This window comes from Mauremys mutica, chromosome 19, assembly GCF_020497125.1.
Source record: "Mauremys mutica isolate MM-2020 ecotype Southern chromosome 19, ASM2049712v1, whole genome shotgun sequence".
NCBI lineage: Eukaryota > Metazoa > Chordata > Testudines > Geoemydidae > Mauremys > Mauremys mutica.
Genome location: NC_059090.1, coordinates 15,093,672 through 15,153,949, shown reverse-complemented (window position 1 = coordinate 15,153,949; position 60,278 = coordinate 15,093,672). Strand labels below are relative to the sequence as shown.

Genomic DNA, 60,278 nt, shown 5'->3' with positions numbered 1-60,278 from the left:
TGACTGTGAAGTAAAAATGCCTCTTTCCTTAGAAAGTAGGAATAAGGGCAGACTGTGTTTTTTAACCCCAATAGGTGATTGTTTATTATTCTACATTACTTTACGTACCACATTACAACGTCCTCTTTTGATTCTCTACTTACAGGAATGACTTAGTCTCTCTATAAAGGAATGTAGTCAGAATGTCTAGTGGGCTACTCATGGGGAAATTGTGCAAGCCCAACCTTTGCAAAGTCTTTTTACTCTAGCTAGAATGATCCCTTTACCAGACTCCCTCAACTGTCCTGCTTCTTAGAACACCTACCCCACCTGGAGATTTTAATTAAAAGTGGAAGAACCACCAGAGACTCAGTCCATTTATGACTTAGATGCAAGGGGTACAATATAAATCCCTTCTAGTCTTATTTCTAATTTCACTCTTAAGTAGATTTTACTTAGTTTCATTTAGGTACAGATTCAATATTAAAATAAGTAAATTGACTGTAAACTTCTGCTCTAAATATTACATGTGGGGAAATTCTGTGCCAAAAAAAGCTGCATAATATTTTAAAATTCTTCAAATTTTATGTAAAAATAATACTACATAATCATGCCAGTTTCAATTATTTTGGTAATTTATTTCAAAATACCTGTCAGCAAGTATGTCTGTAAAAACACACACACACACATCCCCATAGTAATAGGGAGTTAAACTCCTATAATAGCTCCCTGCCCAGCTTGGGGGAGGGGGACAACATCCATCCCCCTCCCCAGCCAATACACCCTATCCCCAAGAGCCTAGCCATGCCCCCCACCCCCACACACACCTGAGATGCTTGCACCCCTTCTCCTCCAGAGCCCAGCTGTTGGGCTGCCCAGCCCAGATACCCACACCCCTTCCCCACAAGCTAACTCATATCTCCCCCCTACCCAGCTGCCCACCCCTGAGAGCCCAGGGATCCACACAAAGAAACAGCCAGATGCATAGTCCCAGGCTTGGGTGGATTTTCCTCTGTGCCACTGCCTCCTTCCCTCAGGGCATCTGGGGAACTGCAGCTGCTGGGAACTCTCCCCTGGTAGTGTCTTCAGTAGGTGTGAGCTGGGCTCTGCCTGGTTCAGTGCCCGCTAGTGGCAGCCAGCAGCATTGCAGCCTAGTTCTGCTAGGGAAAAGCAAAGTCTTTGCAGAAATGTTTTTTGTGCCAATTGTGCACTGGTGTAGAATTCCCCCAGAAATAAAATGTGGTAGAGAATTAAAGGTGATACGCTTAACTCAGAGTACCAACTGCCATGATAATCTCTCTAATCTTCCTGTCTCACAGTTCACTGCTGTAATGTAGTCACCTCTCTGTATTGTGCTTTGCAGATGGGTGGCCTACTAACAACTGTTGACTCATCTTTTAAAAAGCTTGTCTTGCTCATTCATTCCTCACAAGCATGTGCACAGAGAGACTGATAAACAGACCGTGTATAGATTTTAAGCATTAACTTAAAGGCCAACAGTTTTTAGAGGGTAGGGTCACTCCAACAGCAGTGGATGTGAGGATGAAATTCAGATGTATGTTTTGATTTTTCATAAGTCAACCTACCACAGTTATTCTAGAAATCCTTAACAGAAGGAACATGCAATATTGCACACATACTACAGAAACAATTCCATCTTTCAGCCTACATACCTAATTCAAAAGCTGGCTGCCAATATTTGCTGTGCTGTTATAGGCGCTTGTTACATTCAAGGTATTTTTCCTCTTTCTAAAAACATAAGTTAGTCTGGCCAACTGCTTACAAGTTGGCTATTTTCCCCTGTAGAAGGTAGTCTAAGTTTAACCCTTTTAGAATACTGCTACATTAGCTCCACAGGGTATGAGCCCATTAAAACTTCAGGCAGGACAAAGCTTTGTTATTTTTTTATTAAATATCGTTTCAACAACAGCCACAGTCCTGCTGAAAAGTAACATCAGAGTCCATGAAAAATAAAAGCCACTTCATTTTCTACTTCTAGAGTCAGAACTTTACTCTTTATAATTGACATTCACCTCAATTAATGGCCAGGAAGAAAAAGTGTAATCCCTGCCTCTCTTTTACAGTGAAGTTATTACACAGTTGTAAGGTATCCCTATTTCTTTTTAATTAAGGCTTTAATTGGTGGCTGTAGGGGTTGTCACCTTCTTGTAAAGAAAAGTTATATTAAAGATAAATACTTCTCTACATATGACCTTTCACATACAAGCCTTAAAAACATTTACGACTACCTGAAATATACCAACTCCCTTTAAGCTTTCCTAGCAGCAACTGTTTTGCAAGAGCCTTACACAGCTCAAGCTTGCTGACACTAAAGAGGCAAGACAACTGAATGAGTACAACTGTCCCAGTCCTGTTTTGTGTCTGCACTGGTTATTTCCCACTGAAGGGCTGTTCAGTTAGTACTAATCTCCCCTCATCCTGCAACCTCTATTACTCTCACCACTTTGGTTTATGCCTCAAATTTTGGTAACTGCAAACCTGCATTAAGTTTACAGCAAGGCAGTAAACAATGAATCATTAACAGACTTAAACAGAAGTGCAGCATGAGCCATAGGACAGCTCTGCTTCAATATGGACATGTACACAATTAAGATTTTCTGTAACAGATCTCATTTCAATTGTGCATACCTTGCCCTTGTGACAGAAATAGCTCTCTGCATCATATGGGGGCTCCCAGCCCTGCTTTTAGAGTCCCCTTATACCATGCCACTGTCCTCCAAACATTGCAGTTCAGAGAATATGCCTTCAAACACAGACTTTTCAACTACAAATTCTTTCAGTAAGCTAACTCCATAGTTAGATACCAAGGTAATAGGGACCTTAGATAACCATATTTAGTTTTCAAAATAGATACAACATGGATGAAGGTCTATAGTAATCTTAAGACCGTACTCTTTCGTTGGAAAAAGACAAAACCATCACTGAAGGTTCAACAAAGTATACAACAGCTACATCCCATTAACGCAGATACTACTTGTTGATAGGAAAACAGTCACTTGATAAACCAAAAATGTTCTGTCTATATTAGCACATGAAGTTACGTATATCACTAATGCCAAAGCTACAAAATAAAGTCAAATTTTCCCTTGCAAATACATGTATTGACATGAAATAAGTGTTGCCACTGTGTCAAACATTCTCATTTTACAGAAGTATTGTTCTGTTGCTGCTGCTCTGCCAGTGCTTGCTGGAGACGCATTCTTTTCCGTGAATAATGCTGCCAGTGAAGGATCTGTTGCTCATCAATAAATTTAGCACACTGAGCATTTACCAGTTCTTTACGGAAGTGTTCATATTGGAGCAGCTCTAACATGTGCAAACACTGAGGATACCTAGATTAAAAACAAGCACAATATATTTTAATACAAACTTTTACAGGTTTACCCAGATTAGATTTAATATACTGCCACTTTCTGTATTAAAAATCCCATATTCTTAGTTTATTATTTTACAATATTTATATGCAAGATATTCATGTTTTGAGAAGCTCTGCTACTTATAATTCAAATAATTAATTATGGTAATGGATTCTTTAAGATAACTCGGACAACATTAGAGAAGGAAAACAGCCCTAAAATCTAACAGGTTCTCTAGATTATCCACTTATTTAAATGTTCTTATATACAGTAATGTACTCAGATGATCTCAATCATGTTGCTGATAATTTCAGTCTGAGAAACACACTCATACCCCCCTCACCCTTCTTTTGGAGTGACTTTTCTAAAGTTAGTCATAGATTTCCATTAAAGCGTCTGTGTATCAGCTGTAATAGTTATCAGTTTCAGAACCTCATGGGGAAAAAACAGAAGAAGAAACTCTTTACACAAAATTTGAAATAGGTCTGCAAAATTAAGAAGTGTGCACAACCATGCTGTACTTTATATCATTTTTTTTCTGTGTTGCAAAATAACTGCAAGTGTTCTTTCTGTGCCTGACTTAGGCTTTGTATACCAGAGTGTTCAAAAATATTTACTATCAGCAAACACTAAAGCTTCTGTGCAGGCTACCAAATCACGATTTGCTTGCATAATTGAGGGAAGGTAAGTGCCACCCTCTTATCTAGGTCATTAAATACAAGGTCTTCTCATGAAGCCTTGACTGTGTATGTATCAAATTTTGTAATACAAATCAGCAGACTGGAAACAAATACTGGTATACAGTTATAGAACGCACAATATAAGGTACCTGATCTAATTAACAAGGCAGTGTAGTTAAGGGAAATGTGCATATCTCCCTCCATTCCTGCTGCCTTGTGTAGAGAGTGAGTTAACCAGTTCATCATTTAGCAGTAAGGGAAATATCCCACCTTTTGACTCCTCCACCTTAACCAAGCTTCACAATCATCATCACTGTGTGCCAGTATTAAATTGTTTAAAACTTACACTGTGTATACATGTGTGTATATATAATATAGTCTTTTGTCTGGTGAAAAAAATTTCCCTGGAACCTAACCCCCTCATTTACATTAATTCTTATGGGGAAACTGGATTCACTTAACATCGTTTCGCTTAAAGTCACATTTTCCAGGAACATAACTACAACGTTAAGTGAGGAGTTACTGTATTACAATGCAGAACACAAAATAATTTAACACTTACTTTAGGTATTTGGCATATTCAGGTTCTTTCCAGTAAAGTAAATATTTAAGATAATTTACAAAAGATTTGTCTTTGAAGTACCCTCTCTGTGCAAGAACTGAAACAAACAAAACAAGAGTATCAACTGCACATAAAGGAAACCAAATGATATTTAAAACTTTAGAAATGCACATATAAAAGCTTCTTTGTGGCTTAGTATACATGATTAAAGAGCACTTCTGTTTTTAAAATGTTTTAAACCAACTACTGTTACAAATCACTCAAGATTCCGATAACAGAGATGAAAAATACTCCTTTTTTCAGTATGTTTATTTTGCATACGAGAGCACTCTGTTTATAGCAAGTTAGTCGCCTTTCCCCTTTTGTATAGGTCTGTCACACAGCAACAAGGCAGAGAACAGACTTTTAAAAATAGGACAATGTGTTAGTTATCATAAAAATTGGCAAGAAGGTTGAGGGGCAAGGATGGGGTAGCACCTTAAAATTATTACTTGAATTCTCTTTTGTTTTTAATTGCCTTATCTTCAAATTGGTGGTGTCCCTTTAAATAACTTTAAAATATTTTAATACGTCCTTCAGCTGCTTCTGCTATTTATTTAGGAATTTATATTGGCACCCAAGGAGTTTCATCAATAAAAACAATTACACAAAATAGAACACTTATTAAAACAAACCAAAAAAACCTATTCCTGCTATAAAGCTTGTCCGAACAAGCAGTGTTAAGACTAAGCAATTTTTTTATATATCAATAACTTAAATGATCAAACCCCCTTATTGTATTAGACCCTCTCTCAATATTAAGTAATCCAGAAACAATAAGCATTGTAACTAATATTCATTACTCAGGTCCCTGATGTTTCACTTCAAGTACTTACAGTTGAGGTAATTGGGGTTTGCCAGACACTGAACAAATTCCAACTCCAGTTGGAACCGAAGTCGATTTCCAGTATCATCTGATGTTGGGGGGAAAAGTAGGTCAATACAAAAAAAACCCATTCATTTTATGCAAATAAAAGCTATGAAAACATTAATAAGGGTCTGAGCTATACACAGAATACAAAAGGTTTGCTTCTCAATACGAGCCACATAGACAGAAGCACTCCATCTGGAGTTAGTGGGAGATAAAGCAATATATCCTCCCCTCCCCCCGCATCAAATCACAGAAATATAGAAACATAGAATATCAGGGTTGGAAGGGACCTCAGGAGGTCATCTAGTCCAACCCCCTGCTCAAAGCAGGACCAATCCCCATAATATTGATTCATTTTGCAAGATAGTTCTTACCAAACCTGAGATACTTTGTCAAATGAATCAATGTTTGGCACACCAGTAAATATTATAGCACCAAACCCATGCTACTTTTTAGAAAGATATCCAGTCTTGATTTGAAAACTTCAAGTGATGGGAAATCTACCACATGCCTATGTCAGTTCTATCAACAATCAGTTACCTTCACTGTTAAAAATGTGTACCTTATTTCTAGTTTGGATTTGCCTAGCTTCAATCACTGGATCTCATCCCTTTTCCTGTTACATCAAAATGCCAATTACTATCAGAAATCTCTTCCCAGTGTAGATACTGCAATCAAGTAACCTCTTAATCTTCTCTTGCATAAATTAAATAGATTGAGTTTCCCTAGTCTCTCACTATAAAGTGTGTCTTTCAGGTCTTGAATCATTCTTATTGCCCTTTTCTCAATCCTTCCAATTTTTAACATCCTTTTGGAGGCACCAACACCAAATTGAACACAACACACTAAACACAAATAATAAACTCTAAGAATATGGGATTTTAGCAATGGCATCACTAATACTGAATACAGAAGTAATATGACCTTCCTACTCTAAATTGCTCTACTTATACATCCAAAGATAATACTGCCCTCTTAGCTACAATTTATCATCTACCCATACCCCAGTCTTTCAATATCATTGCATTCCAGGTTACAGTTCCCCGCATCTTAAAAGTGTGACCTACATTCTTTGTTCTTAGATTGTTCAAATGAGCCCACCTAACCAAGCGAGATAGGTCAGTCTTCATTTACCACTCCACCAATCTGTCATCTGCAAATTTGATCTGCAATGATTTTATATTTTCTTTCAGATCACGAAGAAATTAAATAGTATTTGCAAGGAACAGATCCCAGCAGGACCCCACTAACCACTCACCCAACCACCCCCTATGACAATTCCCCATTTACACATATTTTTTGTGATTTATCCGTTAACAAGCTTTTAATCCATTTAATATGGGTGCATGCACTTGTATATTTGGGGGCATGGGGTGTTAAATATCAGATGGGATTAAATCAAATGCCTTATAGAAGTCTACATATATTAGTTCTCTCAACCAAATTTATGATCACATCAAAAAATGATATAAAGTTTGTCTGACAAGATCTATTTTCCATTAAGCCATGTTGACTGTCATTAGTTATGTGACTACCCTTTTTTACTGACCATATCCCATATCAGCCTTTTCCTGGTTTTGGGTATCCCATAAAATGGGGAACCAGGGTAAAGAAGTGTCAACGCTCTCCTGAGCCAGTGGCTCATGGGGCTGACATGGTTAAGGCACATTAATCAGTTTCACAGCCAATGGTATGCAAGCGAGTTCTGTGGTCCGCATCAGGTCTGACCACCTCTAAGTGCCCCAACCTAATGGATCAGACACCCTGTTTGCAGCTTGGTGAACTGGCGGTGGCCTTTCAGCGTGAAAGGCAGCACAGCTCGGACCTCCCTCTCCTCCCTTTCAGGACTGTAGTCAAGTGCCTTAACCACTCAGCCATGCTAATCCAATATCAGACAAGTAATAGCGGAAAACCCAGGTGAACAGAACCCCAGACTCGAATAAGAGATAGGAACAGATGCCAGCTCTAATCCCCAGATACCCATCCCTCCCCCATAGCGTCTGGACTCTGTTCCCAGCTCCCCTCGCTAGAGAGCACTGCTTCCCAAGGCCAGGCCCAGGAGTCCCTCCCCTGGGGGGCCGAGTGCAGCAAGCAACCCACTCCCTTCTCTCCATGTGTCTCTTCATAACGCCGGCAGCTGTCATTTTCACTCCAAGCACCTGAAGAAGTGGGGGTTTTACCCAGGAAAGCTTCTGCCCAAATAAACCTGCTAGTCTTTCAGGTGCCACCGGACTCGTTGTTTTCGTGGATACAGCCTAACACGGCTACCCCCAGACCCTCAAGCGTAGCGTGTCATCTCGGCGGGCAACACTGCAGCGCAGCGGGCCCAGAGGGGGCCTTATAACATCCAGGACCCGCTTCTTGTAACGAGCCCCGCAGGGAGGGCGAGGCGCGCTCCCCTCAGGGGAAAGAGCCGGGGGCGGGGTTTGAGACGCGGATGCGCCGGGGCAGGCGCTGGTGAGAAGGGGTCGTTCACTCCCCTCACCCCCACCCCACAGCAGGGCCGCACGGTCTCCGAGCCCTTCCCAGCGAAGCGGGAGACTAGCCGGGGGCCCCAGGCGGAGGTCGGCGGCTGGAAGCCGGGGGCCCCAGGCGGCCAGGAGCCGAGGGGAGCTCCGCAGAACGGACGCCGGGGTGGGGCGGCCAAGGCACGGGAGTGGAGGAAGCCGCCCCCGGCTCTCACCTGTCTCCATGGCTGGCGGCCCCGCTCACGCGCCAAGACACCCCGAACCCAAGATGGCGGCGGCCCCCGCCGGCCGGAAGCCTCACGGAAGGCAGCACTGGTGCATTCTGGGAAGCCCGGCGCAGCGTGGGGGCGTTGCTAGGGTAACGCTGAGGGGAAGGGGGCAGTGATTTGCTCCTCCGCCCTTTGTGTCCTGAGTGCGGGAGAACTCAGCTCCCGAGCAGGGCTGCGGGGTCACGACATCACAGTGCGCCAAGTGGATGACGTCACAACCCGGGGGTGCGGCGCTGCTCATGACATAAAAGCAGAGGAATGCTGCGTCGAGTATGACATCACAGTGCGCCAAGTGGATGACATCACAACATAAGGGGTCACTGCGCCCGCTGTTCATGACCTCGCACTGGGGAAATGCTGCTTTGAGCATGGCACTGCACTATGGCAGTGGTGTATTGTTCATGGCACCACAGTGCCGGGGTGCCATGCTGTGCAGGATACCACATTGTGTAGGTGCCGCATTGTGTGTGACATCACAGTCAAGGGCACTGCATTGTGACATCACAATGCGGGATGTGTTAGGAACAGCCCGGATGGAACTCATTGCAGAATCAGACACTAAGATGGGACATGATAACTGTGTACAACTTGCAAACAACAAGCAAGTGGAGGAATTTTCAGTGTGGTACAAGGGGAAATAACTGAAAGTGATTAGGTGAAATTAAGAGGGATAACTTAGGCTGAATATCAGGAAACACTTCCTGACAGTGAGATATACTGGGTTGTGGAATAGTCTCCTAAAGGAAGTAGTGAAACCTCATTGCTCTGGACTTTTAAAATTGGATCATAAAAATGTGTGCTACAGTGTCAGAGAAAGAGCGAGATCAGGTGCTCTAACAATTCTTTCTCTTCTCTAATATAATACTCTGATGATGATGATCATAACAATCAATCTCGTATACAGTGGTTTTCATCCATAGATCTCAAAGCAAATTGTGTATATGATTAACAAAACAACATTATTTTTAAAACCTCAAATTACAACCCCTTAGTAAAAAATGTTGATACTTTTTATTCACGAGTTTCCAATAAGTAGGCAAAACTACAGAACACAGAAGGAAAAATGGTCTCTCTTCAGAAACAACACAGAAAATAAAGGTAGAACATGATACAGAAAAAATAACACAGGTGAGAACCCACATTTTGGAGATCAAAAGCTTCATACTGCTCCCAATAAAATCAACAGCAGGGAGCAGGATTGGGTCCACAGTCCACCATGTTGGTTAAGGGGAAGAAGTAATATATTCATGTATTTTAATACCAAATGCAGCTGTATACATAAAAATAAATCCAAAATAAAAACAGCAGGGAAATGTCTCCTACCTTTTGTACCTACTCTCATATCCCTTGCTCACTCATAGCTGCCTATAATTTTAAAGTTTGCATTGGACTGCTAAAACTAAAGCACAAACTCTAGAATCAAAGGACTCAAAGTTCAGTTTTGTATCAGTAACCTCCCTTTGCAATCAATGGCCTTGATTTGCACTCTTTTTCAGACGGTGCTTGCCAAAAAATTGTGAGCTTTTGCTTTTTGAAAAACAGTGCTATATATAAGATTTGTTTTGTAGTGATTATAAGGACAAATAAGAATTTTTTATATCTACATTTTTGAAGTTTTTTCCCTAAGAAATTATTAGTTTTTCCTTTTTTGCCACTAATGTAATTGACTATAAGGGTTAAAATTCTGTTAGTATTATCCAAATGAATACTAGCCATGTGACCTACTACCTAGATAAGAAAGTAGGAAATCTTTAGAGACCATATTCTTCATAGTTCTTTGCAACCTCAAAGATAATGGCAACACAATTTCTGCAGGAGACGGACAATTTAAATATAAGTGACCCCAAAGAAATGATGAGTTTAGCTATAAAGTGGGTACAGAAGACATTTCCAAATGTGGAATCAGTTACCACAGGGACATTGCAATGCTGGATGGAAGAGAAGCCAGAGGAATTAATCATTCTTGTAAGTGTTTTATTACCTATGAATTAAAGCGAGTACTCTGTAATTAAAATCAGTCTTGGTCTCCTGACTACCCAATTTAAGAGGGTAACATTTTTCTATGTTCAACAAGTATTTAGTGTAACCTGGCTGTTCAGGTATAATTTTTTTTTAAACTTATGATCTTATGTCAGACCTCTCTTTTTTCTCTTTTCCCTTCATGTCTTATCCTTTCCACATTTCACAAGTAGAGCCTCATAAAGCAGGGTGCACTAGAGGACACTAATAATACTTTGCCCCTTTATAGCCTGGTGTACCCAAGGATTTCAAAGCATGCTGGGCTCAGTCCTCTATGTAGTTGCTTTTTATCATTCTTTCTTGACCTGATTGTGATGCATGCATGACTGTGACAAATTAAATAAAAATAAAGTTATAATCAAGCTCACTCATAGGGTTAGCTCTTCAGCTGCAGTAAAGTAAGGTAGCACTGTTGAAGTCCGTGGCACTAAGCTGATGTACACCAACTGAAGATCTGGAGGAAAGTTGAAAACCACAGGATCTCACGTGGGATTCTTCAAGAAAACAAATAAAATCTCCCATCCCATTATTTATTTACAGGCATTGTTATAGTGCTTCTGGTAGGATCTGAGAGCCATTTACTTATGTTAGGTTCAATTTATTAATTTAAACCCACTGTATGGGCACCTACACTAGGACTTTTCACGCTGCCTATCTAGCACTGGTGCTGGTCCTAGAGTACTTGGCATTAGGTTGTTTGTGGAACTGTGCTATCTAACCCTACGTTAGTGCTTCTACCCTTGCTAGCATTGGGGAATCATTAACACTGCTTTATTGCAACACCTGAATTTTCCACTGAAGTCTCCCAATCCAGAACCTAACCATCCCAGCTTTAGTGTTTGAGATTTACTGATGCCCAGCATAAGCACATGATGGTGCAGGAAAAAGGAATGTTTTAGTGGCAGCATGCTCTGCCCCTGGAAAGGAACTGCTGCCAGGTAAGAGAGCTCTGTTTGACGAGGCCTGTATTTTGTGGAGCTTTTGGACTGGGGTTTTAGTCCTGGTTCCCCAGTTGTGTAGGTCAGTTGATGGGGTGAGAAGTGTATGTGTGTGTGTATATATATATATAGTAATTGTATCTGCAATCCATTAATCATTACAACTCCATATTGCACTAGATGTTGCCAAGTTCTAGATTCCAACTGAGGGAACTGAGTGGAGAGAAAAGGTGGGGTGCCAACAAGCTTCTCTAAGAAAGGAAACTATAGTTGTGGCAGGTTATGCTGTTAACCCCTTGGACAGGCAGTTTTAATTTTAATTTTAAATCAGTTGCAAACCCCACTTCAAAAACAGCCAAGTTCTTCAGCCTTTTCCTAAGGGAACGCGAACTATAAAGGTCAATCAGGCTCTACTGGGAAAGTTTCATTCATCCAAGTTATGTGACAGTGAGAGCCAGGGCTGGATTTAGGCACAGGCGACCAAGGTGATGGCCTGGCTTGGGGTGCTGTAAGGTATTCAACAGTTTAACAAATGGAGGGCAGGCACTGAAAATGTCCCTTGCCTGGGGCACCATTTGGTCTAGGGTCAGTTCCGGCTAAAGCACTTAATAAATGGAACTCTCTGAAAGAGCAGAGCAGAGCTGCATTGTTGCATCAGCACCCTGGGCAGAAACTCCGCTTCTGAGGTTGCATGTTTGTTCCAAATGTTACATTTCTGCCTAGTTCAGCCTTTCAGATCTAGACTAAAACAAATCTCTGTGGTCTAATGCTGCCAAGCTAGCTAGGTTTTACTGCTCCTACTGTTGTTACATTGCAGTAACAATGGTATTTACAGATTTACCTAGAACCTGGAATTTGAGGTTTTTTGTAAGCCCTTTCCTATTTTTATAGGTTAAAATATTTTAAAATGTCTCAGTTAGGAATTTCCTATAAAAGCATCTGTTACAAACTAACATGCAGCATAGATTTTTTTTTTCTGTGAATTGGGTTATAAAAACATCTAAGGACGACTTGTTCTTAGCTTTGTTAATATAGTAGGGTTGCTTTTTTCAGACAGGATCTTAGTGGTTGTGGAATACTACCATTATCATGTTGAAAAGTACAAAGTCACTCCCCGGTAAACACAGACTTGAGGCTAAAAGGAGAGATCAGACAGATCCCACGTGTCTGCTTTTCTATTCTGGAATGCGATTTTGCTCCCAATAGTGACTTCAGAGGAGAGGATCCTATGGAAAGGTTGACTCACGGGAATCAAATTAGCATGTAGGTTTGCCAAAATCAAGTCAAGAATCTCAATTCTTGGCCATCAATATCAGGAACAAATTGAAAATTGAGGATAAGAAATAAAGGCCAGGAATATTCTCTGGGGAAATATTTAAAAAAAAAACTAGTTAGTTTATATGAGAGTCACCTGAACATGTGACTATGAGCCCAGAACTCTCAGCTCTGACACTAGCCTTGAGCAAATAACAACCAACCTGCTTCACGGTTTTCATCTATAGAACAGGAGTGATAGGACAGACTTACCTACTCTATCTCAGCGCTAGGCTGTTTATTAGTTGAGATCCAGTGATGCAGTATTTACACCTGTGAGTTCAATGGCACGACTCATGTAAGCCAAGATCACGAACTTGGATCCTGATTGTTTCTAAAGCACATTGAAGGGATGTGCTAAATACTGTTTGCTTTAAATTATTATTTATTTTTATAAAATTGCATTAGTGTGGGCTGTATTTAACAAACATAGGAAGATGAGTTCCCTGCCATAAAGAAATTAAACCCTGTGTAAGTGAAAGCTGTGTTGTAAAAATGACACTGTATGTAATTACCACTGCACCGAAGTGGCAATAAAGTTAAGCTCTTCCAATGTTATTATAACTATTCTGTTTAGTGACACATAAAGATAGCAGGTACTAAGAGCTCTTACCAGATCCTGGGTAAAAACCTAGCCCCCGTAAAGCCAGGCAATGGCTGTTTTGCGACTGACTTCGACAGCGCCCGAATTTCACCGCCTAATTTCATCCATCACAAATGGATTCAGACTCAGTTGATCCTGTCTATTTATGTAGCCTCTCTGTTGATTGGAAAAGGCTTCCCTTTAAAACCTGAGATATTACATAAGGTACTTGTTCCTCTGCAGGACTCAGTAGGTAAGTTTCATGTTAAAAACAAGATGCTTTCTGTGTGAACAGTGGAATATCACACTAAGAACTTTACACGGTGCTTGTGCTTTTCAAAGTCATTACCCGGGATTTCTGAGGAATTAGGGGTGGAAATAACAGCCTTACAGCTTTATAAAAGCAGACTGTGTGAGACAACTGTACCATTTTTCACACTGAAGAGTAGTTGTGACTAACAAAATAAGGATCATTTTGTAATAAGGATTCTATAAAAACCATTTTTTCCACTCAAACCTCACATTCATGGAGTTTATACAGAACATTATAAACCATGGGCCAGATTCTGTCAGCTTTGCTCATGCTGAGTTGTACTAGACTGTGAATAATCCCACTGAAGAAAATGGATCTACTCCTGGAGTAAGCTACTACATAATGTCAGTAAGGGTGACAGAATCTGGCCCTATATAGTTATAGCACCACTAAATGCAGCCCGTTCTGGGGTGTGAAGCCAGCACCCCATCATCCAGCATACACTAGCAAAAAGGGATACATTGGGCAAGGATCAAACCTTATTCTTATACAAAGTGCCATTAGATAGTCAAATTCTACCTAGAGGAAACAGTATGTTGCTTAAGATCTCATCTACAAGATATTAGCACATGTAAATCTATTTATTTACCTCAGAATGATAATGGGCTGAAGCGACACTGCCATGATTCAAACCAGAGGTCCCAAGAATTGTTAGTATTTCCTACCCAGTGCTTAGGCCCATGTAAGTCATCTTCTCCAGCCTATGCATCTTCAACATCTCTCCCCACCTAGAAGGCAGTCCTGTCACTATCTCTGTCAGTAGGTCTTGACAAATTGTATCCAGAGTAGGTCAGAAAGAACTTGTGCAGACTCTAGAAGATTCTGTTTCAAATATGGTTAAATAATAGAGAACAGGGTGCACATTATGTTATATTTATAACAAGCCTCTACAAAGTCTGCAATTTTTTACTCCAACTCTATAATTGTAGCTCAATAGCAGCGAGATCATAGTTATCGCTGACTGAAACGATTGTTAGAACATATTTAATTAAAGGCTTAACTGTTCGCTTGAGTTTTACTTTTGAGGTCAAGGGACTGGCAGGTAATGTGCATTTCCCAAAGCCCATCCTGTGATAGTCTTTGCAGAAACAATCTTCATCTGGAGTTTATTAGACACAGATGAAATTTTAATGAAGCCGTAAGTTTGGCTGCCCAAAGACTCAAGTTTTTGTGGCTTTTTGTGAACATAGTCACATTAGCATATGTCCCTATGGTTCATTCCAGTTTCAGACAACTAAGAGGTAGCATAAATAGATCTGAAATTAAACATCATGCTGCATATTTTAAACAGTCCTAAGATATTGTAGGTTTTATTTTAATGAGTTAAAACTGGTCAATATTCTGTTCTTAGGATACCCGGAGTACAGCTGAATTTGAAGTCAGCCATCTGCCAGGGGCAATACTCATTGACCCTCAGAGTGATACACTGCAAGAATTTCTGCAGAAACAGCTCCTTCCAGGTACAGAAAAGATCTCCGTAGAACTCGTTCTTTGTTGTTGCAAATAGCTTTCAAGCTGCTCTAAGGTGAGAACAGGTCCAGCTTTAGGTCTATTCCACCAATTCCCCCGAATCGAGCCCCACGCCTAAGAGGGCCCCGCGCCCAGTGAGAATCCCTTCCCTGGCAAGAGGCACCTTTTTAATTTTTACTCACCTGACGGCGCTTTGGGTCTTCAGCAGCACTTCGGCAGCAGGTCCTTCACTCTCTCCGGGTCTTCGACAGCACTTCGGCAGTGGGTCCTTCGCTTACTCTGGGTCTTCGGCGACACTTCGGGAGCGGGTCCTTCAGTGCCGCTGAAGACCTGGAGCGAGTGAAGGACTCGCCGCCAAAGTGCCACCAAAGATTCAGAGCACCGCCCGGTGAATACAAGCCCCCCGCATTTTTTTACATGTGTTGTTTTTTTTAAAGTCATCGCTGCCAGGGCCCCATCGAAACTGTTTGAATTGGGCCCCGCACTTCCTAAAGCCGGCCCTACCCTTAGGAACCCTAAACCTACGGTGGGAAGCCCTAACCATAGGAACCCAAACCTTAGGGTGGGGTGCCATACCATACCCATAGGAACCCTAACCCTAGCTCCAAGTGCCCTACCCTTAGGAACCCTGACCCTAGGGCGGGAAGCCCTACCCGTAGGAACCCTAACCCTAGCTCCAAGTGCCCTACCCTTAGGAACCCTGACCCTAGGGCGGGAAGCCCTACCCGTAGGAACCCTAACCCTAGCTCCAAGTGCCCTACCCTTAGGAACCCTAACACAAGGGCGAGAAACCCTACCCATAAGAACCCTAAGCTTAGCTCCAAGTGCCCTACCCTTACGAACCCTAACCCTAGGGCGGGAAGCCCTACCCATAGGAACCCTAACCCTACCTGCAAGACCCTACCCTTAGCAACCCTAGCCCTAGGGCAGGAAGCCCTACCCATAGGAACCCTAACCCTAGCTCCAAGTGCCCTACCCATAGGAACCCTAACCCTAGCTCCAAGTGCCCTACCCTTAGGCAGGGCCGGCTTTAGGCCTATTCCACCAATTCCCCTGAATCGGGCCCCGCACCTAAGAGGCCCCTGCACCCAGTGAGAATCCCTTCCCTGGCTAGAGGCGCCTTTTTAATTTTTACTCACCTGGCGGCGCTTTGGGTCTTCAGCGGCACTTCGGCAGCAGGTCCTTCACTCTCTCCAGGTCTTCGACGGCGGGTCCTTCGCTTACTCTGGGTCTTCGGCGACACTTCGGCAGCGGGTCCTTCAGTGCCGCTGAAGACCTGGAGCGAGTGAAGGACCCACCGCCGAAATGCCGCCAAAGACTCAGAGCACCGCCTGGTGAATACAAGCCCCACGTGTTTTTTTATGTTTTTTTTTTAAGTCATCCCTGCGAGGGCCCCATCAAAACTGTTTGAATTGGGCCCCGCACTTCCTAAAGCCGGCCCTGGGTGAGAATTTTCAAAAGCGCGCAGTGAGCACACTTGGGGCCAGAGTTTCAGAAGTGTTCAGTCCATGGGGTGCTGGAGACAACTGGAGAATGGCTTAGCGCATAGCCAGCTGAGAATTGGGGAAGTGCAAATACCACCTTTTCACCACCCTCCTGAGCTATTTCTCAACCATAGCCAAGAATCTGGGCCTTAATATTTAAAAAAACCCAAACCCTTACCTGGGTTATTTACAACACCCGGGATTATGGGAAACCTAATTTACTTTTCATCACATATTCTGGATTATTATTACTATTTTACTCTCTGTGTGGCACTCAGCCTAGATGGTATAACCGGACTGGGCAATTTCTACTCAGTTTTGCATTCAGGTTCTCATACGCTGGCACAGAGCTGAAGAGCCTGGGTAAAGAAGTTCTAAAGGGCATTTCAATCTGAAACAACCATTTTCAAGTATATTAAAAAGCAGGAACATGTATAATCATCATTAATATTAGATTTTGTTATATAAAAAGAGAAACTAAATTTTGTGTCTAAATGGCTTGACAAAGGTGCTGGGTTATGCCCTGTGCTGAGGTCATTATTCCTGAAATCATCATCATCATAACAGACTAGAAGTATTGCCAACTCTCATAAAAATGTAATGTTTTTTAAAGCCCCAACTTCTGGAGTTAAGTGAATATGCGAGAAGCTCAGCTTTAAAAAAAGTTCTCAGCACTTATGGATGCAAAGCTTGAAACTGTGACACCATCCTCCGTATATTCTAAAGGCTCAGAAACTAAACATTGAATAAAAAGGACCTAAATTCATTATTTATTTTTTTTAAATCTCATTATTTTTAAGCCAATCTCATGATTTTTGAGGGCCTGAGTTACCACTGGAGTTGGCAATACTGGATTAGTGAGAAAAACCTTGTAGTTCTACATGGCTTTTAATTCCATCCTTGTTTTTTCCATTCTGTTTCAGAGAGTAAAAATAAAAACGTCATTTGCTATTGCACTGTGGGATACAGGTCTTCCATGATTGCCCAGAGCATGAATGAGTTCTTGTCAAGTGAAGCCAGCCAAACCACCAAAACTTCCCTGAAGGTTTATAATGCAGAAGGAGGACTGGTGAAATGGGCCAGTGAAAGAAGGCTGATGGTGGACAAGCAGGAGCAGCCCATTCACCTCGTTCACCCCTACAGTGCAGCATGGGCTAAACTACTGGAACCAGAGCTGCAAGCACAAATCTAAAGCATTTCTGCAAGTCTGATCTTAACTGGGGCCTCTAGGTGAAATACAAATGAATAAGAATAAGAATTAATGGGGGCCCCAACCTCAACTGTGTCTTGTAGGCATAACCATAATGCTACTAATAATAGAGGATTACAATATATATTGTAGTTGTTTTAATTGGTGGGCAGAACTAGCTAAAGCTACTAAGCCAGCTTTTCAGCTGGTCTAAAGTGGAGTAGGAACTGAAGTCAATTCAGATATGACAATTTACACCAGTTAGACTGAAATCTAGATTAACAAAGGGCACAGGACAATACAGAATCACTCTGAAGTCTGGTGAAAAGGGAGACATCCTGGCAAATGCTGGAAACAAGTCTGAAAGAGGTTATTGTGCCCTAGCATAAGAAATGTAATAAAGGCACATCAGTCCTCCTCTTACGCCAAGATGGAACAGAACACTTTAGCTTTATGAACCTTTTCCTTCAGTCTCCAGGTCTGTCAGTCTGGCACCTATCATAAGCATCTTTTAAAAAATAATATCTAATAAAAAATACAGATAGAATCCTGTGGTCCAAATCGTGATGAATGGAAAAGCAAAGCACTGTATTTTTAGCATCTCTGTTACTGTTTAAATTTGTTAGTGCAGTCCTGTATTCACCAGATAGCTTGTCTAGATGCATCTAATCTTTCTGGGAATAACAGTTGGGCTAGTCACAGGTAAAGAGAAAGAGAGTGCCAGCTGGAAATGCATAGTAACCGGTAAATAAAATGCTATGATTAAGTGAGATTATTTCCTGCTAGTGAGTTGGGTTCTAAACATATATAAGCTCACCCACATACGATGAAAATAACTTTAATTCTTGGTCCTTACAAAGGTGATGCACAAATAGTTACAGTTTCATGGAGGCCTAAATAAATATTTGGGAAGAAGCATAAACCCGCTCGTTAACTGCATCCTAACCAACCTGTCGGTGCTTATTATTTGCTCAAATGCTGTATAATCTTGACTGCAGCTCTGAAATCCGTAGGAAGCATTTCTAAATATACACACCTCTCAACTTGGTGACTGGACTTTTTAGGTGAGTGAAAATAGCACATCCCTGTTTGAACCTCTGTCTTTTCCTAGACCACTTTATTTTAAAAATAGCTGTTGACTTATTTTAAATAGTTGTATATGGAGTAATACAGCTAAGAGAAATCTGAAACCGTTATTATCATTTCTGAGGTGCCTGATCTTGCAGTTTTACCCGGCAAAAAAAAAATCGTCCCAATCTCAAGAGTGGTTTGGTGGGTTATTTTTTGTTCGTTTGGGGGGGGGGGTTGGTCTCAACATTCAAACCTTACAGCTCTAAGGGCCTAATCCAAACCCCATTAATGTCAATATGAGCCTTTCCATTTACTTCAGCACTCAGAGTCACCTGCCCAGCTACAGGATTCACGATGAGCGCTAGGGCAATGGAACCGAAAAGAGTTGGAGAAGGAGCCTGGGGATACTAGAGAGTAAGTCAGTCAATAACTAGATTGCATGACGCTTGTCTGACTGACCGCGACTGAAGATGGAGCAGTCAGTGTTTGGAATGATCAGATTTATGAACAAAAACATACAATGAAATATCAAACGCCACACAGCCTGAGCAGCCGAGACAAGGTTTGGTATTTGGTGAATGAGGTATAGAAGAAACACAGCTAGAGCTGTTACGGAAGGGAGGCCTAGTGAGAAGTGCCAGTATGTAGAGGGGTTCGGTTGGGGGGTCGCTCCTCTCCAGGGCGGCTGGGAGCCAGGCCGCCTCACTACACAGTACTTCCTGCACAGAGAGAAAAAGTTCAGCGCGTGCTGCTGTTTGAGTGGCAGAGGCCTCCTCGTGACCATAGAACACAGGGGACAGGCTCATCTTAAGTGTGCACGTGTCAGTCTCCTGGAACTTATAGGCAGCATGACTTGCAAGCTTCTTGTATCTTATGGCTTCAGGCCGCCCCTGCCAGCAGCTGAGCACAGCAAGGAACCAGAAGAACTCCAGAGCTGTCCTGAAGCACAAGCAAGGAATTGGGGCCCAGTCAAGCCCCTGATCTGAAGTCACTCACGGGGTGGCGGAGGTCGCATTGACAGGGCTGGTGACGATGCCGTTTCTGTCAGCGAAGGCCGTAAGAACTGTGAGCCGGGAAAGGGAAAAGGCTGACGTTGCCCTTTAAGGAATGGGCGCTTTCTCCCCTCTTGGGTTCCCGCTGTCTTGTGGGGCTCCCCCATCCCCTTTGTGGAGCACCCCCTCCTGACCCTCCCTCAGCCTTTGCCTCGTGACCTGTGGAGTGGGACTAAGGGAATACGTCCAGTCCACCCCTCTCACCAGCCCTCTGTCTCAGGAGGGGGAGCAGCTGGAGCGCTCGGGGGTGAGCTGCCCTTTTAAGCTCACAGACTCCCTCTCACTTGGCTGCCTCGCAGCAACTCAACGAGCAGCTGGGAAAACAAAAGGAAAAGTTGGAACTGGCTCCCCTAGTTTCTACTGAAATTCAGCTCTGAAGTCTCTGACCTGCCTTCCTCCCCCATCTTTGATCCTTGTCTCTGGGAAGCATCCACTTTAGTCAGTGCTCAGTGCAGGGAATACTTCAGTTCCTATAGTTAAGCTTCATAGCAATGTTCACCACACAATCTGTTCATTATTTGCTCACATGATGTAGAGGTTGCTATTGGAGTATTGGACACTGACACCCCCCCACCCCCATCACCCTGCCCAGGCAGGTTACTGGGACCAGCGCATAAAGTCCAGTTTCTTCCCAGCACTCCGGCATGTCAGAAAGGGCAGGGCCCAATTGCTTCCTTGGGATTAATCAGAGATCAAGGCCTATTCCAGGGTTAAAATCATTAACAACTGAAAACGCCCCAAAACTGATTCTTCCTGAAGTAATGAACTGCTGGCAGTTCTCCTAAGGACACCACAAACCATATCATTTACCCACACTGACTAAGGGGGAGACAAATGGAGGGATTTTTAACTTCACAGCCCCAAAGTTCCATGTTTCGCTAATTATTTCCAAAATTTCAACATAAAAATACAGTCAGCAGAAATAAAAGATGCAGAAAAAAGCCAGTCCTTTTGACAGGTGGAGAGAATCTGTTCTTCTTGGAAATTTGGATCCATATTCAATATCTACAAAGTTCAGGCTATTTGGATCTGGGGTTTTGGTTTGTGCCCATCCCTCCTAACAACAAAGATAACGGTGGAAATTAGCAAAGGATGCTGTATGCACCCATTCACGTGGGGGAGGGTTTAACTCTTTGGGGGTAGGTTATTATAAGGGGAAAAACAAGAACAAGAAAAAGACTTATCCAGAGAATTAAAATAAGCAAGAAGGAGCAGATTCCTTCTCTCTCCCAGGCCCCTGCGAGGGCAAACTCAGTTCTCCCCATCTCTCCTCTGGGTCAGCACTTGTCTGAATTTCTTCAGCGTGCAGAGAGGTACCGGTAAGTATGAAGTTCACTCATTCCTCTCCTGGACCACCAGGGGGCATCCAGCTCTGTGGCACAGTTCCCATCTCTAATTCCTAGATAGTGGCATCAAGTGGTTTGAATTAGGGACTGTTCTTAAACCAATATTCATGTCAAACTGATCCTTTTGTTTCAGCTAAATGTAATCTTTAATGGGTCTATTCAAGGAAAGGTAGCGTAGAGGGAATAGGTCCATATACAGAATGAGATCAGTTTTCATTTTGGGAGCATGCATTTTTTTTGGCAGATATCTGCACTGGGAAATGGTAAGAAAAGAGAAGACCGCGGGTTGTGGTGGTTCAAGCAGCAGGACTGGGCGTCAGGGTTCTAGTCCCAACTCTGGAAGGGCAGTGTTGCTAGCAGACAAAGCAACAGAATCTAGAAGATCCTGCATTCTCGCTGTGAGTTTACAGTAAGCAAGCTGCAGTAAAGATTACCATAAAGAGGCCCCACCACTATGCAAATCCTTTTAATATCTTGAGTTAACAATTTGCCAGATTCACTTACCTCGGCTGTAATAGGCTCTCTGCAGATGGACTTTATTCAAAGATCATCATGACCCAAAAAGAAGTTGATTTCTGTGCAATCTGCTAGTTACAGAATGACCCAACTATATATGCTCTATAAATAGTTTACAGAAAGTAAGCGGACCTAGAGATTTTCATCTACATAATGCAAATAAGGGTGGCCTAAAGGTTGACGACGTGTAGCTCAATATTGTTTAGGGACCTCATCTGATACTGTGCCTTCTGCAGCAATGGGATTTCAAACTATGGTTTGGTTTCCTCACATCAATCTTCTGTAATTTCCACTTTTTGTGTGTTCCTCAAAAAGATGAGAATGGTGACAATCTACTCAGACCTCACTATCTGCTGTAAAATTTCAGGCCAGTTTTTAAATGGGTCGATAGAGATGCATTTCTGTGGTGGAGTTCTGCAGAGCTAGATTTTTAAATTCACCTGTAGGCCAGCAAGATCTTGAGAGGTGTGTCAAAATGGAGCCATCCAAAATCAGTAGCCAAAGGATCACACCCGGATAATCTGCCTACTTGACTTGTTCTTGCCACATGGCCATCTTTCCTTCAAAAGACCTTGAGTCAGTTTGAAATTTGGATCACTATTTTGCGTCTTCTAGGGTGAGATTTTCAAAAATCACTCAGTGCTGGCCTAACTCATGTCAATGAACCACTGATTTCAATAAGAACAGGATTAGGCTAGAGGTGAACAATTTTGAAAATCCCACTCTTACTGACATACTAGAGCTGATTAGAAAATGCAGGGAGGGGAGATTTCAACGACAATGAAAACAATTGTTTTCTACTGGAAATTTTGACTTTTAATCAAAAACCTGAAACTCATTTTTTTTAAAAGTTTTTTTGTGTCTGGAAAAACCAAAATATCTAACTTTTTTTTGCTCAGATCAGTATGGCTTTTGGTTTCCAATGAATAATCAGAAATGTTCAACAAAAACAATCACTTTCTACACCAAATAATAATAATAACTTAACTGAAAACTCAATTTCCCATCAAATTAAAATTGACAGAAAATGTTCAACCAGCCTCACTAAATATTAATTAAGTCACTGAAACCCATTATTGGTCAATAGTCAGCACAGGAGGTTTGTTTTGTTATAAGGAACATTCAGTCTCTCCTGACTTTTCAAGAATCTGGTTGTCTAGAGAATCACTGCTTTTTGGAAGCGGCACATCACATTTCTGGCATGAGGTATTATTTGAAAATATATTGCCGTCTGACTCATTGAAAAGCTACATTGCAAAGAAGGCCAGGCAACAATTTTTCATGGTTAAATAGAGTGAATAGACATGGGGAAGATAACATCTTTTTACTTGTAAAAGAAATGATCAACTGCTTATGACAAGGATCTATGGAATACAAGGGACCTTATTGAGTAATGAATGGCCACTATTTACTTATTGCAGCAAAGAAACCCAGATGAACAAAAACAGATTGAATACTGGAATTATGATGCAATCACCAACTCGATTTTAAAAAGTTACAGTATTATTGCTAGGGATAGCTTTATTTATTTTATCAGGTGTGTTATGTCCATTATCATTCTTTCCCCGCCTCCCTCATTTTCATGTGGTTATAACTTTCTTTCACAGCAGTGGTAAACTTTTATGGCTGCCTAAAACAGTTTTGGAAATTTTTAGCAAAGTCATTTGAGTCAATTTGGAAAATAAAGTGCCTGAATATGTGTAGAGTGGCTGTGTTACTGAGGGACTCTTAGTGTCTGCATTTCCAGACATTGAAAAAAAAATTAACTGAGTAACTTTAACTTTTCATTAATATTGTGTTTCTCCCTAATGCGATGTGGAAGTGGTTAGAGCAGTGGATTGGAAGCCAGGACATCTGGATTTAATTCTTGTCTCTGCCACTGACTTGCTGAATAACCTTGGCTTAATCACTTCATCTTTCTCTACCTTCTCCTATGCACAAGTAAAACAGAGGTAATAATACTTACCTACCACACAGGTATCCTGAGGCTTTGTTAAGGATTGCAACATACTTCAAGAATCTTGGATAAAAAGATTCCATATAAGTAATATATAGTAATTGGATATAGTCACTGATTTTTATTTTACATCTAAATTTCAAAGAAATGATATCAGTAAACAGCACCTTGCATTAGTGATGCCCAGCAAAAGGAATATTAGAAAGAGGCTGGGTCACATCGTGTATTAGGGTTCCATTTATACAAAGGTTACTAAACAGTTAACATTATATTCATGTTACAGCCATAGTAGTATGTGTTATAGATGGTTATAAGCACATCAGTAGAAGGTGTTATGTCTGGTTTTAAGTTGTGGTTGTATAATCTATAGACCTGTTCGGCTCTATAACAATCTATTAATCATTCATTAATCCTTTATAAATGGAACTTGAACAACAAGCTGGATCAGATTCAATTAGCATGTGAAGTAACAGGGCAGTAGAGTTTCCAGGACTATATAATTGAAATAGGGAAAAATTTAACTGAGGCAGGACACAATCCCCAATTATTTTGTGCAATTATTCTCACTACGTGATGCCATGTGGTGCATTGCATAGGCTTCTTCAAACAATGCTTTGAACAGGGAAAGCAGCCAACCAGTCGGGCACAGAGTGTGCTGCTGCTACTGATACTCTGGGAGAGTTTTCAATCTCTCAAGCAAGTTGGTGCTTACTGCTCTGCTAATGCATTATACCAGAAGCTGCAGGAGTGGCCATTGTCCATAATTAGCCGGAGATTGGATTGTTCTAGTACATCAAGGTGCCACAATGGCACAGCTCAGATTGAACAATATAGGAAAGTCACACGTTTATTGACACACACTAGAGTACATTACAAAACAATCCCCCACCTTTATGGACCGGCCAATGCAGCTCTAATGTCAAGGATTTGCTATTGCACACCTCTTTCCATAGTGAACACGAATGTTCAAAAGCCAACAGTTAGTCTGTTAAGATGCAATTTGTCCACCATTATTTTAACAAAAAAGACACACTCTGGCTGGTTTGATTTTAGGACTTGGTCTTGCATTGACTCTAGAGCCAATTCAGTAGGCTTTTCCCCCACAACTGATTCCTACCCCCCATCCCTGATGCAAAAAAATCTTTAGCAAATGCTTTCGCCATATTCTGAGGTTTTGCTCTTTAGAGCAGTGATGAGCCTGTGCTGGAACCCAAGATCTGAAACTGACAAAACTTGACCAGGAGTGATCCAGCTCTGGATTCACAGATTCTTTCGGGGGCCAGAGCCTCAGTGGCACGAATCAGCATTGCTCTGAATTCAATGGCACGATGCTGATTCACACCAGCTGAGGGGCTGGCCCATACTTTTTAAAACCAGAAAGGCCCATTCCGATGATTTATTCTGACTTCCTGCATAACACAGGCCGCAGAATTTCATCCCAAGCTCATGGCTCAAACCTATCTGCTATCTCTAAAGTCGAAGAAGAATTCTTCTGTGCTTTGGAGGGAAATCAGTTTCAGCCCTGAATCTATATTACACTCAAATCTGTTTCTACTGGGATGCTTTTTTCCCCTCACTTGTGCATAATCTACAGTGATTTATTTATTTAAACAAACAACAACCCAACCAGGAAAGACATTTTCTCTTCCTTCATAGATTCTCCTGTGGGTTGAAAGCTCATTTCCTGCATACCATATATAGTTAGTCCCACACAGAGTCCGACTGAAGTCAATGGGACTGTACAGGAAGCACTATTCACCTAGAGATAACTGTTTGCAGGAGCAAGCCCTATATGACAGCAAGCTATTTACCATGGTCCTGCACCTTTGGGACTTTTGCAGATTTCCTCCCCCATTCCGGAGTTCCATACCAAAAACCCCCACTGATCTCCTAGACCATAGGAAGCAATATTAGCTGCTCAGTGTGCAACAAAAAGAACCTTGAACTACTGCAGCTCCATGAGCATAAAAGCAGGGTAGGGCCCAGGCTGCACTAGAAGAGGGATTTCAAACAGAGCACTGGATTTGCTCCTGAGCGGGAACCGCAAAAGTTCTGTTCCAGCTTGTCATCTGACATCACATTGAGCCCCAGGCTCTGTTGACATATGGTTGGTGTTCTAGCCCAGGTGAGAGAACTACTCTCTGCAGGGCCGCCCAGAGGATTCCGGAGGCCTGGGGTCTTTGGCGACAGGGGCCCCCACTTCGGTGGTAATTCGGCGGCGGGGGGTCCTTCCACTCTGGGACCCGCTGCCGAAGTGCCCTGAAGACCCGCGTCGGGGGCCCCCGCCGCCGAAGTGCAGCCGGGTCTTCGGCGGTAACTCGGCGGTGGGTCCCGCTTCAGCGGTAATTCGGCGGCGGGGGGTCCTTCTGCCCCGGAGCGGAAGGACCCCGCGCTGGCGAAGACCGGGAGCAGAAGAAGCTCCAGGGGCCCGGGCCCCACGAGTTTTCCGGGGCCCCCGGAGTGAGCGAAGGACCCCACTCCAGGGGCCCCGAAAAACTCTCATGGGGGCCCCTGCGGGGCCCATGGCCTGGGGCAAATTGCCCTACTTGCCCCCCGGGCGGCCCTGACTCTCTGTCTGCACAACCCATTCAAGCTAAAAACCCTGATGCTGCCATATCTGACTGCTGCTCCTTCCCCATCCTCTGTTGATGTCACTGGCAAACATTTTGGGCTAGGAGCCCGCTGCGTGGGGAAAGGCTGGTTTCCGTACCCAGCGCAGCAACCAGAAACATAAAGGCCATCATCTCCGATTGCAGCACTCGATCTGAAGCATTAACATTGTAAGAAGGAAGAAGAAGAAATGTTCCCAACATGGATTTCTATAACAATTTGTACCCGGGAATGCTAGCAGCAGACATAACCTAGCACTGACATAAACAGAGTGCAATTCTCCTTGCTTTGCCAATATATATTTACTCAAGGCACTGGAACAAGACGATACGCATGCTTGATGCTGAAGAAAAGCCTGTTTGTGCCTATTACACTGGAGACATTGTACAAGGCCAGATTCTGACACCTATACTTGGATTAGATAGTACCTCACTCTACGGGGTCATCTCATTGAAATGAATGGCACTTCTTGTTGAACAAGGTACTACTCAACACAAATATGGGTGCCAGAAGGGCACTAAATAAAAATTTATTTCCCATATCACTGCTCAGATCAGTGTAAACTTGGATTATCAGCCACTAATTTTGCCGCCTGGGGGAGAGGGGACAGCCTCGACATATGTACCGGACAGTAAGCCAAGCATTCATGTAAAGTGTGCATTCAGCCATTAAGGGTACTCATGCGTCTGAGGCAATTCCTCCCATTTTAAGCCCCCTCTTGGGTCTAGGCTTTAACTTGACCAGTTTAGCGTGTGTTGAAGTCTACACTGTTTTTTAGCAGGTGTTAGCTAACACATCTTGAAATCCTAGTGCGGGCAAGGCCTGGGATTCTGCTTCTGCCCCCTTCCCACAAACTGATTCTCCACCACATTTACCTCCGCTGATTTCAGTGCACTGACACCAACATACAGTGTACTGCAATGGAGTGGAATGCAATGCCATCAAGCCCTGTGTTGGGTAACTAGGAAAACCAGCCATGCTGGAAAGAAGATGGAGTTCACCCACTTGTTATTTGGCAAGTTCACATCCTGTGACTTTTCCATTTAAGTTGCCTTAGAAAGAAAGAGTTGCTATTTAAAGGACCATGACATGTATGAAGAAGACTCAATGATTACAATAAAAAGGGCCCAAACCCTTTGAAACCAGGTTCTTTCTTTTCACATCTATATGTTCCTCCTGCCCCTCCCACCCCTCCGATAAAAAAAAAGTCTTGTATGCCCATATAGGAAAATAAAGTTTAATTTCAACTTCTGCAGCAATACAGGAAAAAGATGCCCTGACTGACATGAGAACTCAAGTAACAACTTCATTTCCTCTTCTTACAAAAATTCCCCGCAGCTCACTCCTGCACACGGAGCTGGGGAATGACTAAGTTAAGGCCCTTCCCAGAAACCTACATCTCAGAGCAAAGTATTTAATTCAGTTAATTTAGTTTTCCAGTCTAAGAACTAGCCCTAGCATTCTAGAGCTACCAGATTTTACATCCCAACTACTAAAATGATTCTTTTCAGTTCACTGGCAAATTTTGAAAAAGACATGAAAAATATTCTGGGTGGAAGGAAAGGTTTTGTTTTGATTTTGTCCATTTGAAAACTCTTTTGAATTTTATTTGATTTTTTTTAAATAAAAGAAAGGAAAGTTTGGAAAGGAAAAGGTGTTGCAAACTGAAAACTCGACATGCTTCATTTTGAAAATGGTGAAATGTTCAAGTTTTGGTGTCACCAAGTTGACTGGAAAGTCTCACCCAGCTCTCATCTCACCAGTCAAAAATGAGAATTGTGAGTTAATACTCTCCAGCAAAAAGGTCCTTGGACCAGCTCCTGTGAAGTCACTGTGAGCTGAGGGCAATCAGCATCTCCGGGCAGGCACACTGGGCCAGATTTACAAAGGGATTTAGGCACCAAAAGATACAGAGAAGTGCAAAGTGGGATTTACAAAAGCACCTGAGCAAGGTAAGTGCCGAACACCCATTGATTTCATTGAGTTTGCGTATCTGTTTAGACAAGTGTTGATCAAACGCCCACAACCATAATATTTCTTGCTTGGACTGGGATCTTCCTTAACAGATAGACAGATATTGCTTGTTAGGTGAAGTTCACCAGCCACAGAACCCAACAGCTAATCTGCCTTGTCCTCACCCTGCAGTTATAGGGAGAGGGCCACCCAGGTTGCCTTGGGCCTTGGCCACACTACCGACTCTTTAAGCCTAGGGTTGCCAATTCTGGTTGTACATATTCCTGGAGGTTTCATCCCATGACTTAACCTTTCATTAAAGATTTATCTTTAATTCCAGGAAACTCCAGGACAATCCTGGAGGGTTGGCAATCCTACCTGATCTGCTGAACATGTCCTTTGGAGAGGCCACATGCAACTCTCACTGCAGTCAATGGGGTTAAGGGTGCTCAGCACCTTACAGGATCAGACCCTTAGACAATGAATTTAAATCATTATTAAAGTGTTTTCCCTTCAGGACATGCCTCTTGCTCTCGCACCAGAGGTTTTTGTAGATAAATATTTTCCTTGTTTTTCAAGACAAAGCAATAATTAATTATTTTTTCCAGTTCTATAAAGAAAGTCAAAACAACAACATTTAATATCATACATAAACTCATTAGGGACCAAATCCTGAAGCCCTTATTCAGGCTGATCTCCCAGGGCTGCAGGAGTTGGGTTCTTAACCCTCACAACACCCCTGTGAGGTAGGTAAGTATCATTATCCTCATTTTGCAGCTGGGGAAACTGAGGCACAGAGCAGTGATGTGATTTGGTCAAGGCCACATAGTGAGTTTGGGAATAGAACTCAGGAGGTGCCTGGCAGCCAGCCCTATGGCCATTCCACTAGACCATGTGGCCAAGGCTTCCAGTAATTTAGTCTTCAAATACTAAATTAAAACCTTCCCCATGACCGTGGCACAGAAGTATGGCCAGATACATCTGTAGCTGCCTGCCACCAGCTGCTTCAGAAAGACGGAGCGAAATCATAGTGCTATTCCAGTTATAAACCAGGTGCTACAAAACGCTTTACACACAGGACCTTCATCAGACAAAATGGCTGTTGGAGCCCCGGGACCCAGTCCTACAGGGATCCATGCGTAAGGATTTCAGGACTCAGTCCACAAATAGCTTTAAATTCACTCTCTGGTTATTGCTATACTTTGATACAAGTTGGAAGCGTGTTCCTACTTAAAAGCCTGTCTTTGAGGCCTTGTCTTCACCCCAGAATTAATGAGTTAACGAGCACTCTGCTGGTAGGCACTTAAAGGGTTAATCTCGGAGGTTTAACTACACCTGGAAGTCTTGCTGCCCATTTTGATCACTTCCACGTTGTCTAATAAAGTACTTGCCCTGTTGAAACAACACATACTTCTGAGTGCAACTTGCACCAACATGAAGCTGACCATGACTCATCCTGATGCCAAGTCGTGGTCAGTCAGCCTGGTGTTAGTCAACCCGACGCTTCACTGTGCAGATTTGGGAGTGATGGCAAGGCCTCAGGGAACATTGCTGGCTCTGGACTTGGAAGGAATAGTTCTCACCGCACTGCTGAGCCCAGTCTAAATGAACCATTCCTGCATTAGCCTGCAAGTGACAGTCAGGACGCTCAGTGCAATTGCTGACGGGTGGACACTGGAGGACATTAAGGAACCGCAGCAGGCCTCAGCCTGTAGGAAGTGTCCGATGCTAATGATTTCCAAGTGCGCACTAGTTACACGGAGGTTCGATTCATTTTTTGCAGCGCAGCCTCTCTTCTATTTAATAAAGTTCAATAAAAGCTTGAGCTACATCCCCATCTTGCTTGGAGAGACACAGAGATCACAGGCATGAAACGGACGCAGCTCCTCAGACTTGGGTGCGGAAGCAGCACTTATGGCTCAGTCACGGCTAGAATGAGTTGATTTGCATTTGACCTGAAATTTAGACCTCAGAATGTTGCATTCCTCCTAACCCAGCATCTGAGGTGCTGATAAGGCTCTAGACAGGATGTGGGGCAGGAGGAAACAGTACTAGGGTTCCTTTGGGTTTTCTGGTAAATCCTTTACCGCTCACTTTCCAGCTGTGGCATTGGCCCAGGATGGGAACGTGTCCAAGCTGAACAAGGGACGTCCCCAGGTGTTGATGGCCAAAGTGATGCAGAGGACTCCAATAATGTTCATCACTATTCCACATTTAGCCTGGAGGGGAAAAACAAAACACAAAACACCAGGACAAATGAGCATAAACGCAGTGAAGAAACTTGAAGGTGTTCTTAAACCCCTCCTCCTATTAAAGCAGAGAGATAACCATTGGGCCGAATGTTCTGTGTTCTACCATAAATGGAACTGCCATGGAACATGGTGCAAACTCTTAGCTCTATAATTAGTTTGGAATCTTGAAAGACTGTCAAACAAGATCGCGTCCACTGTTGTATGGAGGGTTGGTCCCAGGGTATTAGGGAGACAAGGTGGGTGAGGTAATTTCTTGTATTGGATCAACTCGAAAGCTCGTCTCTCTTACCAACAGAAGCTGGTCCAATAAAAGCTATTGCCTCACCCACCTGGTCTGTCAAACAAGATGCATTTATTGGCTAAGGGCCAGATTCTGCCACAATGAGGCCATGGCTACACTACAGCTCAAGTTGACATGTGAATTAGCCACCTCTGCTGAGCGACATAATTTATGCCAATTTAAGCGCGGGTGTGGACAGTGCTACCTTGGCAGGAGAGCTTCTCCTGCTAACATAGCTACTGCCACTCGCAGGGGCTGGAGTAATGAAGCCGATGGGAGAGCTCTCTCCCGTTGTCTTAGAGCGGCTACACTAGAGACCTTACAGCTGCATCGGTGCAGATTAGATGCCAATCCAGCACATGGGTGGACTCCAGAGAGCCCCATTGACTTCAGTATGGCGCCACATGGTGCAGCAGTTTGCCGGCACACCATCAATTGCAGGATCCATCTTACTCATGTTGAGGAGGATGTTTTGCTATTGGCCACAATGGGCCCAGGATCAGGCCCCGGCCCCCTACTACGCTGATGCAAACCCATTGAAGACAATGAAGTTGCAGTGAGAAGTTTTACCCGATATGTATAAAAGACAAAACGACAGACTGCAGAATCAGCATCCTTGGAGCGAAGTGCCACTGGTTTTTACGTACGAGTTCCTATTGCAACGTGACCACAAAATGGGGTGGTAGCATTGGAGGCTGAGGTTGTTTACATGTGTCTATTGACAGCCAAGGGAACTTTGGAAATGCAGGACCATAAAACTAAGCTACATCCAATATATTTATGGAAGAGGGTAATGGAAGCTGAGGCAAAATGCCAGGGAATCGTCATCATCATCTTACCATGTCCAAAACCTGGAGGTGACCATAGGAAAACACTATTGCATTTGGAGGTGTTGCCACAGGTAGCATGAAAGCAAATGAGGCACTGAGAGTACAAGGGATCATGATGTACAAGGGATTGACCTCGATCGATTGCGACTGGGGGAAAAGAGAACAGACATAGTGTTAGTACTGTTCAGAAACAGAAGCAGGCAGAAGTGTCTGTGAGATCCCACAGACACAACAGGTCAGTTCATCCCCCCATATAAGTCACTTCTGAACCGTAAATTCATGATGCACTGGACTCCTCTCATAGCAAAGGACTGCTTCACTAAGCAGAAAGTTCATTCTAACCAGACCTGTGTATTGCACACTGCACATTACTGATGTAGGTCAAGGCTTCCATCCTATTTCCAGAGAGAGGGACATGGGTTAATGGGTTGAATGCAAGACTAGATGATAGGAAGTCTTCAGGTCTAATCCTGGATCTGGCACAGACTCTGTGTCCTTGGGCAAGTGATTTGGAGTGGGATTTAAAGAAGTGCTCAGCATTGGCTTAGCTCGGTTCCCACTGAAGGCAATGGGCATTTCGCCATTAACTTCAAGGGGAGTGGTTCTAGGCCAGCACTGAACTCTTCTGAAAATCCCACCCTGAAGGCCTGATTTTCAGACCTGCTGAGCACCCACCACCTTCAGCTGGAGTCATGGGAGCTCTAGGTGCTCAGCACCTTTGGAAAAAATCAGGCCCTCCAGAACTCTGTCTCAGTTCCCTATCTGTAAAATGGGGACAGCATTGTAAAAATGTAAAATAAGCACTTATTTACCTCACGGGTATTTATGAGGATTAGGGTAAAGGGTTAGGGCTAATTTTTCTTGTTCTAAGTTTTAACAGCACCTACCACAATCATAGAACTGGAAGGGACCACAAGAGGTCATCTAGTCCAGTCCCCTGCACTCATGGCAGGGCTAAGTATTATCTAGAACAGTGGTCCCCAACGCAGTGCCCGTGGATGCCATGGCACCCGCCAGAGCATCTATGTGCACCCACATACTGGCTGGCGGACAAGCATCCACCAAAATGCCGCCGAAAAGCAGTGTCACCAAGAGGCAGCGCCGCCGAAATGCAGCTGTTTTTCGGCAGCATTTCGGCAGCGACACCTCTTGACGTTGCTGCTTCTCGGCAGCATTTTGGCCTCCCTTGCAAACCTATTCCAGATCTTGACTACCCTGACAAAGTCTTTTCCTGCTATGTAACCTAAATCTTCCTTGCTGCAGATTAAGCCCATTACTTCTTGTCCTACCTTCAGTGAACATGGAGGACAATTGGTGACAGTCCTCTTAATCACAGCCCTTTACATGTATTTATCCTCAACAACCTCCCTGTGAAGTTTGGAAAGAAGGTCTGAGGTCCAGACCTTCAATTGGTATAATCTGCGTAGCTTCACAGACTTCAGTGAAGCTGCTTTAATTTATGCCAGATGAGGATCTGGTCCAAAGAGTGCCAAATTTCATTATTACTTCACTATACACTGAATCTCACTTTATATGAATTCTGTACAGGCAGGTTTCACATGGGGTATAGCAATGTTTCTCAAACTGGAGCCACCGCTTGTGTAGGGAAAGCCCTGGAAGCAGTGAGGGCTGAGGGATGTACTGGCCGGCGCTTCCAGAAGCTCCCATTGGCCTGGAGCAGCGAACCGCAGCCAGTGGGAGCTGCAATCGGCCGGACCTGTGGATGGGGCAGGTAAACAAATTAGCCCGGCCCGCCAGGGGCTTTCCCTACACAAGCGGCAGCCCCAGTTTGAGAAATACTGTGGTATAGTCTTGTTGTCCTGAAATTGCATTCAACTAAATATCTCCATAGTCACCATTTAATATCTGTTGAATTTTAAAAAGCTATTTATGCATTTGATGAATCAGTATTTCTCATGCTGGTTTTCCATTCTTATTTTACTACTGACCACCTCTTCTAAATCAAATATATACAATGACTGTCCCAGGCCCGTAACCCAGTGCAGGGTGAGCAGGGCAGCTGCCCAGGGTGCAAAGCCATGGGGGCAAAGAAATGCCAGAAACCCCCCCACATGGGGCACAAATATGGATGCTAAAATTCTTAGTTATAGCTCTGCTCTGTCCTGTTGGATCTTCTAGGTATTCTCTTCAGTTTTGTATTTACAGAGCTGCCAACACCGGGTAGGTTCCATTAACTTCTACGTTCCCACACATGGAATTTTTTCTCCTAAACACGGCTTGCTACATGGCCGGTTTATTTCACTTCACAATTCACTTTTGACTGCAGATGCAAAGTAACATTTAAAAATGATACTTGGTTCTTTTTTTCCCTCTGCATGGTATAATTTGGGGTTCTGGTCAAATTTATATCGAGTTCTTTTGTTTGATCTCTAACAACACTTTGAAAGGGTTTGTCAGAGTGACACAGGGACTTGATTATAATTACTAGGCTCACAGAACAAAACTTTTAAACATTATGCCTGTTTTGTGGGATTCTCCAGTCCCCACAACTTGTGTGTCAATTTAAGTCACTGCCAGCTAAGCAGCCTGGGTCGGGATAATTTTACTTGAAAGAAGAGACTAAAACTCTTTACAAATAAAGAAAAAACTATCTATTCACTGTGGTGCCAACCAACTCTGCTCAAAAAAGGCCGTGACCATTTTTATTCCTTTCCTTATGTGTCGTCTTAGATTTTAAAAATGTTCTGTTTTACTCAGCAGAAATGGCACAATGAACCCTATATGGATGCTCTTGTCTTCAGTGTTCTAGCAAAAGAGACAGAGATGGCTGCAGCATCCAAGGAAATGAATGAAGAGTGCTGGATCTGAACAAAGGAGAACAAAAATCTAGAGCCCTGCAGGAAGACTGTCACAGCAGAGAAAAAATAACATTTTACATGTGTACAGCATTTGTAATCCCAAGGGATCCTAACGTGTTTCACCAACTATATACATTCACGGCTCCAGGCTCCATTGCCCTACACCTTGGGTCATCATTTACACTGTGCAAAGTGGGGGTAAAATGTTAAATTCAGAATGGTGGGGCTTTACACACATTTTGTATTCACTTTGTACTGGGGTAAATGAGCACACAAGGTGCAAGGCAATGGAAAAAAACCCAAGCCCTCGGTACTAAACTTACCCCTCTCTAAGGCAGGAAAGCATTTATGAGCATGCTAAAGTCTATCTCTATTGGCTTCGATGGCACTTAAGCATATTCATATGGTTACGTACTTCACATGTGCTTAATTTTAAGCTTGTGTTTAGGGTCTATTGACTTCAGTGATGCTCCCCTGAATGAGACTAAAGAGGTGAAATGTTTTTGGTGGGCACTGCCTAGTGCATGGGGGGAATGCAAGATAGAACTTTTAACCTCCAGGCTGCTGGTTGAATACAGCTCCAGTGACCAAAAATCTTTACCAGCTGACTGGTGTTGGGTAAAACTATTTTAAATGAGTTGATGGCTCAGTCCACTTTTCAGTGGACAAGTGCCCACATCACACAAACCACCATCGCAGTTGGCATTAACTGGCCTGCTGATAGGCAATCTCAGGAGAGGGGCCAAGGAGGCTGAATTACTTTCTCATTCCGGGAGTTGGACCATCAGGGTTGATGCCCAGTAGCAGGGCAGTGCCAGGGAATTCTGCAGCGCCGCTGCCTGTTTGATACCTATCCCGTGGATAGATAAAGGACTCCAGGGCTGCAAGTCTGGCCTTTTCCCCCCAGCACTAGAGCCAGCTTTGCTATCTGATGGGTTGTTTGCTAGATGCTTTCTGGAGTAACCCTATTTGCATATAAAGTCCCTTGGCTTATGGCACTAAAGTGTGGTATTGCTCCATTTTTAAAGACTTTATCCCTTTTCCTTGATTTTTTAAGTCAATTTTCCAGATCAGCAGTGAGAAAACCCAATAAGAAAAAAAAAATCTTACCAAGGATGCAAAGACGGGTAGAAAGAGGGTGGCCGTAGCTACATTACTGGTGCATTCGGTGAAGACAGCAATAACAAGTGAAAGTATCACTGCAATGGCCCACGGTGGGACAGCATGCAATGGGGTCATCTGATCACCCAGCCATTTCGACAGACCAGAAGCCTGACAAAATCAAGAGGGGTCATTCAGTAAGACACAGAACTCTAGGCCATCCATAGTAGCTCATACTGCATGTAATGTATTGCCAGATCCAAGTACACACATGAAAACAGGCCATCGACATTAGTGGTTAGATCATTCAAGAGCAAACAAACCAGGTCATTTACAGAACAAGTAATGTGATCTTCCTTAAAAATAGTAATAAGAATAATAAAGGCGATTCCCTGCCAGTTGGAAATTAAGTCAGATTTATTCTCTCTCACTCTGGTCAGAAAGTACTTACATTTTTGCCAAGTAGAAGCTCAATACTGAGTTATACCAGAGACCAAGGAAGCCACACAACTGCAAACATTTAATTAATTGCTCAGAGGAATCATTGAAAGAATTGCTAAGGCTTCTGAAGGTACTGAATTGAATGACTGTGTTTTCCTTCATGAATACTATCAGAGATGAACTCAGTGGCTTACAAACGTTTTCTGCTATGCAGTTCGAAACCACCATACAGCACTTTGGATCCTCCAGATCCAATGTCTGGGCAACGGTCCAATCCAGGGCTTTGGTTTGGCCCATCATTTAAGAACAGCCCAGCCACAAAGTTTGGGAGATGGATGTGAACTTCCTCAAAGCTTGGCAGTTTGGGGATCTGGGGTTCTGATTCAGACCATCTCAACAGGGGTGTGTGAAACAGTTTTAATGGAGTCAGGATTCTTGCAAATCCTTGCCTATTTCTAGAGCTGAATTGAACCTTTTCTGAAGTTAGGAACATTGGATCGGAGAAGTGGTCCAGGGAGTCCTATGTCCTACCTCTGATGTTTGTCACTACCAGACCCTTCAAAGAAAGGTTCAAGAAACCCCCTTGCACAGCATTTCTCAAACTGGGGTCTGCAATAAGTGCCGCCCACCTGGAGCCCGCACCCCTCACCCCCTCCTCCACCCAAACTCCCTCTCAGAATGCGCACCCCGCACCCCCTCCCGCACCCAAACTCCCTCTCAGAGCCCACACCCCCTCCTCCACCCAAACTCCCTCTCAGAACGCGCACCCCGCACCCCCTCCCGCACCCAAACTCCCTCTCAGAGCCCACACCCCACACAACCCCCTCCACCCAAACTCCCTCTCAGGATGCGCACCCCACACCCCCTCCCACACCCAAACTCCTTCCCAGAACACACTCCCCACACCCCCTCCCACACCCAAACTCCCTCCCAGAACGCGCAGCCCGCACCCTCTCCTGCATCCAAACTCCCTCTCAGAGCCCACACCCCCTCCTCCACCCAAACTCCCTCTCAGAACGCGCACCCCGCACCCCCTCCCGCACCCAAACTCCCTCTCAGAGCCCACACCCCACACAACCCCCTCCACCCAAACTCCCTCTCAGGATGCGCACCCCACACCCCCTCCCACACCCAAACTCCCTCCCAGAACGCGCAGCCCGCACCCTCTCCTGCATCCAAACTCCCTCCTAGAGCCAACACCCCTCATTCCCTCCTGCACCCAAACTCCCTCCCAGAGCCCTCACCCCCTCATGCACCTCAACCCGCTGCCCCAGCCTGGTGAAAGTGAGTGAGGGTAGGGAAGAGTGAGAAATGGGGGGAGGCGGGATGGAGTGAGTGGGGGGGTGGGAGGAGGTGGGGCAGGAGTGGGGGTCTTGGGGCTGAGCGGGCGGGGTTGGGGTCCCCAAAAATGTAAATCAAAATGGGGGTCCTCAGGTTGCTAAAGTTTGAGAACTGCTCCCCTAGTGGCTGATTATGGAGTAACCTGCCCATAGAGAGAGTTGCTTCCTTAACCCCTTCAGTTAAGTGTTTGCTTTATGCCCTGAAGTATGAGGATTTACATCCCTTCTAAACAAACCCAAAACAGCTCTGACACTCTTAGATACATTGCTGCACTTCTGTTGTCTGGAGCAGAACTGGGTGAGACAATATACAGCGAGGAAGGCCACTCTCCTGCTATTTGCACTAAGGAAACCTCAAGGAAGATTTCCTGTCAATATTGCAGATTCTGGAGGCTCCGGTGTTTTGGAGAAGCATGAGTTAAGCACTGGAACTCCTGGAGTTCAATCCCTGAGGGTCACCCATCCTAACCGGAGAGCAATTACGCTAGTAAATAGAGAACAGGCTGAGCTGTTAAATTGTGCTTTACTGTCCAGTGCTTAATTTGTAATGAAATTTGTAATGCCGTCTCTCAAGCAATTTTTTTTACATTCATAACTGAGGCAGCAAGCCCAGAGGTGCCTGGGGCTATGAACTGCCAAGCCTAGAGGTGCCAGGGCTCAGCACTGGCACAAATTAAGCACTGGTTCAGATGCTGGTTTGGTTTGGACCTGTTACTACTAACAAGGGACCAGAAAGCAGAGCAGAAAGGTCACCCTTAGACTCAATGGCAGCTAGAGGTGAGGACATACATCGCTTCCATTGGCCAAGGCGAATCCTCCTCCTAGCAGCAGCACGATGTTCCAGGGCATCTTCCTCTGAACTACCTTCCAGTCCAGCAATGGGGCTGGGAAAAAGGGCTCTTTCATCGCTAAAAAGATAAAAGCAGAGCAACGAATGCTGTGAGGAGATGAAGACACCGACTTCGTTCAAGGCTGTACACGCAGATATGCACTTACTGTAGCCACCACCCCAGCACAAAGGAAGTGCTAGAACCCAATGACACACAGTGTATGAGATAGCCCAGGACAGGCATGCTAGTGAGAAAACTGCCCATTTCAGGTGCACAGGGATATACAAGGGTTATGGTCAAGTGCCAGCAGTAACTAAGAAGTGGGATTAGCTCCCAGGAACTGCACAAACTAAGGGCTTGTCTATACAAACACTTAGTTCGCAGCAAGCTGGAGTGTGAATCTGCCTTGCACTCACCTTTCGCACACTCACTGTCCCCAGGCTCCATGTGGACACACACTAAAAGTTCCGCAGTGCACTCTGATCTACCCCGCTTTGAAACAGGAGTAGGACTGTGTCTATTAGGGAACTTTCAGCATGCTGCAGCAGGGTCCACACAGACAGTGCGTGGCAGGCTGGCCTAGGGCAGATTTACACCCAAGTCTGCCGCATGCTCCTGGTTCCTGCAGACAAGCCCTAAGTCACAAAGGAGTGCTTCTTCCAGCACCCTCAGCTGGAGCTGAGAAATGGGTTCACCATCTCAGCACGGTGAGTTGTGATCTCACCACAGAATCATACAGCTGGACTGGCCAGGGGAAGCATCAATATTGTCAATTTCTCTTTCCATTACCTTCTGTGTTCTGTTCAGGGCTAAAGCTATTTCGACTACAGCAGTTGAATTTGGGTTTAGTGGCAGGAACTACAAACAGTAGAAGTGCAACAAAGAGAGCTACACTGGCATCAGTAACGTACCTAAAAGAAAAAGCAGAGGGCAGGTTAGAATACGGTACACCTGTGTCTCAACACATGGCATGCCTCCAGCATGTGTACTATTGTCCCAGTACATGGCATCCATCCAGCACACACCATTGTCCCAGTACATGGTAACCATAAATCCTATTTACTTTTGTCCGTACAATCTCTCTATTTGGTCTTTAAGAATGTAGCAATATTTTGTACCCTGATATTGCAGATTCTGATATCCAGACTAGCAAAACTCCACATATCCACATTTGTATCATCTTACTTAATATCACTTTGCAATTCCGTCGTGAATTGCATTGAAAGATATCAAAGTGTCTTCTCTACCACACTTCTATTAAGTAGGGAAGTATTATCATCCTCCTTGTATCCAGGGGGGGTCAAAAGTTGAATGAATGCCAGGACCAGAACCCTGCTTGGATTTAGGCCCTTTGAAAATATTTCCTTTACAGACTAAGTGGTTAAGGAGCTGAAGTCCCATTTTCAAGAGTGACTTGGGGACTAACAAGTTTAAGGGCAGGACTACACTATGGAGTTAAGTCAACCTAAGTTACACAACTCCAGCTACATGAATAATGTAGCTGGAGTTGACACAGCTTAGGTCAACTTACTGCAGTATCTAGAGTATTGCAAGTTTCTCCCATCCATTTATCTTATGCTTCTCGTTCTGGTGGAGTACCAGAGTCGGCGGTAGAGCAATCGGCAGTCGATTTAGCAAGTCTTCACTAGACCCTCTAAATCGACCCCCGGTGGCTTGATCACCACAGTGTCAATCCACGGTAAGTGTAGACAAGCCCTAAGTCTCACTAAAAGTCAGTGGGACTTAGTGTGCATCCACACTGCAGTCAGAGGTGTGACTGCAACACATGTTGTACATGGGTACTTACTCAGGCAGCTAGGCTGTGCCCAAGTCCAAGCTATTTTGGCTTCACTGCTATTGGTACCCAAGCTAGTTAGATTAAAGTTGGCTTGCATATATCTACCCATGGTGCAATCACACCTCCAATTGCAGCGTAGGCCTACCCTTCGGTTTCTAAGCTGGGAGGTCCTAAATCACTTTTGAAAATGGATTTAGGCTCCAAAGTAACTCATGTACTTTTAAAAATGTTATACTGTAGCAAATACCAAGTCCTCAAAACAACACCCAGGGCACAGATATTTAACGTTTCCTTTATATTTCAAAGAAAAGAGTCTCGCTTATGCATATATTTTATTTAGTGTAGTTGACGCATTTTTCTCTTTGTTAGTTTATGTGCAAAGATTTCAAGTGTAAAAAAAAATCCTAAACACTAGTCTCTAGAGATTGGAATTGTGAACCTCACTAGTGAGTTCTCTGAGGTAGGGGCAGCCTTTTTGTTCTACGTTTGTGCAGCACCTAGCACAGTGGAGTGACTGGGACTCCTAGGCGCTACCACAATACAAATAAATAAAAGAACAACCAACAAACAAGCAGCTGCAGGTGACCAGTCATCATCATCATCATGTCGCAGGTGAGACTGGTACATGTGGGATGAGTAAAGATACTTCTCAACAGGAAGCCAAATGAATTGAATCACTGCAGCACAGGTGGGGTGTGCCAAGAAATGCCCTTAATGGTGTTTCCCTTGAAAACTTTGGTGCAAGGTTAGGAGCATGGGAGGAAGATGGAGAAGCCTTTCAAATCACTGAGTCAATTTCCTTGTGGGTGCTGGATAGATTCTCTGCAGATGACAATACTGCATATTAAAGTGATGTTCAATCTGATCCTAACTCATAAAATTGAAGGGCTAATAGAAATGAACAAACAGCATGAATTCCTCTCACATTGGCTGTGCCAGTCATAGGACTGGTCTACACTGGGCGGGGGGGGTGTCGATGTAAGATACGCAACTTCAGCTACGGGAATACCTGAAGTCGAAGTATCTTATTCCGAGTTACCTCCCGTCTTCACCACGTGGGATCGACATCCGCAGCTCCCTGTGTCGACTCCGCTACCGCCGCTCGCTCCGGTGGAGTTCCGGAGTCGACAGGAGCGCGTTCGGGGATCTAGATGAGACGCAGTATATCGATCCCGAAAAATCGATCACTACCCGCCGATGGGAGGGTAGTCTGGACGTACCCTTAGGCTGCAGCACCCTCGCCAGCTGTGCATCTTTAGAGCAGAGATTGTCAATTATCTGGTGGTTTGGTGCTGTGCAACAAATGAGAACCAGGGGGCGGCTCTAGCTTTTTTGCCACCCCAAGCACGGCAGTCAGGCAGCCTTTGGCGGCATGCCTGCGGGAGGTCCCCAGTCCAGCGGCTTCGGTGTATCCACCACCGAATTGCCACCGAATCCACGGGACCGGCAGACCTCCTGTAGGCAAGCTGCCGAAAGCTGCCTGACTGCCGTCCTCGCAGGGACCAGCAGGGCGCCCCCTGCAGCTTGCCACCCCAGGCATGCGCTTGGAGTGCTGGTGCCTGGAACTGCCGCTGATGAGAACTAGAAATCAGACCTATCAAACAACTTCCATGTGTGACTGGAGACAGGATCTGAATGAAAGGCCCCTAAGGATCAAACGGGAGTAGAACCAAATAAAGTATTACTAAGTCAGCCAAAACACTGCAGGATTCAAACTTACTCTTCATCTTTATTGAAGAGGAAGGTGGCCCAGCCAGGAATGAAGCCTGGGTCTCTGCTAAACCACAGGAGAATCAGGAGAATGAAGAGCATCAGGACATTAAATTCAGCAAAGGAGATGGAGCCTAGTTTCCGGAGCTCTGACTTGAGCACATTGAGAGCAGCTTTCTCTTTGTCAGTTCTCTCCATCCCGCAGCCCCACATTTTCCTGAAACTTAAAATAAAAAAAAAAAAGGAAAGTTGTAAATATTTGCTTGCAAGAGAAAATTACCAGTGCCACTTGCCACATGGAGCACAGAACTATATTAGCTACTGCCTAGAATGGCTGCAGAGTGTTATAAAGTGAATACCACCTGACTTATCCTTTGCACATAGCTGCCTCTGGTTACCATCTCTTGCTGAGATGTGCGGTCTGGGGGCCAGGCACTGCACTGGGAGTCAGGAAAGCTAGATTTTTTCTTGGCTCTGCCACAGATCTACTGTGTGACCTTGGGCAAGTCACTTCACCTATCTATGCCTCTGTTTCCCCTCCCCTAGTTAGATTATAAACTCTTTGCGGTAGGGACTGTCTCTGTGTGCACAGTGCCCGGCACAATAGGACCTCAATCTCAGTTGTGGCCTCTAGGTTCTACTGGAAAACAAACACTAATTACAAAGGTGGTTGTAACAGGCACAGTTCAATCTCACCAGAGACAGTTTTACATATGTGAAGTTTCTACTAAGATACAATGCTATGTGATGTATGTCATTCCTTGTCTACACAGTACTTTTCTTCCAGATTGTAGACCTAGGCATGTACCGGATGATAAAAAGACAAACCAAGAGGGCCAGATTCACAGCTGATTTACACCTGCTGAGGATCTGTCCCATGACATTATATTTTTGTACTTACTTGAACCCCATGAATGAAAACTGGAGCCAAAACCAAGATAACATCAACATCAGAATCATATTAGGAAACGCAAATCCAAACCAGGAAGCAAAATTCAAGACGTCACCATTTTCAGGGAACAGTCTGAGGAGAGAAAACAATGGTTTTCTTACCCAGGTCAAACCATTTGAGTATATTCTCCCTTCTACATGGGCTAATTGGAATATATAAGAGCCTCAGGGCTCATCCATTGCTCACCCATAAGGGTCTGATCCAAAGCCAATTGAAGTCAGTGGAAAGGCTCCCATGGACTTCAGACTGTCCCCTAAATGCCTTGACTGAACTGCCCCCTGTTCTTTACAGAATGGTTTACATTAATTGCACACATAAGCCCATGTTGCTATTTTTCATAATTCATAGAGCTTAAGGCTACAATGGACCATTAGATCATCTAGTCTGAACACCTGCATATCATAGCCCATGACATTTCATCCCGTGACCCATTTATTGAGCCCAAATAACTTGTGTTTGTCTATTTTGGACCCATACGACATAAGCTCAGTTTAAAGACCCACAGGTGCCCTATCAAAAACTTGGGGAAATATTCTGCTTGCAACAAGTCTGCTCAATCACCTATGCTTTCAGCATTCCCTTCCCCTAACTCTGTAGAATGAAGGGGAGCTTCAAGAAGGTAGGAATTTAGGGCATGATCCTGCTTCTATTGAAACCAGTAACAAAACTTCCATTCACTTTGATGGGACCCAGGTTTGGCTCTTAGTTTCTAAAGAGTTAGGACACATTTTGAAAAACAGTCTCTAACTTTGTACCTGGAATTTTGCATTCAGTGTCCGTTGTGGATGTGACTTTATTGTCAATATCAGTTGCACATTTTCTACTGGTTCCATTTGGGCCAGATGGCATTTTTGAAACCTATTGGTCTACTGACAGCTGGGGCTACTGGTTCTCCAGCAGAAAATCAGTTAAGGACAGCAGTGGAGTCTACTGGAATTTCCCCTACAGAGACTGTAGCATTAAGATCAGGGGTTCCCAAACTATTGCATAGTCAAGACAACATCTTAGCAGAGAAAGAACATCTTGTAGATACCACCTCTCCAGGGCCGTCCTTAGGCATAGGCAGAATAGGCAGCCGCCTAGGGCACCACTAGGTCTGGGAGCACCGCTCTGCCGGGAGCCCGGACAGATGGGAAGCAGTGGAGCACGTAAGAGCAGGCTGCTGGATCCTAGAGAGAGCCGAATGCAGCACAGTCTGAGGGAGGGGATGGGCTGCTGGGGTCTCTGGGAAGGGGAGGTGGTAGGGGTTGGGGAAGGAGCTCACCTGTGAGTGTGACTCTTTCCCCTTCCCCCCCCCCCCCCGGCTGAGGTGAGGTGAGGTGAGGCAGGCTCTGCGGCTCTGGAACCAGTATCCTTTGTTGTCCCCCATAACATCCATTCTTCTCCCCCCCTTCCCCATGGAGCGCCCCCTCCTTTCTCCCTCCTCCCCAGGAGCATCCCTCTCTCTCTCCTCCCTCCCCTCCGTCAGGGCTGGGTTGGGTGAGGTGCTGGGGGGTAGGTGGGGGGGAGGCTGCCTGCCTGCTGAGGAATGAAAGTGAAAGTAACTCACTTCCTCGGCCAGGATTGGAATGTCACACAGGGCTGGGCTGGGGTTAGCCAGATGTGTGAAAAATCAGGACAGGGGGTTGGGGTAGGGTGACCAGATGTCCCTATTTTATAGGGCCAGTCCCAATTTTGGGGTCTTTTTCTTATATAGGCTCCTTTTACCCCCCACCCCGTCCTGATTTTTCACACTTGCTGTCTGGTCACTCTAGGTGGGGGTAATTGGTGCCTATATAAGACATGCCCCAAATATCGGGACTGGCCCTATAAAATCAGGACATCTGGATTTGGGCACCCTATCTGGGGAGCGCCTCTCCCCTGGGCTGGCAGCTGCCAGCGATCCATCTCATCCGGGGGGAGCTGCACAGGGCAGGATGAGCTGCTGTGGCTCCATGGGTGACCTGTCCCTGAGCTCAGATGCTGGGCTAACTTCACCATGGTCCGTAAGGCTGGTGGTGGTGCCCATTGGCGTGTGATTGGACCTGAGGGTTTGCTGCTGCTGTTGCCACTCTGCACCCCAAGAGGTGGATTTTGGGGTCTACTGCAGCTGTTGGACCAGCAGGCTGGGGGTGAGCCAAGCATGAAAGCAGTACTGTGTTGCCATTTAGATTGTCATTTAACAACTTTGTTTGCCAAAAATTCTTGCTAACAATCCTGAATCCAATTTCAATATTTTTTTTTAAAAAATCAATATCTTAGCCAAAAACAGAAAATTAAGTTGTTGACAATTATAAGTGACAGGTTTGGTTTGAGGCAGGGAGTGGGCCAGTTTTCATCAGAGAAACAAAAAATGTTGACTGACTTTCCTATAGCCTGTTACTCCTGATAAGAGCCCTCCAACAACTGTAATATGCTCATCTCCTTACTAGTGTATAAAGCAGGGGTCGGCAACCTATGGCACATGCGCCAAAGGTGGCAGGTGAGCTGATTTTTGATGGTACGCAGCGGCAGGCTGAGCGGCTCAGCCATCACTGCTCTGGGGTTCCGGCTGCTGCCCCATTGCCAGCTGGGATACCGGCCACCGGCCCCACTCAGCACCTGCTGCTGGCCTGGGGACCCCCAAGGAACCCCAGGCTGGCAGCGGGCTGAGCAGGCCGGCTGAACCACTCAACCTGCTGTCAGCCTGGGGTTCCATTCACTCAGCCGGCAGCGGGCTGAGTGGGCTGGTGGCGGGCTGAGCAGGGCCGGTGGAGGGTTGAGTGGCTCAGTCTGCTGCCAGTCTGGGGTGCCGGCAGCACTCAGCCTACTGCTACTCCGGGGTTCCGGCTGCCGGCCCCTTGCCAGTCAGGAGCCCAGCCGCCGGCCCCACTCTGCCTCCTGCCAGCCTGGGTGAGCAGAATCCCAGGCTGGTAGCGGGCTGAGGGGGGTTGGCAGCCGGGATCCTGGCTGGCAGGAGTTGGTGGTCACAACCCCAGACCAGCAGTGGGCTGAGCAGGGCCTGGGATCCTTGTCTAGGGTTCCAGCCACCAGTCCCACTCAGCCCGCTGCCGGTCTGGGGTTTCATTTACTCAGCTGGCAGCGGCCTGAGCAGGACCGGTGGCCAGGACCTCAGATAATAACAATAGTTTATTTATATAATAAAGACAGAGAGAGAGAGACCTTCTACAAACGTTAAAATGTATTACTGGCACGAGAAACCTTAAATTACAGTGAACTTGGCACACCACTTCTGAAAGGTTGCCGACCCCTGGTATAGACTGACCATATGTTGTACTAAGATTCTCCTGCATTTTTTTTTCCTGTGAGTCAGTATAGCTTTTGCCAGCCCAGAAGTTGGGCAGCCAATGTTTTACGTTTTCACAATGTTTTCTCCAACTTTCATAAAGTAAATACATAGTTAATATGAGTAAAAAAGGCCAGGGACACTTCCTTGTGAAAAATCTGTACAGCAGATCATGCTAGAGCTGTGAAAATGTCAGTTTTTGATGGAACTTTAGAGGCAGTGATTTATCATGTATTTTATCATGTGAATGTGCTGCTATTGCTAATGTCTTTCCAAACAAAAATAAGGTACAATAGGACTTCTGTAACATTTCTGTGCTACCTTAATCTAGATGAGATGATTCTGTGCTGACTTCATTTTGGTCACTTTGTGCTTTACCTAGCAGTAAAACTAGGGTTATATTTTCCCACTGTTTGGAAACCCAGCTTGTTAAACTGATTTTGCAGCCAAAAAAGCCAGAAAGATTGCTTTTAATTAAAAACAAATCTTTATTTCAATACCTCTTCATATAAATTTCCAATAAAATTTTGACAAATTAAAAAAATTATATTATTTGCATCATTCTGTCAAATCAGAATTTTTTCTATAGTGCTACTTCTTTAGTGCTAGTGCATCAGCATTACAGTGTGCTTAATTAAGTTAAACTGGTTTTAATAACATGAATGTGGCAAGTTTTCCAATACTGTATGCTTATATTTGTGTTGCTAAGAGCAGATCAGGCACAGGGGCACCAGTTTAATAATCTCGCCTAGGGCACCAGAAATCCTAAGGACGGCCCTGCACCTCTCCTCTTCCATAACATGCCTGTCGCTTCTACCACAACTGCTTACAAGGGGAAATCATATTACAGAAATATTTACTGTATTTTAACTGGCTTTTTTACGTTTTGTCCATTATGAAAAGAGTTAATCACAGCCTCCTGTTTCTCATTGCATTTCCCCTTCGTTCCCTTATAGATGGAAACAAGGAGGAGCCAGCACCATGTGACCAATCTGTTCTCTGCAGTCCACCAGCAGTCACTCCAAAGACTCCCAGGGTATGTCTACATTGTACATTAAGTCTGGGTTCTGACTCAGGTTTGACCCCAAGTCCCCCTTCTACCCACACATAAATCAGTTTGACTCGGGTAAGCGAGCACTCAGGACCCAGGTCCTAGGACCTTGCCAGGGGGTAGATCAGAGCCCAAGTCTTGCTGTAACTTGGGTCCAAACCCTGTCATTTTGCAGTATGGATGCAGCTCAAGCTGCAGACCCAAGTCAGAAGGTATGCGCACAGCGGTATGGATGCGTTAGCACAGCTGTGAGACCTGGTACAGGAATTGCGAGCTCAGCTTTACAATGCAGTGTGGACGCTTCAAGCACAGGCTTGGAAACACCAGGTCCACAAGCCCAGGTCCCACAGACCTGGGTTTACAATGTAATGTAGACATAGCCCCGGTGGGCTACCATGACAGACTGGGAAACATTGATTTAGAGCTCTACCTACCTACTAGTGCTGGAGCAGAAGATGAGGAGGCAAAGCATGTCATATACATTATGACATACAAACAGGTAACTCTTCGAGCCAACATCAGCAGCCACCAACTAAGACTTCCACTTGTGCTGGTCAAAAAGAAGAGTGAGCCCATTTAAGAGGCTGAAGGACAAATGGCGAGAACAACTTACTGATTCATCTGGCCTTTCAAAACCAGGTTTGGCCCCGTTCCAGTGAGTGTTGCGGTTCCTCCAATACTAGCAGCATAGCACACACACAGCGTCATCCCCTTACTGATGCGTTTCTTCACTTCCCTGTCACCAAGAGCTTTGTGTTGATCAGGAACATTGCCATTACCTATGACTGGAAATAACAAATATGAACTTGCAGCGGAGACCAAAAGCTCAGCACAGGGGCAATGTTCTTGGTGCTGCAATTTGTCTTATTTTAATTAATGCCAAGCTATGTTGATTATGTCCTCATATCATCTTATGATAATACTTATGGCAAAGAAAAGGGAGGATGATCCTGTGGCTATGGCACTGAATTGGGACTCTAGAGATTAGGGTTTGATTCCTGGCTCTGTCACAGACTTTGAGAGCGCTTGGGAAAGTTGTTTTGCCTCTCTGGGTATGTCTACACTGCATGATAAGCCTGGGCTCCAAGTCAGGTTTGAGCCCAAACGCTCCTTCCGTCTACACACAAATCAATCTGACTCGGGTCGGCAAGTGCTCAGGACCCAGGTTCTAGCATCCTGCTAGTGGGGGTAGGTCAAAGGCCAAGTTCCACTGCGACTCAGGTCCAAATCCTGCCATTCTACAGTGTGGACACAGGTCAAGCCGCAGACCCAAGTCAGGAGGTCTGTGTAGTGGACAACAGACGTGTTAGTGTGGCTGTGTGACTTGCGTCCAGCCATGGTAAACCTAGGCTTACAATGCAGTGTGGACCCTCAAGCCCGGGTCACACAGACCTGGTTTACAATACAGTATAGACATACCCTCTGTGCCTCAGTTTCCTGCTCTGTATCATGAGGGTAACAATACTCCCCTACCACAGAGAGGAGTTGTGAGGTAAATTCATTACTACCTGGGAGGTGCTCAGATATTACAGTGATGGTGCTATTCAAATACCAGGGCAGAAACCTACAACTAATATATCCAGAGAAAACATAGGATCCAATTCATTCTTGGTATAACCACTAAGATCAATGGAGTTGTGTCTGCTTACATCAGGTCTGTATTTGCTCTAGTAATACTGTGTCCATCCTGTTGCTTCTTTTGAATGAGGGCCTAATTTGGAAACACACGTTATGTTGTTGGACTGCATAAAATCACCATGGAAACGGAGAGCAACTGATCCCACAGTAGAGGGGTAGCTTTTTTTTTTTTTTTTTTTTATTCAGTACCCATATTAATAGTGTATCGCTGAACACCAAAAGAAAACCCATTGCCACTACAACAGCTCTGAAGTTAGAAATGGGCAGCATTATTACAAAGCGCCAAGTGAAATCCGTGTAGGCATTTACATGTCCTGCATCACAGTATCTGAGCACCTCACAATCATTCATGGATTTTACCCTCCCAACTCCCCTGGGAGGCAGGGAAGTACTAACCCCATTTTGCAGATGAGGAACTGAGGCACAGGGGAGATTAAGTGACTTACCCGAGGTCAGATAGAGAATCTGGGGCCGATTCACTTTCTGATTAATTAAATTCAGGTTTCTTGAGTCCCAGTCTAGTGCCCTACCCTCTAGAGTAGACCGTCCTTCCTCCCCTGAAAAGCACTTTAGGTCTTCATCCTACAATGAGCTCTGCATGGCTGGTCCTCTGTGCCTGCGAAGACATTAGGACTCAGTAAGGGTGCAGGGTTCTGCCTATGCAGAAAAAATCCTGCCTATTGCAGGATCAGGGTCTCAGAAATTCCCAAAATACAAAGAAAGAGACTGTCAAATGTGGAGAGGCAAAGAATCCCCATGAGGGTGAGAATACATTTCATGGGGGTGCAGGTACCAGCTGCAGCTCCTGTTCAGTCGATGCCCGGCCAGTTTTTCATTATTTAATCATTTCCCCCGCAACTCGCTTGATAAAGCAACAGCCACTGAGCAAGGACAAAACAAAAAGAGAGCGGGTAAAGTTTTCAGATGTGCCTCAGTGACTTAAGAGCCTAAATCCCACTGACTCTCAATGACACTTAGGCTCCACAGTGCCAAAGTCACTTTTGAAAATGGGACTTAGGCTCCTAAGTCATTTAGGTGCTTTTGAAAATGTTACCCATTGGTTGTAATTTTCAGAGGCTCTGACCACCCAGTGAGGTCGAGGGGGTGTTTGGCACAGTTGAAAATTAAGCCCCAGCTGTCGAGAGCTGAGCACCCAAAGCTGGGAGGCACCCAGAACTGGGGGCCATTTTATGAAAATTTGGGCCTTAATGTATTTAATGGGTTTCTTTCTGGATAAGAACGCTCCTGGCTTTCTTAGGGCCTGGGCCAAAGCCCAGTGACATCGGTACAAGGCTTTTCACTGAAGTCAGCAGGCTCTGAATCAGGCTTTTATACAGCAATTGAAACAGACTCTGATTAGGCCTGCTCGGAGGAACCTTACCCTGCACCGACGTCAGGCTCATTGAGTTCTTCTCCTCCAGCTCGATCGCTGAATTCACTTGCCCATTAGGCTGGTCCGTAATCGTCAGGTCCTGCTCTGTGCTGTTCATCTGATCCAAGACAGCCTGGACAATAGGGACCATCATGGCGGTAGTGGCTGTGTTGCTTATCCACATGGACAAGAAGGCTGTGACTCCCATAAAGCCCAGCATCAGGCTGCACGTGGAGAAACAGAGGGAAGGGAAGAAAAATAACCATGAAAGCTTTTCTGGGCTTTCCAGCCAGCGCAATCTACTTTCGGGCAACCCTGTACAGCAGGCCCCACTCTGGTGTGTACTACCTGTTCCAGGAAAGGAAACCATTGCCCAATTCTTGGCTGGTGCAGCTTCATTGCTTTCATTGGAGTCACTCCAGCAGAGTAGTTAGCCCCATGCAACTCCCTGTGAGTAACTCCATTGTCATGTAAGCACCTATCATTTAGCCAGCGTAAAAAAGCCATTTCACAACAGCGAACCACAAGCGAGGTTGCCTTCCTCTCTTCTGATTATTGTTGGAAATCTGGAAAATTGCAGTCTCTGATATTGTGAGCTCGACTTGCGCTGTGGATCCTGGCTAACAAGGAACAGCTGTGGTGTCGGCCGCTCCCTCACTAACGTCAGCACCAGAGTTAATAAGCCACAGAATGGGCGCCACTTACGGCTTCCTCTCTGCTAATAATTGGCTGGAGCAGGGTGCGGGCTTTTGGCATTCATGAAAATGGCGCCAGGGATCTCAGCGTCGCTGATATGCTGATTAAATACTGGGGCCAAATCCTGGTGTCTTGAGCACGGGGGATTTGCACAGATGATCTCTGCTGGTGTCAGGGGAATAAAACCATCCCCACAACCCCCTAGACTGAGCAGCACCGCCGCAGCCACTTTATAGCCACTATTACTGCCCATGGCTTCAGTAGCAGCTGTTACCCCTGCACTCCTCCTATGCTGCCCTGGTCCCACTGGGCATGTCCTTGCCCCTTCTGGGGCTTATACATTTGCCATCTGCCCCCTCTGTGCAGATGAAGAAGGAGCTGCCCTGGAAGGCTGCCCTGGAAGGCAGCTCCCCAGCCTAAAGGCTGGGCTTACTCCCCCTGGGCTTACTCTCCATTGCCTGCCTCCCCTGTACAACAATTGTGTGAGACTTCAGAGCCATGGGGGTGGGAGGTGGGCAGGATCTGAGCCTTAACAGACTATCAAGGCATTCAGCCACACACTTACAAGATCTGTTCTAGAGCCCTTCACAGCTGAACCCGCCGGGACCTGACTACCAGTGTCGGGTCTGGGGCAGGTCAGGTGGGGCAGCTCAGGCTTGGGTCAGGTCTTCTCCTCCTGCCTGTGGGGTTGGCAGGGCGGTGGCTGCGTGACCTGCTCCTCTCAGCTGCCACATGAGCTGAGGAGTGCAGCACCTCTTACTCTGCAGCACAGTCAGCACAGCAGCGGGTGGCAGGCGGCAGGAGCAGAGCATGCAGCCGCCGGTGCATGCAGCTACCACCCTGCTGACCCATGGTGGCACTGACTCAGGTTTGTGGGAAGGGTCAAGCCAGGTCGGAAAATGACTTAGCCCCCTCAAGGTGGGTTTGGGTCCGGTTCATGCCCAGGTTGGGCCTAGAGGAGACCTCTAGTCTATTGCTTGTGGTGGTTTTACTCTGGCTTCCCAAAGAGTCAGATTCAAACAGGAACCGAACGTCCGATCCAAGGGCACCATGTCCCCAAATGGGAAACACGAACACTTAACTGGGCACTTGAAACCCACACTGACCTAGGCACTAAGGGCCTGAGCAGATTCTGTAGTGATGAGTGTCATAAAAGAACCTATCTAGATTAGAACAGAACCGAACCGAACCAAGCTGCCATTAATTCAACAGAAAGACTCCCATTGACTTCAATGGAAGCTGAATGATGAGTGTCTTCCTCTGCAGCCATCCTGGGCTTTCAAACATTGCGTCATTCCTGCGGCCGTACACAACCTCTGGATGCCCTTCCTAGAGCAAGCCAAACAACTGAGGCTCTTGTAGCCTTCATTCTGTGTGCCACAGTTCTCACACTCTCCCCCTAGTCTCCTGGCATCTGAAGACGCTTCTGCTAAGCTTGGTTGCTCCTGATCACAGACCGATAGGAAGGCAGGGGTAACAGGGCCTCTTACAGTGGGGGCTTCACTCCGACGATCAGCAGGACCCTCAGTGCAATGCGTTTGTGCAAATTCCAGTGTTCCACGGCTACTGCCACAACCAGCCCCCCGACAAACAGCATGTTGGTGTCCTTCAAGTACTGCATACACACCTGCAATGAGAGGAACTGCTCGTCAGTGTCTGATTCACAAGTGGGTGGCTGGATTTGTCAACGGCCAAGGTACTCTGGCCCTTTTTCCACTCCCGTTGACTTGTACATTTTCTCAATTCCATTTGTCTATTTAGATGCTGAGCTGCTTTGGGCAGGGGCTGTCTCTTATCTGGTTTGCACAGCACCTAGTTCAAAGGGGCCCCGATGGTTGGGGTCACTAGATGCTAATGAAATATAAATAACTGCTGAAGTATAGTAGCTCTAAGTATTGCACGTATGCTGTCTGATTCTCAGAGATGTTAAGGCCCAGATGGGCACTCGGTACCTCTAAAAATCAGCCCCATAATCCTACCCCTAATAGATCATCAGCAAGGACTGAACCCAGCACTTTCAGAACCAAAACACAGACTTCTACCACTCCAGCTCAAGTAGTATGCCCCTTAGCTGGCAAAAGTAGTAGGCTGTTATCTTCTATGAGAATCAGCTACTAAAGGAGGACACAGCAAACTCTTTGGCACCATGTTACATACATGCCCTGCTAAAAGTATCTTGTCTCAAGCATCTGAGATCTCCCAAAGTATCAGTCCCTGATCAGGAGTTGCTTTTGAAATGATCCTTTGGCTTTTCAGAAGTCTGAACTCAGGAGTTTCATCCAGTGATGAGCTGCCAAAATCTTAACAACCAGTTCCCTGCCAGGTCTTCAGTGGCACTTCGGAGGCGGGTCCTTCACTTGCTTTGGGTCTTTGGCAGCGGGTCCTTCAGTGCTGCCAAAGACCCAGAGCGAGTGAAGGACCCGCCGCCAAAGACCCAAAGTGAGTGAAGCAGCTAGAACGACAAGGTGGGTGAGATAATATATTTTATTGGACCAACTTCTGTCCGTTAGAGAGACAAGCTTTCCAGGCAGACATGTGGCTTGAATGCTTGTCTCTCACCCACCTTGTCTCTCTAATATCCTGGGACCACTGCATATGATTGCTAGAATGTCATTTTAAAAACTTGCTTCCAGGATTTGACTGTTAAAGTCTCACTCCAGCTCAAATCTTCTCAGTAAAACCGGTAAGGAGATGAAATCTAACCAGCTCCTTACCTGCACCAGAGCTTAGGGGCAGCAGTGTAAACCACACAAGGTGATATTATCAGTGCGACTTTCATGATGAAAAGCAACTCAGCAAACGTGATAGGCACAGAAACATTGGTGCATTGGAGTACGCTGGTCTAGTCTCGTCTGGGCCCCTGAAGTTTATGCTTAAATCGAGGCTGACCTAGAATCAATTCTTACCTTTTTAGACTCCAGGATTCCAAACATAGGAAATAATATAGCAGGCAGGAGAGCTGTGATAGCCAATGGGATGACCTCTGTGCACCAGTACACAGCCATAAGGATGATGACATAGCCACACTTGGCCTCCTGGAATACAAGCAAACAAGGGTTTAAGTACAGGAAATCAAGTGAGTAGCTGAATGCACAGGGTCCCCCAATAGATCCCAGGATATAAATAGCAGCGCTCTAATAAAGTGGTCTCTTAGGAGCGGGAAAAGAGTTTTTTTAATAGGAGTGTTGTTATCTTCTACTCCAAGAAAATATTCTTAGACACCTAGCTGGTGCAATCTGGTAAATTTTAAAGGTAAAAATGTACTCAATCGAAGTTTTCCCACAGACTTCAATGGGACCAGGATTTCACTCCCAAAGTGAATTTTGGGCCTGATCCTGAGTGGTGCCGAATACCTTCAACTCCCCATTGGATTTAATTCAGGGCTGCCCAGAGGATTCAGGGGGCCTGGGGCAAAGCAATTTTGGTGGCCCCTTCCATAAAAAAAAAAGTTTCAAAACTATAGAATATTATATTCTTGTGGGGGCCCCTGCAGGGCCCGGGGCCTGGGGCAAATTGCCCCACTTGCCCCCCCTCCCTCTCTGGGCAGCCCTGATTTAATTGGATCCAGGCCCATCTCCACAAGAAGCCAAATCCTGAAAGAGACATTTGATCTTTACAGCTCAACCAGTTACTCAGAAACTTAAGTGAACATTCACATCACATCCTAAAGCCTGGCCTGGAAAACAATGCATGGGCAAAGCTAGGGGCGTTTTAAATGCACAAGGACTTCAGGCCAAAGCTTAGGGTGTTGAAAAACCAGAATTTCCACAGAAATGCAAACATATGGCTAACTTACATGTTCAGCTTTCGATTACCATTTGATTCAAGCAGGAGCTTCCATGCCTACTAGCCAAGATGTTTAGAAGCAATTCATGATTTTGGATGTCTGTTTTTAGGTGCTCATCTTAAGACCCTTAAAAAGGGGGCTGATTTTCACAGGGCAGATGCTGACTTTCTGAACATCAGGCCTCCTTAAGGTGTCTCAGGTTGGACACCTGACAATTGAGGTACCAAAAATCACTAGTAGTCACTTGAAAAGTCTTTCATCTGACTGAGGATCATTATATTATAGGTATTAAACTGTTTATCTGAAATTATGACGTTTTCTTAACATGGAGGTTGTCTAGGGTGACCAGATGTCCCGTTTTTAAAGGGACAGTCCCTTTTTGGGGATTTTTCTTATATAGGCGCCTATTACGCCCCACGCCGTGTCCCGTTTTTTCACAGTTGCTATCTGGTCACCCTAGGGTTGTCTGGATTAGAAAAGTCTAAACGTGTCCAGTTAAACGGTTGCTGAGACATTTTTATAGCCTCGTGATGCTAGGGTTTGTAAATTCAATTTTCTTATGAGAAGTAAGTATTCATTAACTGACTGCAAACATTATTTTGGCTCAGGTGTAAATGCTCCATAGTTCACAATTTGCTTTTGTTTAAAATAACAGTTTGTAGGGTCTTAAGGATGGGCGGGGGCGCAAAACAAACAGGCTGGAAGTTGATATTCACAAATGTGCTGTAAGGTGTTTTTATAAGCCAGCGTGTGTTGCTCATTTTTTGCTGAGAAGCTCTTTATATGAGCAGAAAATGTTATTTACAAATAATTGGAAATAATGACCAACTTAGAGGGAGGTTATCTACTGAGTATGCTCTGTAAGGAACAATTCTGCATAGGCTAGAGTACAGGAGAGATATCAAGGGAAGACACTTAATTAGGGTTTCTATGACTTTATAATGTGATTCTAGGTTTTGCAGCAGTAGCTAAGTGTTAGAATTTATCATATGTGATTGCATTTGGCCACTGTGTGAAAAATAGAAAGAGCTTTGAGGGTCTGAAGGAGAAATTAATCTTACAATAGAAGCACTGGTTATTTAGAATGTGAAGTAAATAATTTACTTAAAGTTCAAGAAGACAACAATGCTTATAAATTAACTCTTATAGACACAGGCAATTCAAGCGCAGTCTGGTTTAGAAAACTGAAAAGCAAGCACTAAGGTTAGAAAAATATAGTCATGATTAACGCTAACAACTGCAGAATGTTGATTTTGCTTCTTTGAACAGGGGACAAAAAAACATAACAATCTGTCCTCTTGGAGGGCAGTTGTGAAAGTGACCACTGATGAATTCTAGTAAACTGTTACGCAATCCTGTAAGCGCCTCTTAAGATGACACAATGTTTCAGCTGAATATAGATAACTGAATACAAAATACCTCACTAGACTCTCATTAAATTATGCAGCAAAGAGTCCTGTGGCACCTTACAGACTAACAGACGTATTGGAGCATGAGCTTTCGTGGGTGAATACCCACTTCGTCGGATGCAGGATTCACCCACGAAAGCTCATGCTCCAATACGTCTGTTGGTCTATAAGCTGCCACAGGGCTCTTTGCTGCTTTTACAGATCCACACTAACACAGCTACCGCTCTGATCATTAAATTATAAATTTTATAATTACAAACTTATTTATTGAAGTCTGTATTGCTACTCTTGCATACCACAGCCCTATCACAAGCTTTGGCATTGATCCTACAAAATTTGCCATCTATCTAGAGATTTTAATCTTTAAACCACATCTATGAAGTCCCCCCCCCCACACACACACACACCCCAACTCATAGGAATTTCTCTTCCACTGGAGTCTCTCGAGCTGACCAAAAGGCAAGGCTGTTATTAGACAGGTAAACCAAAAAGGGTGCCATTTTTGTTGGCAAACATGCCTGAGGTTTTTCTGGAGTTTAAAATATGCCGAGCAATGTAGGTCAATCACAAATGAATAGTTGTAACATTATTATTAGAACAGACCCTAAAAGCTATGCCAGACTAGAATATTTGCTGCAAACATGGGTTTCAAATTTTACCAAAAAGAGACAAAATAGATAAAAGGCCTGATCCTCCGTGGTCTTACTCCAGCTCTGCACTGGCATAATTCCACTGAAATCAAATTACACCAGGGTACAATTGGCGTGACAGCACTGAATCATCAGGCACAATGTTTTACTTCTCACTCCACCAAGTTAATAATGCACCAAATAGATTTTCATGAGAGGATCTCAAAGCACTTTACAAATTTCAAACCTTAGAACATGCCTGTGTTGTGCCCATTTTACAGATGGGGAAACTGAGGCACAGAGGTGTCAACACAGCAAGTCAGTGGTAAAGCCAGGAGTCTGACCACTAGAGGAGGTGGATGCTTCTGACAAAAATCAACATACATGAGCCTAAACTTGAAACAATGTCTTTGTGGTATCAAAGTTGTAAGACTATAAAGGTAAAAATGGCATGTTTCATGTTTGAGTCTGTGGGTGACCCACATCCTGGCACTGAGAGGTTTCTTATAACCCCTCAGTGACTGCAGTCATTCTACTTCAGAGGGTCTTTTTGTAACGTTTACAGCTATAGCCTGGGACATAAATGCCTTTTCTTGTTTAAGGGTTACCCTGCAAGTGATCCTAATCTAGTCCTTAAAACTTGACATTTACTAGCCTGATCTATATTTCAGGAAGTAAAAGGTAAAAAACAACCCTCCCCCTCCCCCCATTTGGACTGTTTGAGTCAACTAATTGGATTTATTTAACCAAATCCCGCTCCAGATTTCTCGGCAGAAATCCATGCATTTTCCTTCCCGCGAACGAAAGGCTGCAGTAGCCCAGGGGCTGTGAGGTAACTTGGGAGCTGGCATCCCCTTAGTGAGGACACCCCTGGCCAGAAGTCCTGGCTGGCGCTGGAAGGGCTGCAGCATTGGTCTCCTCAATTGCTGCTGGGTGCTGAGCGCTTCTGAAAACGCGGCCCCTGCCAGCCCTGTGGGGCTCTGCGGGCATGGGCCCGGAGCGGCCCCGGGGGGAGCCCCCACAGCGCTAGCGAGCTGAAATGGGGGCGCAAGCCGCTGTTCCGCACTAGACTCCAGCCTCCCCTGGGGCATCGCGGGTGCAATTAACAAAGGGGGCGGGGGGGGTCCCTCTCCCGGAGGGAAACCCGAGAAAGCTGGAGAGCGAAAAGTGACCTATGCGCGGACACACACACTCACCCCCCCGGGCTGGCCGGTCCCCCAGCGGCAGCTCCTAGCGACCCGGACCCCCCCGACAGCCGCTTACCTTGGTGGGGACGAGCAGGGGCAGCGCCAGCAGCAGCAGCGGCGTGCAGAAGAGGACGACGAAGGACTTGAACCTCAGCAGGGGTCTCAGGCACGGCGGGGCCATGGTCCGGCGCGGGGCGGGGGGGTCCGAGCCCAGCGCAGCGGCAGCGGAGTAGGGCAGCGAGCGAGTGACAGGGACCTGGCTGCAGAGGGTGGTTTAAATACACCGGCCGGCCCGGCCCGGCCCCCCCCCCACCCCCGTCTGATTGCACCGCGGTGACCTCAGTGCCGGGGCCGCTGCCTCGCCCTGCTGGGCACAGCGCCCCGCCACCAGAGGGAGCCCCCCCCGCTACACCCGTCTAGCCCCCTCCCTGTGAGCCAGGCACAGCCCCCCCGCCCCGTCTAACCCCCCCCGTGAGCCACGCACAGCCCCCCCCCGCCCCGTCTACCCTCCCTGTGAGCCACGCACAGCCCCCCCCCGCCCCGTCTAACCCCCCCCGTGAGCCACGCACAGCCCCCCCGCCCCGTCTAGCCCCCCCTGTGAGCCACGCACAGCCCCCCCCGCCCCGTCTTGCCCCCTCCCTGTGAGCCACGCACAGCCCCCCGCCCCGTCTACCCTCCCTGTGAGCCACGCACAGCCCCCCGCCCCGTCTAGCCCCCTGACTGTGAGCCACGCACAGCCCCCCGCCCCGTCTACCCTCCCTGTGAGCCACGCACAGCCCCCCCACCCCGTCTAACCTCCCCGGGAGCCACGCACAGCCCCCCCGCCCCGTCTAGCCCCCCTGTGAGCCACGCACAGCCCCCCCCCGCTACCCCCGTCTAGCCCCCTCCCTGTGAGCCCCGCACAGCCCCCCGCCCCGTCGCCCCTCCCTGTGAGCCACGCACAGCCCCCCGCCCCGTCTAACCCCCCCGTGAGCCCCGCACAGCCCCCCGCCCCGTCTAACCCACCCGTGAGCCACGCAAAGCCCCCCTACCCCGTCTACCCCCCCTGTGAGCCCCGCACAGCCCCCCCGCTACCCCGTCTAACCCCCCCGTGAGCCACGCACAGCCCCCCCGCTGCCCCCCGTGAGTCGGGCACAGCCCCCCCGCTACCCTCGTCTACCCCCCTGTGAGCCACGCACAGCCCCCCCCCGCTGCCGCGTCTAACACCCCCCCGTGAGCCACGCACAGCCCCCCCCGCTACCCCGTCTAACCCCCCCGTGAGCCACGCACAGCCCCCCCGCCCCGTCTAACCCCCCCGTGAGCCACGCACAGCCCCCCCGCTGCCCCCCGTGAGTCGGGCACAGCCCCCCCCGCTACCCCCGTCTACCCCCCTGTGAGCCACGCACAGCCCCCCCGCTGCCCCGTCTAACACCCCCCCGTGAGCCACGCACAGCCCCCCTGCCCCGTCTAACCCCCCCGTGAGCCACGCACAGCCCCCCCCGCCCCGTCTAGCCCCCTCCCTGTGAGCCACGCACAGCCCTCCCGATACCCCCCATCAGCCGGGCACAGCCCCCCCCCGTGAGCCGCGCACAGCCCCCTGCTATCCCCCGTCTAACCCCCCTCTGAGCCACGCACAACCCCCCCCCCCGCTGCCCCCATGTAACCCCCCTCCCTGTGAGCCACTCACAGCCCGGGGGGGGAGTGGCAGGATCAGGTGTCAAACGCCCACACGGCCCCCAGCTCCCCCCTTCCCGCCCAGCACCATCCCGTGCCCGCGGGGCGGGGACCATGTGCCAGCCTCCCCCCTCCCCATAGGCACATTCCTGCCCGGGGCCAATGGCAGCGTGTGGGGAGGGGAATCATGTACCAACCCGGCACCCGCCTAGTTCCCGCCAGCCCCATCCCACGCACCCCCCTGTGCCCAGGGCTGTCCCGGGACCGTGGGCGTGGGCGTGGGGGGGGATCCTGAGCCAGGCCTCCCCTCACCCGCCCCCAGTAACCCGGGGGCGCTGGGACTTGGGACCACCAGCCCCGAGTCCTCTTGCGGGCTGCCTTCCCCAGGCCCTGTGGGGACGCGGGGCGGAGCGGGGCGGTTAGGGGGACTCTCTGCCCTGGCTGGTTGCCTGCCCGCTGGCTCCCCCGCTGAGAAGAGTCCGCTGGGATCAAACTCCTCCGGGCAACCTACTAGTACAAAGCACGGATCGCCCCGGGCACATGGCAACGCCAAGCCCCCTCCCTACCGCCCGGCCAGCCCCCTCCCCTTCTCCGACCCCCCTCTCCAGCCCTCCCCTGCTGCAGCCGGGCAGCCCCCGCTCCATCTTCTCCTTTCCTGGGCTCCCCCCCGCCTCCACTTTTCCTGCCCCGCTTCCCTACAGGGACACTGGTAAGAAGGAGCCCGGGCTCAGTTTGCTTCCTAGAGCCCCCTCGTGGCTGCACAGCAGAAACTCCGCCTGCAGCGGTGCTGGCCTGCTGGTCCCAGGCTCTTAGAGGGACCAAGTGGGTGAGCGAATCTCTTTCATTGGACCACCTGTTGCGGAGAGAGACACGCTTTCCAGCTTACACCCGGCTCTTCTTCCGGTCAGAACAGACCAGAAGTCGGTCCAATAGACGAGATTAGCTCATACACCTTGTCTCTGTGGCAGAGAGTATCTCTGTACTTGCATGACAGCTCACTGAACCCTGTCAAGTATCAGAGGGGTAGCCGTGTTAGTCTGGTTCTGTAGAAGCAGCAAAGAATCCTGTGGCACCTTATAGACTAACAGACGTTTTGCAGCATGAGCTTTCGTGGGTGAATACTTGGACTTGCATCCGAAGAAGTGGGTATTCACCCACGAAAGCTCATGCTGCAAAAC

The 60,278-nt window shown here is 46.0% G+C and overlaps 3 protein-coding genes across 4 annotated transcripts; 1 reads left to right on the top strand and 2 right to left on the bottom strand.

Moving 5' to 3' along the window:
* Nucleotides 1–1,868: 1,868 nt before the first annotated feature.
* On the bottom strand, nt 1,869–8,426 carry MED31 (mediator complex subunit 31). Its single transcript, XM_044994112.1, has 4 exons — nt 8,192–8,426; nt 5,474–5,551; nt 4,599–4,695; nt 1,869–3,332 (listed from the first exon to the last, which is right to left on the bottom strand). The coding sequence occupies exons 1-4, from the start codon at nt 8,199–8,201 to the stop codon at nt 3,140–3,142; spliced, it is 378 nt and encodes a 125-aa protein (XP_044850047.1). The 5' UTR covers nt 8,202–8,426; the 3' UTR covers nt 1,869–3,139.
* Nucleotides 8,427–9,997: 1,571 nt separating this feature from the next.
* Nucleotides 9,998–18,327, top strand: LOC123353094 (tRNA uridine(34) hydroxylase-like). Its single transcript, XM_044993885.1, has 3 exons — nt 9,998–10,210; nt 14,764–14,872; nt 17,290–18,327. The coding sequence occupies exons 1-3, from the start codon at nt 10,040–10,042 to the stop codon at nt 17,556–17,558; spliced, it is 549 nt and encodes a 182-aa protein (XP_044849820.1). The 5' UTR covers nt 9,998–10,039; the 3' UTR covers nt 17,559–18,327.
* A 9,003-nt stretch (nt 18,328–27,330) lies between these two features.
* On the bottom strand, nt 27,331–59,188 carry SLC13A5 (solute carrier family 13 member 5). Of its 2 annotated transcripts, XM_044994169.1 has the most exons (13): nt 59,114–59,188; nt 57,524–57,707; nt 53,342–53,470; nt 51,926–52,062; nt 49,749–49,963; nt 47,343–47,514; nt 42,363–42,485; nt 41,472–41,684; nt 38,743–38,864; nt 37,913–38,031; nt 35,352–35,513; nt 31,432–31,569; nt 27,331–30,279 (listed from the first exon to the last, which is right to left on the bottom strand). In XM_044994169.1, the coding sequence occupies exons 2-13, from the start codon at nt 57,626–57,628 to the stop codon at nt 30,151–30,153; spliced, it is 1,764 nt and encodes a 587-aa protein (XP_044850104.1). In that variant the 5' UTR covers nt 57,629–57,707; nt 59,114–59,188; the 3' UTR covers nt 27,331–30,150. The 2 variants fall into 2 exon arrangements, with proteins under 2 accessions (XP_044850104.1, XP_044850105.1); XM_044994170.1 differs by lacking the exons at nt 51,926–52,062; nt 59,114–59,188 and having other exon boundaries at nt 57,524–57,654.
* Nucleotides 59,189–60,278: the final 1,090 nt, after the last annotated feature.

Coding starts and splice junctions, on each gene's coding strand:
- MED31 (XM_044994112.1), bottom strand. Junction 4,696..5,473: donor AAACCCCAATTACCTCAACT/GTAAGTACTTGA, acceptor TGTTTGTTTCAG/TTCTTGCACAGAGAGGGTAC. Junction 3,333..4,598: donor GAATATGCCAAATACCTAAA/GTAAGTGTTAAA, acceptor TTTTTAATCTAG/GTATCCTCAGTGTTTGCACA.
- LOC123353094 (XM_044993885.1), top strand. CDS start 10,040: ATGGCAACACAATTTCTGCAGGAGACGGACAATTTAAATATAAGTGAC. Junction 10,211..14,763: donor CAGAGGAATTAATCATTCTT/GTAAGTGTTTTA, acceptor TTCTGTTCTTAG/GATACCCGGAGTACAGCTGA. Junction 14,873..17,289: donor GCAGAAACAGCTCCTTCCAG/GTACAGAAAAGA, acceptor ATTCTGTTTCAG/AGAGTAAAAATAAAAACGTC.
- SLC13A5 (XM_044994169.1), bottom strand. CDS start 57,628: ATGGCCCCGCCGTGCCTGAGACCCCTGCTGAGGTTCAAGTCCTTCGTC. Junction 47,515..49,748: donor GAGCCTGACGTCGGTGCAGG/GTAAGGTTCCTC, acceptor TGTTATTTCCAG/TCATAGGTAATGGCAATGTT. Junction 38,865..41,471: donor CTCTTCAATAAAGATGAAGA/GTAAGTTTGAAT, acceptor TTTTTCTTTTAG/GTACGTTACTGATGCCAGTG.